Raw genomic sequence first — 72089 nt, 5'->3', positions numbered from 1 at the left:
TTCGGTTTCTTTCAACCGGTAAGTGCCTAGCTTATCTGGGTGCTGGCCTCCTCTTCGGTCTCTTTCAACCGGTAATTGCCTAGTATATCTGGGTGTTGGCCTCCCTTTTGGTTTCATGTATATATTTTTTAATTTTATTCATTTTTACATCTCTGTTTTTATTCATGGGGCTTTAAAGAAATTTTTGGTTTTTACAAATTTTATTGTAAATTACATTTGGTTTATGGTACTTTTATATATATATATATATATATATATATATATATATATATATATATATATATATATATATATATATATATATATGTGTGTGTGTGTGTGTGTGTGTGTCATATACTACCTAGCATATTTGGGTGCTGGCCTCTCCTTCGGTCTATTTCAACCGGTAGCCGGGGACTATTTGACCCCCTACCACTATCACATAATAACATAACATACTAGCACATAAAGCTTAACAGATAATGGCATACCAAACAATTATCACAAAGACAATCATCTCGACTATAATCGATACTAGTGGGCCAGCATTGGTGCCTTCGACCCACTCCTACTAGTGGGCCACCTCAAATGTCGTGTAGTAGCTGAACTGTCCTCGTCTCTGAAATCTGCCCCACTAAAAATCCTACACCATAAAGATTTCCTTTAGTTACCCCTTTTCGTGCTCATAACAACTTAGGGGTCAACTTTGGTCAAACTCAAAATCAAGGGAAACACCCTAGTCAAAGTCAACATCCTGGTCAAAGTCAACATCCTGGTTGACTCAACTCGACGAGTTGGTCTGTCAACTCATCGAGTTCCATGATCCATAAAACCCTAGAAATTTCAATCTAACTCTTCGAGTTCTTTCATGAACTTGTCGAGTTCCTCCTCATAACTGAGTTGGGACATTTCATTCACAACTCGCTGAGTTCCTACTTGAACTCATCGAGTTCTTCCATCTTCAAAACCGAAAAACCATGGCCAACTCGCTGAGTCATCTCCTAGACTCGACAAGTTTACTCAGTAATAGAAAAGGTGGGGGGACCACGACCCAACTCACCGAGTTAGATAAACAACTCGTCGATTCCCCCTTGATCTAAATCCATTCAGTCACTTACAATCGAGTTCAATGCTTACAAACCATAGATCTGGTCCCCTAGGACTAAGTTACCACATAAAGTTGCTAACTTTACGTTTATGCATGGTGTCATGAAGCTAGAAACACCAAAACTATGCTATATAATAGATCTAAGGCACGGGGAAGGCCAAAGGCTTGATAAAGCTAGGAACTTTAAGCCTCATAAGCTCATGAGTGCCTAGATCTGAGGTCACAACTTCATGATACTCTGAAATCCCAAAAATGACTTCAATATGGCCCAAAATTGACAATATACAACCCTAAATGAAGATCTAAGTAATAGAAAGCCAATGTATCAACTTTATACCTCAAATGAGTTAGAAATGTAGCTTAAACTCCGGATCTACTATCTTCCTCATGAATCCCCACGCTTCTCCTTCCTTCTTAAGCTTCAAAATAAAAAAAGAACACACAACAATGTCTCAAAAACACTCAAAGGTGGATTAGGGTTTTGTGGCTAGGGTTTGGGGTGATGGAGGCGGCAAATGAGGTCGAGCTTTGGAGGTTAAGGTGTTTAGATAGCGTGCAAAACCCTAAAAATTAGGGTTTCACTCTGGTAGCCCTACTTATCAAGTTGAGGTTCTCAACTCGTCGCGTAGACATTAAGTCCTGCATCCAAATTCCATTCCTACTCGACGATGTTGGGGCCTCCAACTCGTCGAGTTCCCTTGCAAAATACATACCAGGATCCGGGTGTTACATGAAGTGAGTGGAAATGAGGCTATAATGGGGTTTAAATATGAGCCAAACCCTAACAAATAGGGTTTGCATGTCTAGAACATACGCCCTGTGCACATATGTACATCCAACGTACTAGGGCATGCCCTAGTACGTGCAGCGTATGCACATACGTGTGGCGTAGTCCCCTAACACCCAAATTACAAAAATTCCATTAAGGCTCTCATTGCACTCTTTCTTTTACTTAGGGTCCAAATTGCAATATAATTAAATTATATGGTCAAAATTAGAAGTAGCTCATCATTGGGATGTTACAATTCTCCCCCACTTGACTTAGACTTCGTCCTTGAAGTCTGCTGCAACAAATAGCTCGGGTTAATGCTCTCTCATTTCAGCCTCCGACTCCCACGTCCATTCGGAACCTCTCCGATGCTACCATTGAACCTTTACCAAAGGTATCTCCTTCTTGCGCAAGACCTTCATCTTTCTTTCAAAAATAGCTACCAGCCTATCGATATAATTTAGGCACTCATCAACATGAATATCATCCAAAGGAACCACTATCTCACTATCCAACACACACTTCCGCAACTGAGAGACATGGAAAGTGTTATGGAGCTGACTGAGCTCACTCTGCAAATCCAACTGATAGGACACCCTGCCGACCCTAGATATCATGCAGAAAGGTCTAATATACCGGGGACCCAATTTCCTCCTCTTCCTAAAGCGTATCACCCCCTTCCAGGGCGAGACCTTTAGGAACACCATATCACCGACCTAAGACTCCAACTTTGATCGGCGTCGTTCGACATAACTCTTTTGCTAACTTTAAGCGGTCTATAGTCTATGCCTGATCTGTTGAATAAGCTTTGTGGTTTCAAGGACTACTTTGGTCCTTCCTATGACCCTATGACCAACCTCTCCCCAACAAAGCGGGGTACGACATCTTCGACCATACAAGAGCTCGAATGATAAGGTACCAATACTGGAGTTATAGTTGTTGTTATAAGAGAACTCTGCAAGAGGTGGGGAGGAATCCCAACTCCCCCCTCCAAAAAAAAAATCAATAACACAGGCCCGTAACATATCCTCAAGAGTCTCAATAGTCTGCTAACTCTAGCTGTCAGTCTGCAGATGATATGCAGTGCTGAAATGTAATCTCGTGCCCAGTTTCTCGCGGAACTTCTGCCATAAACGCTAAGAGAACAGAACATCTTGGTCTGAAAAAATGGAGACTGGAACCCCGTGATGCGCAACGATCTCCCGGACATACACATCGTCCAACTTTTCGGCCGAAGTGCTCTCCCGGATGGCCAAAAAGTAGGCACTCTTGGTCAATCGATCCATGATGACCCATATAGCATCAAAACCCTTGGCCGTCTTTGGCAACTTGGTGATAAAATCCATGATGATCTATTCCCACTTCCACATGGGAAACTCTAGAGGCTACAGCTTGCCATGCGGCCTCTGATGCTGGACCTTGACCATCCTACATGTCAAGCACCTCTCGACATACTCTTCTATCTCCTTCTTCATACATGGCCACTAGTAGCTCATTCTCAAATCCCAATACATCTTGGTGGCTCCCAGGTGTATAGAAAAGCGAGAGTTATGAGTCTCCTCCAGCACTATCTGTCTGATCCCGCTTTAAACTGGAAACCACACATGACCACACCAGGTCAACAACCCCCGACTGTCAGTGACAAACCTGTCGATCTTACCCCTGATCCTCTCCTATTTCCAATTTTCTTTCCGAACTCCCTCTGCCTGAGCCTCTCTGGTCAAACCCAACAACAGAGAATCAATGAATATCCTCATACACATCTCCCAAACTAAAGACTCGACCGAATTGTGGCTCAACGTATCCGCTACTACATTAGCTTTACTCAGAAGGTAAAGGATCTCGTAGTCATAATCCTTGACTATGTCTAGACACCTGCGCTGCTTCATGTTTAGGTTCGTCTGATCCATAAGATATCTCAAGCTATTATAATTTGTGTAGACAGTACAACAAACCCCATAAAGATAATATCGCCAAATATTGAGGGCAAACACCACTGCCCCCAACTGCAGATCATGCATGGGATAACGCATCTCATGTGGCTTTAGCTGCCGCGAAGCATAAGCAATCACTTGTCCTCTTTGCATAAGGATTGACCCCAAACCGGTGATGGATGCAACACAGAATACCACAAAATCCTCGACTCACTCTGGAAGGGTCAATACTGGGGCCTAACATAACCTCTGGTGAAGACTCTCAAATGTCGAATGCTGCTCATGGCCCCATCAGAAATCTACTCCCTTCCTCGTCAGACGATTGAGGGGTACCGTAAACTTGGAGAAGTCATGAATAAATCTCCGATAGTATCCGGCCAAAACCTAGAAGCCGCTGATCTCCGAGGGAGATTTCGGAACCTCCCACTACATCATATCCTTGATCTTGGCTGGATCGAACACATCTCATATCTTTTTGACTCTCTAAAAACCTCTCGAACACAACTGATTAATACTTCTCTTCGAAGCAAGTCATTTGTGACTCTATCACTAAGATTGATCTCACTCATTAACTTGGTTTGAATGCATTCCATGTTATGAATCAACTTATATGTTTACTTGATATATCACCTGCTGTCATTTATGTTTCTTTACTTTTCCACAACTAACTATCTAACTATCTAACATATTAACTTATTATTGTTGAGCTTTTAGATCCTTTGAGATTAACTAATTCCGCAGCTATACTTGTTCTAACGTTTGTTCAAGTGTGTCTCAAGTTTTTCTCTCAACAATTGGTATTAGAGCCATAGTGGTTGCATTTTGAAAAACGGAACTATGATTTTTCAAAGGGCCTTCTATACCACTGAAGCTCATTTTTTAACAAAAAAAACAAAATGCCACAGGCACTTTCTCTAAACGTTTCCAACAGTGTTGGTGGTTCAAATCAAACTCCAATACTGGTTGCAAATGAATACCATCACTGGTCTCAAAGAATGGAAAAATACTTAAGGAGACTTGGTAGAGATGTATGGCGATCTGTTGAAGAAGGACCACATGTCCCTGTTCTTACACCTGTTCAAACTGATGGCGCCACAGCCAGACTAGGAGGAGGACAACCAGTCTTGAACCGTCCCACCAAGGATGATCTTGATAAAATGGAAAATGATGTTGTTTCTATTTATGAAATCTCTTGTGGAGTTGCTCCTGACAATTTCGACATTATCATAAACTGTAAATCAGCAAAAGAGATTTGGGATGTTCTCAAGAACTTATATGAAGGTTCATAACAAGCTCAAGATAAGAAGCTCACAACTACACTCAATGAATTCAATAACTTCAAAGCTCATGCAGGTGAAAGTTTAGAGGACTCCTTCAAAAGGTTCAATCTGATAGTTACTAAGTTATCGAATGCTGGCACCATCCGTAGTAACCATGAAACAAACCTTCAATTTCTCAATGGGTTAGGAAGACATTGGACTACTGCTAAGATGATAGTTCAAAGAGATAGAAAGATTCATTCCTCGTCTCTCTACAAGCTATATGGGGAATTGCAAGCACAAGAATCCACCGTACTCAAAGATTGTGCTGACCTCGGAGGACCACTTGCTCTTGTAGCACAAGCTCCTCACAACCAGTCTTACTCTGCCTCGTATGACACTACACCGTAGTCATACGAAGCTGACTTAGAGTATGATGATGAAGAAGAATTTCAGAAGGCTATTGCTCTAGTTAGTAAATAGTTCAATCGACTACCACCTCACTCTTTTCGCAAAAATCAACAATTCAACAAACCTCCTTTCAGTCGTAACTTCAACCCACAAAACAATCACCCTCATTATCCTAAAAGTTCACACCCACAACTGCAATCTCAAAACACTCAATCAAAGGAGACACCGCAGTCTATTCAAAACCCTAACTCCGATACCCCTTCAGAAGACAAAAGTGATGTTGTAATATCCCACAAATGCAACAAAGAGAATCATTTTGCAAAGGATTGCAAAGCCAACGTAATGAAAGACAGAGCATTCTACCTTAGAAAGGCTCAAGAACTGGAGGAAAAGGAAAAGGATAGCGCATATGTGGCTCATGTTAAAAGAGACCATCAAGTTTGGTCATCCGGAGATGAAGAAGAAAACATCAGCAAATCAAAGGGAAAGGCAAGATCTACATGCTGGCAACTACTGATGATGATGGCTCTACGAAGCTGGAAAGGAACTACTTCTACATGGCAAAGGATGGAACTCTAAGCATCGTCGAACAAGTAAAACTCATGATCCAAACTCTAAACTATAGCATGCATGATTGTCAACCTTTCATAGACAGTCTTAATGACACATGTGCTGCCGTCCTTTCAGACTACAACAAAGCCTTAGATAAGAAGAACATAGTGTCCCAAGAGATGTTTCATGTGAGAGGATGACTGGACAAGAAAAGACTCAAAATGGCTATGTTAGAAAGAGATTTAGAGTTAGAAAAAGATGCAAGAATGTTGAGTGAAACCCAACTAGAGATAACTTTGAACCAAAGAGATTTAGCTCAAAGTGAAATTGTACGTTTAAATCTTTTAATAGAAAAATTGATCAATGAAAGTGAAGCTATTGAAAATTTAGTTAATAATGGAACTGTGGACAATACATACAATTGGGGTTTGTCCAACGGATATCCTACCGCAGAGGATTCCTCACCTCGGTTTAACAAAGATCGACTTTATGTCCCTCCGGACCGAGAATTTCATTTTCTAGTCAATGACAAGACTTTTCCCAAAGATATCATAACACACTTCGGTAGACTTCATAATCTAAGTAATAATTGTGTCATTAAGGAAATTTTGTCTGAGGCTTCAGATCACACATGTGATCAACCTCTTATCTGTGGCACAATAAGTCCAAATTCTCAGACCTCATCTATTGTTGATGAAGAAATTGTCATAGAAACTCCCGAAGTCTCACAGGACTTTCCACCTTTGTCCTCGGACCGCAGTATCTCACACCGCAGTCATGATCCTCAGAAAAATTCCATTCCAGTCACAACCCAGACTTACGCTATGGTAGCTAAGTCTTCCTTACCACAATCCACAATCAAAGGTTTTGTGACTCTTCAACCAATTCATCATGAACTACCCATAGAAAATTTTGAAGTAGGTCAATGTTCTAAAAATCCTGAATTTTCAAGTTCTGATGAGTCAAGCCCTCGGTGTCAAAAAATTTTAAAGGCTTCCAGGAAACCGTAGTTAAACACTAAAGACTGCGTATCTCCAAAAACTTTAGCAAAAAAGGCTTTCAAAGACGATATTCGTTCTCAAGGCACAAATAGAAAAACATTTTGTAAAAACAAAAGACATATCAGATTTCCTAAATCTAAGAGTCCAGAAAAGTTTGTTTTTGCTCACTATTTTTTGAAATACTCTCCAATTAAGAACCCATGCAAAAAGGAATGTGCAGTTTCAACATCCATTCCTAACTCATCTGACAAAACCCAAAAGAAAGAAAGGTCTTTTCAAAACAATGTTTTTCAAATCTATTCCTCAGATGATCCAAAATGGAAGGGTATCTTACCCACTCCAATACTTTTAAAATCACATCAAAATCTCAGCAAATGGAAAGGTATTTTACCAAATCCCAAAAAAAGATCTAAGGTGTCTACATGTGCCACATCTTCTTCAAGACAAACTTTTTCTAAATCCAACAGTTCACGTGTCAAATCTTACCAACCTCGGACCAGTCACAATTCAACTACACCCTTTCGACCACTGACCAAACATAGTGCCAAAACAAAAGACAAAATTTCAGCATGTCAATGTCAATGTAATTGTCAGAAAAAGTTTTCTCATGTAAAAACTAATACTTTTCAGAAACCTCGTAACTTTTCAAAAAGGCACTACGCTCCAAAAACTCACAAACACCTAGGACTAGGATTAAAAGTTAACACGAAACCAGTCCCTGCAACGTCTTTTCATGCATCAATCAGAAGCTCATCTATTGTCCCAGGCTCCAAACTGGTTTGGATGCCTAAACTAACCGTGTAATTTCCAGGCCTTGTGCAAGGAGGAACAGGAAGAAGAATGGTTAATCGATAGTGCCTGCTCCTTGCACATGACGGGAAGGTTAGAATACCTTCGAGACTTCAGGCCAATTTGCAACGGTGGAAATATCACTTTTGAGGAACAATGCTAATGGGATCATCTGAGGTTACGGTGTTCTCACTATGGGAAACATCTCTATTGAAAAGGTTGCTTATGTAGAAGGCCTTAAACACAATCTCATCAGTGTTGGTCAACTATGTAAAGCAGGCCATCGTGTTGAATTTGATGACCAATTTTGCTATGTAATGACAAGCGATAGAAGCACTTGTCTGATCAAGTCTAGATCCGAAGGTACTATGTACCATCTGGATGTATCTTTGATCACAGGCAAACCGCAGTTATGCTTTCTATCCAAAGCCGTATCCGAATTCATCTGGCTATGGCACCGCAAGCTCGCTCATCTTAACTTCAGATACATTAACAAGTTGGTCATCGGAGAACTAGTCAGAGGTCTTCCAATCCTCAAGTTCAGTAATGATACTCTTTATTCTGCATGTGAATGTGGAAAGCAATTCAAGGCAAGTCATCCCATGGTGATTGATTCTTCAATCTCTGAACCATTGGAACCTTTACACATTTATCTATGTGGTCCATCTACAGTAGCCAGTCTTCATCACAAAAAATACATACTGGTTATTGTGGATGACTTCACACGTTTCACATGGGTCTTCTTTCTTCGACTCAAGTCAGAAACACCGCAGGTGTTGATCAACTTCATCAAGGAAACCGAACTTCAGATCAAGTTACCAGTTAGACGTATCCGAAGTGACAATGGAACCGAGTTTACTAATCATCTTCTAAATAGTTTCTTGGTTTCCAAATGGATTACACACAACTTCTCAGCTCCTTACACACCACAACAAAATGGGGTAGTAGAACGAAGGAACCGCACTCTAGTAGAAGCTGCCAGATCTATGCTCAATTTTGCAAATCTTCCTCTCAACTTCTAGGCCGAAGCAGTGGTTACAGCCTGTTTTGTTCAAAATCGAAGCATTGTGTGCAAACGTCTCAACAAAACACCATATGAAGGTCTTAACAACCGCAAGAGAAATGTTCGATTCTTTCATATCTTTGGGTGTAGATGCTTCGTAATAAATAACAGAGATTACTTCAATAAATTCGCACCGAAGTTTGATGAAGGCATCTTCCTTGGCTACTCCACTAACAAAGTTGCTTATCGATTTCTCATTAGATGCACAAGGTTGATAATTGAAAGATTCGATGTAAATTTTGATGACTATCACATCCACAACTCCGCTCCGTCAACTGAAACCACCGCAATTTTAGAAAGTGATATCCCTACCTCTCCGGGTCCATTAAATCTAGTTGAAATAAACTATGATGATCTCTTTGATCCTGTTGATACAGCCAAGTTATCTGAAGTTCTCGTGTCTCTAGAAGCTCAGCAACAACATGCAGATGTATCTGGTCCAACAACGTCCGAAGAAGTATCGTTAAATACTTCCACTTCGCCGATTGAGGGGGAAAACTCCACTCCAGACCAGACAACAACCATCGAGGTTCCAGTACCAGAAGATGAAGCTCCAATTCGCAGAGAATTTCAACCATCAAACGTTTCTTCAGATTCGTATGATGAAAACATAGAACACATTAACACAATAACAGACTTAAGGGTTATCACCCTCCCATCCGCAATCCAGGGGGAACCTTCGCAGGTTCAAGGCAAACTCCCTTCTACACTCCAGGTGGAACCTTCGCCATCTGCCCAAGATAAATCTAATCCCGCCTTCCCATTTCAAGACACTTTGGCAGGATGTTCTCAAATCCAGGGGGAACTGCCTTCTCCAACTGCAGAGTCTTCTGATATTGAAGACATTCGCTCCACCGCAGCTACTGATCATCTGATACCTCGTCTACATGTATGGACGAGAGACAACCCACCAGGTCAAATTATTGGCAACCCATCCGTAAGAATCCAAACTCGATCATCTAAGGACTTATCCGATCACTGCCACTACGCAACGTTCTTGTCCTCAGTCAAACCTCGATCGATCAAATAAGCATTACTTGAACCAGACTGGATTTCCGCAATGCAAGAAGAACTGGAAGAATTCAAAAGGAACAAGGTATGACAGCTCGTTCCAAAGCCGCAAGGCCACACCATTGTTAGCACAAGATGGATGTACAAGAATAAGTTAGATGAATCTGGTGCGGTTGTCAGAAACAAGGCAAGGAAAGTTGCCAAGGGATATAGTCAACTTGAAGGCATTGACTATGATGAAACGTATGCTCCGGTAGCACGAATGGAAGCCATCTGGATCTTCTTAGCATACGCAGCACACAAAAACATCAAGGTTCATCAAATGGATGTGAAAAGTGCTTTTCTCAATGGGGAATTAAAAGAAGAGGTTTATCTTCAGCAACCTCCGGGTTTCGAAAGCGTTGAATTCCCAGACTACTGCTACAAGCTTGAAAAAGCAGTCTATGGTCTAAAACAAGCCCCTAGATCATGGTATGAGACTCTATCTGAATTTGTTGTCTCTACCGGTTACAAATGAGGAGGGATTGATCCCACTTTATTTCTGAAGGGTCTAATTAATGGTTTGGTCTAGGCTTTCAATGTAATAGGTTCTTTTGAATAAATATGTAGGTTTTGGTAGCTTTTGTGTAGTTTACAGCCAGCTATGAGTTTACGGCCGTAAACCTGTTTACGGCCGTAAACCCAAGGCTGGCCCAGGTCCAGTATATATAGAGGTGTGCTAGGTCATTTAGTTGTTGTTGATGCCACAAAGTTCACGGCTGCTATTCCACAAGTTGTTCCAGACATTTTTCCTAATAGAAAGCGTGTGCAAGCTTGTTTTCATTCTTGTTTCTACTTGTTCTTTGTTATTATCGATTGTGTTTATTGTTTGATCACTGGTAAGATCCATTTTAGGACCTTATAATTGGTATCAGAGCAAAACCAGTGTCAAAGCATCCTACAATTGAATTTTTGACTGTATTCTTCATTGTTTACGACTAAAGTTGGTGTTTGCTGCGAAAGGGTTTCAAGCTTAATTCAAAAACTACGTTTTTCTCGAATTTCTGGGAGATTATGGCCATAGATTACGGCCGTAAAAAGAGATTACGACCGCAATCTCAACTCAGTTCTTGAACTGTAAACTTGGTTCTTAGGCCGTGAATAAGGATTCTTCAACAACCGGAAACTTGGACTCTTAGACCGTAAATTGAGACCGCAAACACTTTATGACCATAAACTCCCGACCGTGAACAGAGTTTACGGTCGCTAACTTTCTTTAACCGTGAACAGAGTTTACGGCCGCAAACTCTCTTTTGACCGTGAACTTTTGTCTGATCGGAAACTTAATTTATTTTTTAAATAATTTAATTTCTATTTAATGTTAATGGATTCACAAAGTCAAACACACCACCACGAGCTGGATTCTGTAATAGGCATAACCACTCGAATTCCAAGATTGCTGTCCGCTGAAGGCTTCCCTGAATGGAATTACAGGATTGAGAAGTACATTAAGATGAAGGACTTCAAAATCTAGAGAAGCATCATAAAAGATCCTGTTAGAATAACCACCACTGTTGCAGGGCAAGTGGTTGACAAGAATATTGAGAATTACACAGATGAAGACTTTGAGAAGGTTGAAGAGCAAGAAAGGGCTTTGGCCACTCTAACCATGGCCCTATCTCCGGACATAGCTCAAGGTTTTAGAGAGTATACTTCAGCAAAGGCTTTGTGGGAAGCCCTAATTGAAGTATATGAAGGGAATGAAGATATGAAGGAGAGTTGCCAGGACATGCTGCGTCAAAGGTTCAACATGTTCAATTACATTCCTGGTGAGACCCTAGAGGCGCAGCTTCAACGATTCACAACTCTTACCATTGAGATGACTGTAGCCGGGATTTTTTACACCAAGTCTGAAATAAACAAGAAGCTACTAAATGCTCTCCCAAAGTCATGGGACATGAATGTAGCTGTTATCAAGAAAACGAAGGATCTAAGCCAACTCTCTCTTGCTGAAGTAATGGCAGTCATCAAGACCTGTGATATTGACGACAAACAGGGGGAGATAAATCATGTGAATTCATACTCAGCTGAAAACCTTGGGATCTCTTCTAACAATGCGCTTTCATCTCTCACCTATTCTTCTACAGGTCAACCCTTTGCTGCGCAGCATGCTCAAATTCAGTCTCTTTCCACTCCATCAGCTTCTTCTCTTCCTGCTGCATCATCCATGCCTTTCTCTCAGAACCAATCATTCGTAGCTACTCAAGCTGCTTATCCCTCCAATGTGGCTTCCTCATCAAATGGAAAGGAGGGTGATGAAAATCTTGCTCTTGCTACAGGGCTTGCTAACTGCTACAATGCACTTGTAGCTGGAGATCTTCCGCCCCAATTGTCATTTGCTAATCTCGATCAAATTCACCCTGAAGACGTAGAAGAAATGGATATCACATGGCAAGTCGCCATGGCAGTTTTCAGGGCGAAACAGTTTGCAAAGAAGACGAGAAGGAACAAATTAGGGATGAGTGCTGACAAGAAGGTAGGGTTCAGCAAGGGAAAGTTGCGTTGTTTCAACTGCCACGAGCCATGGCATTTTTCTCGTGAGTGTCCACAGCCAGATAAAAGATTGAATAATGACTGAACAATGGTTGCAGTCGGAAACAATCGAAGCGGTGCTCAGGTCAACAATGAGAAGGCCATGGTTGCGCAATCGTTTGAATGGGAGGTTCAGATGCAGGCCCTTAACATATCAAGACCTGAAAATGCTCATTTGGCACAGGTTGGTGATGATGCTCCCGCGGAGATTGTTGCAGCTGAAGATCAAATGATGGAGCTGCAGTTTGCGTTGATGGTATCCTCTTCTCATGAACCAAATAAAAACGAGGTAAGTCTACCCTCATGCTCTCAAGCTTGTATTGATTATGTTAAAATTCTCCATGAGGAAATTGAGACACTATGTAGAGAAGTAGAGAACCTTACAATTCTTCGTGAACATAATGACTTGCTTAAAAGGGAAGTAGAGGACCTTAGGTATGAGGGTTACCAACTTAGAAAAGGACAAAAACCACTTAAGGCCCAATTAGAATCTAAAATAAAGGACTTTAGGAGACTTCAGGAGACTATAGTAATAAATGTGAAAATTATGACTACATAAAGAAACAGAATGTTGAGTTAGTGGCTGAAATTGAAACATTAAAGGGAAAATTTGAAACTACTGATTTTGATTCTCGAAAATATGATGTATCAAGTGAGGTAGTTGCCAATATGATAGACCACTGCAAGTAATTTAAAAGTAATCAGACAAAGGGTCTAGGGTATAATCAAGTGCCTCCTCCTTTCAACCATTCATATCAGTTTCAACCTTTGTCCAACGAAGAGATTGCCAATGAACCAATCATGGTTCATGGCAAGCCATCTGGTTTGGTTTCGGGAGGATTTATTAATGTTGAAAGTACTAACATTTCTAATTCTCTTGCAGATCAATCCTTAAATCAGTCAAAGCACGAAGTTGAAGGATCTGTTTCTGAAAATAAAACTAAGTCTGAACCTGAAGTTTTAGTTTTAAATAAAGACTTTAATTTTTATGATGTTGCAAGTGACAATGTTTTTTGTGATGTTTCTACACCTTCTGATACTGTTTTAAATGGTTTTAAAGTGTTTGATGATGTGGTTGGCAATTCTAATGTTTGTGATGATAATAATGAAAAACCACCAGTTTCACAAGTTTCTCCATCTGATGCACCCTCACTTGTCTCACAACCTAATTCTTGTTCTTATTCTTGTGAGAAAAGCAAGGGTGCTGGTATGGAAAACAAATCTGAAAAATGCAGTACAAGTTTTAACAATAACAAAGATATTTGTTTCAATTGTGGTATTGATGGTCATATAACTAGGAATTGTCCTAATCGAATGTTTGTACATTTTGAGTCACCAAGAGGAGAGAACGAATTTAGAGGAAGGTCTTTAACTAGAAAGTCCTCTAGAAATCGTTCTCGGAATGATGATTGGAAGGATGATCGGAGTAGAAAACGGGTTGTTTTTCAAAAGCATAAAAAGGCCATTCATAACAAAGTCACAAGCAGTTTGCCAAAACTGAACATGGCCAAGCCAAGGTCGGTTTCGTCAATGGGTCTTCAACCAATTCTGGTAGAAAATCCAAGTGCTCCAAGAAAACTGATAAAAATCCGATTTCAAAACCACCCGGGACTGTTAGAAAACCTAATTATCAATGGTTGCCCAAATTAGCCTCCAATCCATCATTTGTGTCCTCTGAAAAATTATTAAATAATGATAGATCTGAAAAGGCATCGGGACAACCCAGGAAAATAATGACCTGGGTTCCCAAATCTAAATAAACCCTCACATTTTGTAGGGACAGTTGCGGGGGAATGTCGTCAGACCTTGGTTCGTCGATAGCGGCTGCTCCCGACATATGACATGAGATATTGCCCAACTGCATAACATTCAATCTTTTAATGGGGGATATATTTCCTTTGCGGGTGGAGAAGGTGGCAAAATCACTCAAAGAGGAACCGTTACAAATGGGGTGTTAAGTTTCGAGAATGTTAACTTTGCTCCCGAATTGAAGCATAGTTTGTTGAGTGTGTCTCAGATATGCGACAAAGGCTATTCTACACATTCACTGAAAAGGAATGCATGATTCTCAAGCCAGGATTTGTCATCCCAGAAGAGTGAATTCTTGTAAAATCTAAAAGGGATGGGAATGCTTACATCATCGATATGAATAGCAATCTTCTAGAACAAGTTACGTGCCTATTTTTAAAGATCTCAGAACAAAATGCAATGCTATGGCACCGAAGACTCGGTCATGCTAACGCCAAGAACTTGAATCGTTTTGCAAAGAATGAGACGGTCTGTGGTTTGCCTGTCAAAGACTTTATAACGTTTGAAAAGTGTGTGTCATGTGCCCAAGGTAGGCATCACAGAAAACCACACCTGCCAAAACAGGTCAACTCAATTAGTCAGATGCTTCAATTGCTACATATGGATCTGTTTGGACCAGTAAACGTTCTCAGCATTAACAGAAATTCATATTGTCTGATTGTGATTGATGATTTCTCTCGTTTTACATGGGTTTTCTTTCTATCCAACAAAGCTGGAGTTGCTGATCTAATTAAGAAATTCATTGTGTTGATTGAGAACCAAACTAACAACCGGGTGAAGGCGCTTCGTACCGACAATGGAACAGAGTTCAAGAATTCTATTCTCGATCATTTTTGCATAGAAAAGGGTATTATACGTCAATACAGCTCCGCTCACACACCTCAACAAAATGGTGTTGCTGAGAGGAGAAACAGAACTTTAAAAGACGCTGCAAGGACGATGTTGTGTGACTCCAAACTACCAGTTTTCTTTTGGGCCGAGGCGATAAACACTGCTTGCTACGTTTAGAATCGCGTATTGATCAACAAAGCTCAGATGAAGACCCCGTATGAGATTCTATATGGTCACAAGCCTTCAGTCAGTCATTTCCGTGTATTTGGCTGCCCTTGCACCCTTCTTCACCTAGAGACCAACCCGAAGTTTAATGCCAAAGCCGATGATTGTTACTTCATAGGGTATGCTGCTCGCACCGCTTATAGGGTCTACAATAAGAAGACAAAGCAAGTTGTAGAATCTTATGACGTGCGCTGGTTGGAAAAAAATGAGACGGATGCTCGCGTAGGTCCAGATTGGTTGTTTGATTACACATCTCTTTTCAAATCCATAAATGTGTTTTCGGGTAGCTCATTTGGATCTGTCTCTGGTTTGAATAATATTTCTGAATACAAAGACAAAGAAGTTGTCTACAGACCTCCAATGGTATCCTCTTCACAACCTGAGGGGGAATCCTCTGCTTCGCCTGAGGTGGAGTCATATGTATATCCTGATAGTCCAAAATCTCCAGTTCAGAATGATACTCCTGATGCTGAATCTACACCACTCACTCCTATAGAAAGAGAGTTCATGTCTAAAGATGCTTCCGCTATTACTTCAACCTTTATGGAGCTACTCTTTCCTGAAAACATTTCAAATGAGTTTGTAGCAGAGCCATCTGGCGCGACTCAATCGGCAAATGAAGGAGGTGTCAATATTCACAATCTTCCTGTCTCGCTTAATGATATCAGCCATGAGATACCCTTAAGGATTCAACGTGATTATCTGATCGAAAACATCATTCGTCAGCTGGGCGACGGCGTTAAAACCAGATGTCAAAGTGGAGATGTCAATACCTGTCTTTACTCTTGCTTTATCTCTCAAATAGAGCCCAAGAATGTTGAAATGGATTTGAATGAGCTTAGTTGGGTAGATGCAATGCATGAATAATTACATCAATTTCAAAAACTCGGGGTTTGGAAGTTGGTTGAGTTGCCAAAGGGCAAAATGTCTCTTGACACACGTGGGTCTATCGAAACAAGTTGGATGATTCAGGGGTTATAGTGCGAAATAAAGCTAGATTGGTGGTTCGTGGGTTTCGACAAGTCGAGGGTCTTCACTACACTGAAGTTTATGCTCCATTTACTCTCTTGGAGGCTATTCGTATCTTCCTTGCATATTCCTTTTACATGAACTTCACCGTTTACCAAATGGACGTCAAGACTGCCTTCTTGTATGGCAAGGTGAAGGAAGAAATCTATGTTGATCTGCTCCCTGGGTTCGTTGTCTCGAAGTTTCCTAATCATGTCTACAAGTTGGACAAGGAATTGTATGGGTTACATCAAGCTCCTCGAGCATGGTATGCGACTCTAACAAAGCACTTGCTCGAGCATGGATACTCTCGTGGCACTATCGATCAAACTTTGTTTATTAAGCATGTCGGTAATGATCAGATTCTGGTTCAAATCTATGTTGACGACATTATGTTTGGGTCGACCAGTTCGCAGCTTTGCAAGGAATTCGAAGGTGCTATGAAAAAGAGGTTCGAAATGAGTTCATTGGGGGAAATGACCGTGTTTTTGGGGCTTCAGGTCAAACAAAATTCAACCGGAATCCTGCTACATCAAGCCAAGTATGTGGAGGATATTCTTGAGAAGTTCGGGTTTCACGACGCTAAATCTGCATTGACGCCAATGGCTGAAAGACCTCTTCTGACTCCAGATACTGATGGCGATTCCGTAGATCAGACTCTCTACAGATCGATGATCGGCTCGTTGATGTATCTTACTGCAAGTCGTCCAGACATCATGTTTGCAGTTTGTCAATGCGCACGTTATCAGGCTAATCCTAAACTTTCACATCTTATTGCTGTCAAAAGAATTTTTTGGTATATCAAAGGCAGCCCAAAATTAGGTCTTTGGTATCCGAAGAATTCTGAATTTGATTTATATGCTTTTGCTGACAGTAATTATCGAGGTTGTGAGCCTGATAGGAAATCTACATCAGGAGGGTGTCAATATCTTGGTGACAGACTAGTGTCATGGCAGTCCAAGAAGCAACACACCGTCTCAAGCTTAATAGCGGAGGCGGAATACGTTGTTGCATCTGCCTATTGTTCTCAAGTTATCTGGATCCAACATCAGCTGTTGGACTACGGTTTGAATTACTTAGAAACCCCCATTTATTGTGATAATGAGGCCGCAATTCAAATTGCCAAAAATCCAGTCCAACATTCTAAAACCAAGCACATCAATATTAAAATTTATTTCATCAGAGATTGTTATGAACGTTCACTAATCCGGATGGAACAGGTTCCCACTGCTAATAATGTGGCGGATCTATTCACTAAGCCTTTTAACAAAGCTCGTTTTGATGTGCTTGTGGGATTTCTGAAAATGATTAGTTTTGAGGATTAAGTTTTTTCTGTTTTATTATTTTGTTTTCTTAATTCCTCTTAATTTTTAAATTTATTTTTGTTTCTTTAGGTAGGTTAGTTTAAATTTGCTCATTTTATTTCCTTTTATTTTTATTCTCACCCATGCACAAATTTAGGGGGAGAAATAATCAAGAGATCCTTTTATTCTCACCCATTTTATTTCCTTTTATTTCCTTTTATTTTTAAATGGACTTGACTAGGGAGAGTTGAACTTAAGGAATTCAAGGACTTGACAAACATTGAGCAAGTTAGATCCGTTTAGCCTGACATTACGACGCTCAGATAGGTTGAGCAGGGAGATATACATGACAATCTACTGGTCACATTAAAAGTACTCGTATCTAGAACTATGGATTAACTTTTCCTTGATATGCGGATTCTATCCTTAATTCCGGTTTTGATGGGGTGACCGGGGAATTATGATAAACTAGGTCTGTAGAAGGTTATTTTCTTCCTTTCTGTCTTTTAGTCATATGTTGCCTTCTTTGCGTGATCAAGAGATCCGACCTGGACTGTAACATATACAATTCTATCTCTCTGCATCTTCTCTATGCAATTCTTTCTATCTGTTAGCCATATATTGTCTCCTCTGCGTGACTCATAATCCGACCTGGTACACAGTATATGCAACATTCTCTTCTCAATCCCTATAAAAACTTCAGTTAGTCATATGTTTCATCTTCTGCGTGATTGAAAGAGATCTGACCTGGATGTATAGCATATGCACTCTAAATCTATTTTCTCTCTTAATAATTGTATGCTCACCCGGTGTAAGGAGTATTCTGGAAGTCCTTGATGGCTGGAACATATCAGGAAGCAGGAAACACGTTCTAGTACAATTAAAATTTGAACACATACAGATTGTCTGTAGATCTCGCTGCTCAATTTAGGTGGACAACAATATCCCTGGTTGTAGTCAGTTAAATGGCCACAAGGAAATTTATTTAAGAATAAGGGCTAAAAATGTCATGTTATTGGTAAATTGTCAAAATTTTGCCATAAATGTTTCGTGCTTAAGTGGACCACAATATTGGCGATCGATCAGACGAAGACGTGAAAATAAGGGTACCGACAATTGGAATAGGGTTGTCCAACAACTTTGATCCCAGTGTCACAAATTTATTCTCAGTAATTAAATTCTTATGTTTTACTGTGTATTTTATTTTTATTTCATTTTATATTATTTTTATTTTTATTTTTATTTTTAATTTTATTTTTAATTTTTATTTTTTTTTGTTAATTGTTAAAATTTGACTGTTAATTTTTAATTATTAAATTTTACAAATTAATTTTATTTTACTTTATTTTATTTTATTTTTAATTTTAGTTTTAATTTTAATCCTCAAAAGTTTTGTTTTTGAAATTTTTTGAAAAACTTGGATTGTGTCTTACACTGTGTGGCCAGCAGGTAAAAGAATCTTGGGTATTTAAGGAGTTTACAGCCGGAATCATCCTCACTTCTCTATTTCCGGCCGCAAACTCTCCTCCTCTCTCTCTCTTCGAAAAAAAATTCTCGTTTTTCGTGAAATTGCTCTTATAGCTTCGAAGGTATCATCTTTTCGACCATGGATATGTGTTTATTTCAGAGATTAAACGATCTTTGAGCCTAAAATCGACGAAAAAGGGTTTGTCGGAGTTTACGGCACAAGCTTACGGCCGTAAACTCAGTTTGCGGCCACAGGCTTACGGTCACGAGTTTACGGCCATAAACTCCCGTTGACCGTAAACTCCCCATTGACCTGAACTTTAATTTTAAAATTAATAATTCAGTCTTGGGCTCGAAATTAAATTATTTAAAATATTATTTGCTCACATTTTTCTCTTGTCTTACTTGGTGTGTTTTAGTGCAGATAAAATGGCAGCATTAAAATTTGCAGATATGCACAACCTGGCGATGGTTCTTGCTGATCCTCCGGTGGCTTATGGGGACTTCAAATCAATGATTCATGGATTACGAGAATGTTGTCTGGCCTCTTCCATCACTATGAACACTGTTGCCTATCAGAAAATCATTCAGGAATTCTAGCAAATTGCCAAAATGACAAGAGACAATGATGGAGCTGTGACTGTGAATGCGATCGTTCAAGGAGACAAGATTGTTATCGATGAGCCTTTTGTGAGAAAGACCCTGCTGATCAACGACCTTCCGAGCTTTCCCACGGAGATTGGTATTGAAGATGCTCAAAAGATACTAAGGAAGATGGGGTACGAAGGTGATTCTCCACCAACAATGAAGAAGCTTCTGCCGCCCTATTGGAGATTTCTAGCCCACGTGTTCGTGAGCTGCATCTCCGGCAGAAGGTCCGATGCAGATGAGATATCCCTGAGAAACATTAGCGCTATTGTTTCTCTTGTTGCGGGGATCAGCTTCAACTTTTCTAGGTTTATCTTGGACGAGTTTGTGGTCAACATTAATGCCACTACTCGGGATACCTTCCTAATGTACCCTCGGTTCATTCATCTCTTCATCAATAAACAATTTCCTAACTTGGTAAAGGAGGGAGAAACGCTTGATATGATGTCCTTGGGCCCTCACACCATTGGGCTCATAAAACAAAATCGCAAGGGGAAGGTGATCTTTCAAGGGTTGTATCCATTGGTTAAGTTCGGACGATTTGCTGAGCAGAATGAAGCAACCGAGTAACACGAATCTTCAGATAAGATGTCATCGGAGCCCACTTCGTAGGAAAAGGTGATCTCAGAAGGAGATGTGATCACCGTGTCAGATCAAGACGGAGAGGAGACTGTTGCTCCTACTGTGTCAGTAGCCGAGGAGCATGACCTACAAACAGTCCATGTTGAAGGAGATTACAATGAAGGATCTTCCAAGAATACTGTTGAGCCTAATCAATATGAAGACCTTGATCTCACAGGTTTCGATAGAGATGAGATTCCAACTAATTTTGGAACTAATGATGATTTTCTATCAAATGTCAACCTCAAATCATTGCTGGATAATCTCAGTGATGTTGCTCACACGGCAACGGAGAGTAGGGATACAAAAGACGTTCTCGAATCAATACCCATAACTACATAACAAGTGGTTGTTTCTACAATTCTAATGGTGACAGTGTCAGGGATTCCTCCCTTTGACGTTACCTCACCTACATCTGACCACTTCAGGGTGATTATTCAACAGACCAGACTTTGCAGCCTCCGTCCAAAAGAAGATGACGAGATCCTAGGTTCGGGCATTTGGATTCTAGCTTGTCTTAGGGCTTGCCGTTTACTCCAACTACCGCTCCTGCTATTGGAACTACAGAACCTTTACGAGAAGGCCCTAGCACATTTTTTGAAGCAGGTGGCTCCACTTTTCCACCAGGATTCTCTCCTCCAAGAACAGATCTCGATGCGGCCTCTGTGTGTTTGGCCTTGTATCTTTCTCAAGAACAAGTTGTTGCACCTTCTTCTAAGGGAAAAGGAATTGCTTTTAGAGAAGGTCAGTCAAGAGAAGATGACTCCGTGATTGATAAACTTCAGAAGAGAGTGAATGTGTTGGATCAGAAAAATATTGAGCTCGGCGTTCGAGTTGAAGATCTCTTGAGTGAGAATACAAACTTGAATATTCAAGTTTCTGATCTCCAAGAAGATAAGGCAATAAAGTCCAGGCAAATCTCTGAACTCCAAGATCATTTCAATCTTCTAACCTCCAGCTATTTTAATCTCAAGAAGAAGCTTGAAGAAGACTTTGGTGATAAGTATAAGACATCCACATATGAGTATAGAATCAATCTTCACTCTCAGGCTCATCCTATTGTCGTGCCAACTGCTCAGACTTCTCGAGTGGTGAATCATTTTGAAGAAGAGCCTGCTCATGTGTCACACCCCGCTAAAGCAGAAACGCAAGATATGACAGCAATAAAGGTTTCATTGCAAAAGATAAAGATACATCACCTTAGAAATATTAAAAAGTTTACAACCCATAGTTTAAACAAAACAAAGTACAAGTTTTCCAAAATGACATTGTTCAAAATATAACTTCATAAAATAACTTCCACACGATGCAGCATGCTCTATGATGATGGATCTTTATATCCACTTACTAATTATTTCCTGAAAAAGCATGTAAAACGAGTGTCAACTATGAAAATATTTAGTGATTTCACAAGTTTATAAAATCAAGATTTGGTATAAGACTTTCCATAAATACAAGTACATTGCTTTAATGAGAAACCAAGTTGATTGCTATAATGAGAAACAAAGTTGATTGCTATAATTGATAAACGAGTTTATTGCCATAATACATAACAAGTTTGTATGTGTATGAGCAAACAATGAGTTCCCAACCAAGCCTATGACTGATGCCCTATCAAGATCTATGCTTATCGTTCCATAGATTATATGGTATCATGCACTCCAGCAATCGGGCGAGTGAGGAGTTGTCAATTCCTAATAGCGCTATCCACAATGACCATTGGCTCAATGAGTTAATGGTTGGAATAAAGTATAAGGGAAGGGACTTAAGACAATAGGTTCTCATGTTTCGTGTTGCATAGACATATATAGAGAGATATATCAATAAAATAGCAATCATGTTTGATACAAATCAATTTAAATACAACGAACAAATAAATAGTTTTTCGGACATGCTATTCCACCCCAAAACATAAAAACCAAAAATAGGGGAGTGCGTGAATACTCACAATGTTTCAAGTAGGTACAAGTGGTGCCTCGGAATACACCAACGCCTTACTACTGGGTTCCTATGACATCAAACACACACTAGTGAGTTTCTATTTCGAAATCTAATGCTAATATACTAAACTCTACATATAGAGAAATGCCAATTTTTTTTGTTCTAATATTGGTTTTATATAAATTGGCTACAATTTTTCTGAAATTATGAGATTTTATAACTCATGTGGTTAAGAAAATTTTGGATATTAATTTTCCATATTTTTTGTAATATTAATTGAGGGCATTTCAACACATTTAAAGGTGTTTTAAACTCCTAAAAATGTAAAATATTATCAAACAGTTTCCAAAAATTTTCAAACCTTGTATTTTCATTCTAAATACAGTATAGGTCTTCCATAAATTTTCCCTTAAAATTTTGATGTGATTAACTATTTTTCCAAATTTTTAAGCCTTCATAACAATATAAATTCATTAAAAATATCATCCAAAGGATAAAAATTTTCAAACTTTTTATAATACTTCCACTGGACATACTTAAGCTTTAAAAAATATAAAAATGGATTTCTAAACTGTTTAACCCAAATTTATGATTTTTGTGCATTTATTATAATAAAAGATAAAATAAATAGAAACCAGTCTCCAAAATTACCCAAACTTTTTATATTACTGCTATTAAACATTATTAAGCTGGGAAAAATATAAATAGATTTATAAACTGTTTAACCTGATTTTATGATTTTTGTGCATTTATTATAATAAAACAATGAACAAATAGCAAACAGTTTCCAAATTTACGCAAACTTTTTATATTACTGTTATTAAACATTATTAAGCTGGGAAAAATATAAAAATGGATTTATAAACTATTTAACCCGATTTTATGATTTTTGTGCATTTATTCTAATAAGAAATGGGTTTAAGTGTATTTAATCATGGGAAAATAGGAAAAAAATAGCATACAGTATCAAAAAATCATAAAAAGTTTTATGTAGCATTCTAATATATTATAAGGTGTTCCGCTAAATGTTCGTGAATTTTGGATGAGTAGAACTATTTTATTTGTTTTTAGTTCATTATAAATACAAAAATTGGTGAAAAATAGGAAAGCATTTTGAAAAATTCTCAAAATATTATTCTGGGTCTTGAACCTCTAGTCAGAGCTGCAAAAATTAACACATATCATTTTAACTGGTTTTATGATTTATTGGGGCTAACCAAAAAGAAAATCAAAAGTCATACTAAACGGAAACAAAAATCGATGAAACTTGATGAGGTGCCATCATTTATTTTAGGGGTCATCCACGAATTTATCTAGGATTTATAGACCTCAGAGAGTATTTTATATGATTTAAGCGCTTGTTTTCTTGTAACAATTTTAATAAATCAAGGAAATGATAAAAACTCTTTCTAGATATTCATATCATCTTACTGGGAATCTGAGGAAATTTTATTTCGAACTGAAACGGATTTTTAGATTTTTTTTATAAATAAAATCATTTACATGCATTATTAACAATGTACTTTGATCATCAAGCTCTTTAGCTTGGTGTTCATCCCATGCATCACGGTTTGAAGACCATGCATGGACATATGTTGGTCATAGTGATGTTTTCAAAGGAAATACTTGAATGCATAAGGTATATGAATCTTTAAAACTTGTAAAAATCCGTATTTTAGGGTTTGACATAGGTTTTGGTCCTTGGATTTCACCATTAAACAACATGCATGTTGTTCTTGGGTGAAACCCTACCACCATCATCATCAAACTCGACATTCATGGATATGTTCATGAATGTTCACATAGAATGGTGTAGAAGTGTCACACCCCCAAACCAAGGATGGCGGAAACGTCCGGGTGGAGGACTTCATGTATAGTATCATAACAACAATGACAACAGTGATGAAAGTAAACACAATCAACATATATATAATTGAAAGAGTTACATCATTGTAGGAATTACATGTTTCAAAATCAATTACAATATGTTGACAATATATGAAATGTTTGACGCCTTAACGTCCCATCCTCAAAATGCACTTGATTTCCTATTTAGTGATTTCCTAAGAATACAAGTTGTTTGAAAAAGTGTCAACACAAAGGTTGGTGAGTTCATAAGCTTTTGATAGTAAGAGTCTGAAAATCGATCTTTGTAATAAGTTGTATGTTACCAAGAAAAATCCAATATTTTCCTTATAAAAGTTATGTGGTCCTAAATACCAGGACCGGGAATGAACAAGTATTTGTCATACTTAAAGATATAAAAGTGTTTTTAAGTTGGTGTAAAACCCTTTTTAGTTTGAGAAGAATCCCGTAATGAATGATGTGTAGTCTTAAATACCAAGACCGAAAGTATACAATAAAATATGTAATTATTGGTGTAAAAGTGATTTTAAATCGACATAAAACCCTTTTTGATATGAAGGTGTACAAGTATTTTTCCATACTTAAGGTAATTTCTATGAGCTAAATCGACATAACTTGCTAATTTAAAAGTAGAACCCGTAAATCTTATGATTTGTTAATACCACATGTGAGCTATCATAACCATACTTGACATAGACAGCCTGGTAATACAACGTTCTTCAGGTGTCGCCGTTAAATGACACTTGTCACCACAGACCTGCCGGTCTAGCTGTTGCAAGCAACTCTGGTGTGGGTTTGTCAAACCCAATATAGATCTATACACAACTATCACGTTCTCCCTACAAGAGACTCTGGTTACAATTTACAGGACTTTTTGACTTTGTTACCATGAAGGTAACCCGAAGGGAATGTCTCACAAATTTATTCATTAACAGATTTACGTGAACTGATCTAAAAACCTTTGGTAAATAAGTTTGAAATGTAAATGATACATAAACTATACCTATTATAGTTTATCCAAACGTTTAAATGTAATAGCTATAACTTTGTTTATTATGGTTAAATGATACATAAACTATACCTATTATAGTTTATCCGTAAATTCTGAGAGTTTGGGAAATGAGTCTAGTTTGTTTATAATTTTTATTATGAATTTTAATGACCTTCAACTTGTGTAAAAAAGTACATAATCACAGACTGGTCCGGATTGATGTTTGAAATGATAGGCAGTTTTGTAAAAATCACCATAAATTGTAGAAAAATCGTATGGAGATGTGCAAGTAGTCATTTTAAAGCTACGAACTTGAAATATTTGAACCTAATACAGTTTTGAAAACTAAAATGTTTAAGTTTTCCAAAACAGTCCGTGAATGGAGTCCAACTTTTCTGATGAAAGCTGTTAGAAAAGTTTAGTTATATTCTTGGTGTTTTAACTTGTATTCCCCCCCTAAAAACTTAAGAAAACATGAAAATGTAGGGGTATGAACTCACCTTGAGTGATTTCAGTACATGATTGTTGAAGAATGGAAGTGTTCAACTCAAGAACTTGAAGATGCCTTGAAGATTTTCGAGAATCTAACATTAAAGTGATGGAGTTTGTGTAAGAAATCGATGATTGTAGTAGAATGAAGTGTAATAATCTCATGGAGGATGTTAATACTTACCAAAGGTAGAAGAAAAGCTTGGAGAATGGCCTTGAATCTCGAATTTTAGAGAGATAAAATGAGAGAAAATGAAGTTTGATCTTGATGGAAGAATGAGAGAAAATGAGAGAAGTTAGGAAAGAGGATGGATGTTCCAGCCCTAAGGACGTAGGGAGGGCTGGTAAATGAGTGGAAAGGACATTGAAGTGACCTAGGTAATGTGGGGAGGTGTGGCTGGTCATAGAGTGGGTGTGGGGGTGGTTGCTTATGTTATAAGGTAAAGCTAAGTCAACACTCAACCTTTGTACATCACCCACTCATTTCTTGGATAATACTTATATTAAAAACGTGGGAATTAATGATTTATGGGTTTTAATTGTTAAAATAAAGTTTTGGGTGAATATCCCGCGTTAAAACAATTAAAACGGGCCTAAAACGCAAAACAAGTCGAAAACCGGGTGAAATAGAGCTCCTTGCGAGGCCTCTCGGTCCTAGGCCGAGGTTCGGTCCCTTCTGCTGCTGGGCCGAAGGCGAAATGGAGCGAAAGGGTAGGAGGCGAAATGGACCGAAGGCACCTTCGGTTCCTTGTGCGAGGTTCGGTTCATCATGCGAGGCTCGGTCCGAAAGGGAAGGTTCGGGTTTGGTCTGCTGAGCTTCGGTCCGGAGGGGGGTTCGCTTCTGACAAGTTCGCTTCCTAAGAGGGTTCGGCTCCTTAAGAGGGGTTTCGGGTCCTTAAGTTTATTTTATCCGTTTTTACCCCGTTTTAAAGCAGTTTTTGACCTGGTTAAGGGTTGGGATGCCCCGAGTGTTTTTAGAGAGATTTGGGAGAGATTTGACATTCTTGGAGAGATTTGGGAGAGATTTGACATTCTTGGAGATATTTCACATACGGAGAGAGATTTGGGAGAGATTGAGTGAATACGATTGAGAGAGGTTTCGTTTCTGACATTTTTGGGTGTCCGGCTTCGCAATGCAAGTTCCGTAAACCTCATTAAGCCATGTTTTAGGATCTTACACACTCCAGATGAGTATGCAACATTGTTTTATCTGTTTGGTTCATTGTTTAGCACTAAGGCTAAGGAAAATTAAACACACGAATTTTCCAAGTGATATTTTCTCATTAAAATAGTGAGTTATACAGTAATTACATAACACAAAACCTAAGATACAAGGTTTAATTGAGTTGACCGGTTTGACTTGATGACTTTGTTCGACTTTGACTTGACCCGAAATTGACTATTGTCACAAGAAGAATGAGAAGTACAAGAAAAATCTTTAAAAACAATAAAGAAAAGTGAAGGAAAATGAAGGATTTTTGTGATTACCTTGAAGAACAACCTTAGAAGATGAAGATTTGAAGGTTGAGATGTGTTCTTGGCTAGAGAATTTCATGGGTTTGGAGAGAGGAAGAGAGAGTTTGAGTGTGAGAGAGAGTGAAGGGGAAGTTGAGGTGTAAGAGAAGAATAAAATGATTGAGATTTTTAGGGAAAAGAGAGCATGGGAGATGGGGTGGCGGATTTTATGAGTATAAGAGAGCCCCTCTCTCTCCTAGTTCAAACTAAATAAATTTCCCTTCAATTTTTGTAAAACCCAAATTTTTATAAAAATGCTTCTTTAAGTAATTCTTGATTTATTTAAGAATCTTTATTTTTAAGTAATAAATTCTGATTAATGTTTGATAATTAAAATTTTATGTCTTTGATTATATCTCATAATTTGATTATTTAAATTTGATATTAGGAGGTTCAAAACAAATCTTATAGAGTTTTTAGGTTTTAATGTTCATAAATTTTGATTTTTGGCTCTTTAGCGCTTTTGGAACTTTGTTAGATATTCACCATCATATTGAAATGAAATTAGAATATTTTAATTTATTTTTAGGGTTTTATACCATTTTTCAATTGTAACAAAGTTTAAAGTTTATTCTAATTCGGGTATTGGCATTTCCTACAGCAGCTAGACAACTTACTAGAATTGTAAGAGTCAAGTATATTAGTCCTAGATTTTTGTTGGATCCTAGTTTCTACGAGATTATGACCTAATTTATACTACTAGGCCATGGCATGTTGTGCATATATGGTTTTTATAAAAAGATGCATGTGTCCGAGAATGACATGAATTTGACAGTTGTCACAGTATCCCCCACTCAAAAAGAATTTTGTCCCGAAATTCATTCTATTTCATCGTATGGAAAAACTTGTGGATACTTTTCCTTCATGAAGTCCTCAAGCTCCCAGGTGTACTTCGGCCCGCGTTTTGAGTTCCATCGAAATTTCACAATCGGAATCTATGACAACCATCAATTTCCAGTCAAGTCAAAGTCAACTAAAGTCAACAAGTCAAACCGGTCAACTCAATTAACCCTTGTGTACTAGGGCTTACGTTAGGTAAGTACTATACAACTCGCTATTCTAATGAGAAATCATCAATTGAAAAGTTCGTATATCTAGATTTCCTTAACCTAAAACTATGGTAAGTAATGAACCAAACCGATAAAACAATGTTGCATACTCATCAGGAGTGTGTAAGGTTCTTAAACATGGCTTAACGGGGTTTACAAACCTTGCGTTGCGAAGCCAAACTCTCAAAAAGGGAACAAAAGAAGTCTCTCAATCTCTTTCACTCTATCTCCCAAATCTATCTCTGTATGAGAAATCTCACCAAGAATGTGAAATCTCTCTCAAATCTCTCTTTGTATAAGAAATCTCTCCAAGAATATGAAATCTCTCCCAAATCTCTCTCTGTATGAGAAATCTCTCCAAGAATGTGAAATCTCTCTTTATATGAGCAATCTCTTCAAGAATGTGAAATCTCTCCCAAATCTCTCTCTATATGAGAAATCTCTCCAAGAATGTGAAATCCCTCTCAAATCTCTCTTTGTATGAGAAATCTCTCCAAGTATGTGAAATCTCTCCCAAATCTGTCTCTGTATGAGAAATCCCTCCAAGAATGTGAAATCTCTCTCAAATCTCTATTTGTATGAGAAATCTCTCCAAGAATGTGAAATCTCTCCCAAATCTCTCTCTGTATGAGAAATCTCTCCAAGAATGTGAAATCTCTCCCAAATCTCTCTCCGTATGAGAAATCTCTCCAAGAATGTAAAATCTCTCCTAAATCTTTCCAAGTATGTCAAATCTCTCCAAAATCTCTCTAAGTATGTCAAATCTCTCCCAAATCTCTCTCAAAACCTCTTTTGATTTATTTTAATCATTTGGGGCATCCCGACACTTGACTTGGTGAAAAGCCATTCGAAATGGGGCAATACCTTGGAAAATAGCCTTTTAGGGCCGACGTCTCTCAATAGGGACCAAACCCTCCTTAAGTCGAGGTCCCAAGAGGCAAGGCCAAAGTCTCCTTAAGTAGCCGCAGCCGCAGCCACCAAATCCGAAGGCCTCTTAAGGAACCGCAGCCATAAGACCGGAACTGCTGAGGACCGAGGCTACTGAAGACCGTAACGCTGATCCGCACCCGCAGCTGCAGCACTGCACCCGACCTTCGCTTCGGACTCTCCTGACAAGCCGCCTGCAGTACCTCCTTGGACCGTAGCCCCCTCCCCCTCGGACCCAAAACATCACTCCGGTTCTAAGGCTGCTAAGACCGAACCCTGGCCCTAACTTCAGATTTTCCCCTTTTTCATCCGGTTTTCGACCACGACACCGTTTTAAGCATGTTTTTAATTATTTTAACGAGGGATTTTCACACAAACTTATATTTTGACATATAACGCCCCATATATTCATAAATTCATAATATTTTTGAGGAAATCCTTATTTAAGAATAAAATCTATTAAGTAAGATCTTGTGGAGGAGTGTTGACTTTGCCTTAATTAATGTATGACACAAGCAAACCCCCCCCCCCCCCCCCCCATGCCCATTCCATGACCAGCCATTATCCTTCCACCACACCTGGTCATTCAAGAGTACTTTCCCCACCATTTGACCACCCACACTCTTGGTCAAAGGCTGAAAACTCTTATCTCTCCTCACCTTTCTCTCATTTCCACCCAAAGAACAAACACCTTTCTCTCTCACTTCTTCCTCCCTCAAGTTCGAGATTCAAGGGATGATCATCAAGTTTTCTCTCATTTGTGGTAAGTGATATTATCCTCCTTATGATTATTACACTTCCTTTTACTCAAATCATAGATTCCTTACACAAACTCCATCATATTTGTGTTAGATTCTTGAATCTTCAAGCAATCCTCCAAGTGTTCTTGAGTTGAACACTTATTTCCTTCAACATTCATCCACTAAAATCACATAAGGTGAGTTCATACCCCTATCTTTTCATTCTTTTCTTAGGTTTTCAGGGGGGGAATACAAGTTAAAACACTAAGAACATAACTAAACTCACTTAACAGCCTTCATCAGAAAAGTTTAACTCCATTCACGGACTGTTTTGGTTAACTTAAACATTTTAGTTTTCAAAATTGTATTAGGTTCAAATAGTTCAGGTTCATACCTTTAAAATGACTACTTGCACATCTCCATACGATTTTTCTACGATTTATGGTGATTTTTACAAAACAGCCTATCATTTCAGAAACGAATTCGGACCAGTCTGTGAATATGAATATTTTAACACATGTTAAAGACTTCCAAAAATCATAATAAAAATTATGATTAAACTAGACACATTTTGTGAACTCTCAGAATTTACAGATTCAATTTTCGACTTCGTATGATTTTCATAAAACAATGATGAAAGGCTAAAAACTAGTTAACAGCTTATAACTTTCATAACACTTTGTATTATGTTGAGCAAAGTGTATAACAATAAGATCCAAATATTGAATGTATTTTCTTGTCAGTTTATCATTATAAACTAAAATTTAGAGATTCATGATAAAGTTTACTCATTCATTTCGAACACATATAATAAACTTCAATAAGCAGAGTTTATGGATTTTTACTACATGAAAAAGGTTTTACCCTCAAAACAAATGAGTTTTTCATATCCTACGTGATAAACTATAATAAGTAATGGTTTAAGGAATTCGTATCACTAATTTATTCAGAAAAGGTGATTTTACTTCCTCCAGGGAAGAGGTTTTAATATCAAACTATGTGTAAACTAGTTAACTTAGGTTGTGAGGCAATTCTCTCCCCGTACGTTCGAGTGCGGGATCCAAATTCCTGTAAGTTATAACCAGAGTCTCTTGTAGGGAGAGCGTGATAATTGTACATAGATCTATATTGGGTTTGACACCACATACCTTGCTGCTAGCTACAGTGGGACCGGCAGGTCTACGGGTGACAAGAGTCATAGTATCTTAACGTCTGAAAAAATGTAGTGTAGGATATTTCTCATCATAGTATGGTTATAGCGACTCACATAGGTAGTTAAAAATCTTTCAAGATTACATGGAAACTTTTACCTTAAAAATGGGTTTACTTCTAAATCAAACGAGTTTATGTCGATTTAAACTTACATGAATTACTTTAAATACGGTAAAATACTTGTACACTTTCGGTCTTAGGATTAAAGACAACTCATAACACATAAACTTTACGGGATTTTTCTCAAATAAAAAAGGGTTTTATGCCGATTTAAAATCACTTTTATATCTTTAAGTATGAAAAATACTTGTTCATTTTCGGTCCTGGGATTTAGGACTACATAACTTTTATAAGGAAAATATTGGATTTTCTTTGGAACAGATTCTATTAACACTACATCTCGTCTAGACAAGTTAGACTTCAACAGTTCATTTAACTCAATTTATATATAACTTATATATGCTGAGTGATCATAAAAGGAATCTAAGGGTCCTTCTAGAGTTCATCATCGCATGACATAGGAGCATTCATTCCACACTTAACTAAGAAAATATTGGATTTTCTGGAAATCATACTCTATCGCTTTTACAAGGAAAACGGTTTCTTCCTCAAACAAAACTCTTATAAACTCACCAACTTAATTGTTGACACTTTTTCAAAACTACTTGTATTCTTAGGAAATCAGTGAAAAAGGAAAACCAACAGCACTTTGAGGATGGGACGGTTAATCGTCAAATAGTCTATTTTGTCATCTTAATGTAATTGACTTTGAAACATGTAAACATATACTTTGGTGTAACTTTTTTTCAATTATATTTATGATGGTTGTATTACTTTGAGCACTATTATACTTGTTGTTGTGATACTATACATGAAGTCCTCCACCCCTGGACGTTTCCGCCATCCTTGGTTTGGGGGTGTGACAGATTGGTATCAGAGCATTGTTTATAGTGAACTAAGTATATCGAACGAAATAAGATATACAAAGTATAAATGCATTAGGACTAAGGTCTCTGATTTAACATTTTTCAAATAACTATACTTTTAGAAATAAATAGTTTCTTATTAAAAGTAAACATGCATGCATACATACTACGGTTAGCATCATTCTAGAACAAAACAAAAGTAACGATTGTTGAATGGCACAAGTAGACTTAGGGATGTATAGCCAGGTCTGGGAAGGACATAGCCTGATCAACTATGTCTAACCTAGAGGTGATTAGCGTATGCCCGGGAATGGTTATGGCCTTGCAACAAGTCTAAAAACTTACCAATTCTATCAACGAACAAACATTGAAAAGCATAAGTCAACCATTAAAATACTGTAGGAGTATTTTGTAATACTATAACCAACTTATGTGAAAACTAAAGACCCCTATTAGTAGGTCTTTTGCGACGGAGTGCATACGCCAAGGTTATACATAATTGAAGATATTATAGACTCAGAATCTATGACTACTGCACTACTTCCTGTTCCTTGTTTGGTTGTGGATTTAGAGTAGAGTCATTTATTCAAAATTCTATTCTAACTCAGGTTATGTGTAACTAGTATGCACTATGTGATTATAGACATGACCGATAAGGATCACCCCCTATAAGTAATTAATTATAGAGTTAGACGCCTATTAATTATCTCTTCCACTCCTATTCTCACATGTATAACATAGCCAGATCCTACTTATCTGGCGACCCCTACTTTCCCAACCAGGGAAATGGTGGGCGGTTATGAGAAGAGTCAGAAGCGGAACCGGAGGTAATCAACCCTCCATGCATAGCCAGGGTTCCCGCGAACCATTTCGACTACATCGAACTTGTGCCCCGTTGGGCAACTGTGATCGAGGGTTGGAGTCGACAGTAATGACAACAATCACCATGTGGAGACCAACGAGGGTGCTATGACCTCAACCACGGGGGACCGACTGGCATAGCCCTCCCGGCGAAGACCCGGCAGATCACGAACATCGGGGATTAAAACAGGGAGACTGTAAATTGAGTTCAAAAACTGCGCTACTACGGACCCTACCGTCTTACGTACCTGAGACTCGGAAAGAGACTACTATTTCAGAGACCAACTTTCTTTTAAGACCTTATCGCCGCTCGAGCAGAGGCAAAATAGTAGCTGGATAGGCACACAACATTCAAAGAGAGAATGGTTGCAGCCAAGTGTCGATTGGCAGAGCTGCAAGGTGCTTCGACTATGCCTCACGCATCGCAAGGAACGGATCGTCGCGGGTAGAGTGTGTCACAACCAGGAAATTCGATGCCTTGTAAACATTTACCAGTGAAAACAAATGTGAACCAACAATGTGAAAGCATGTAGGGTGCTTATTCAATAACAACAAAATTTCAATCAAACACTTCATACAAGCACTGCAAATAGTCAACAAAGAATTGGAAACCTTAGAAATCCTTGTTTAAGTCCATTTTGGACTAGGATTTCCTTATTGGGCCCAATGGACCAATAAGCTTCCAATTGGACTATCTTGGGCTTAGAACTCTTGAATGGGCTCTAATTAGACCCACTTTCATTTATTTTAACATTTTAGGCCATATTGGGCCTAGAATGAAATAAAATACCTTAATGGACCTCATTGGGCCATAACTAACCTAATTAGCCCTAATGGGCCATAAAAATCATTTCTTGATTTATTTTGGGCTAAAAGTTATCTAAATTATCTATAATTTGGACTTAGGCATTTAAGGGCCCAATTCTTTCCTTTTCAATCTCCAAATCTCAGCCCAAGCCCACAAGGAAAGAAAGTTGACTTTTTCCTATGCCACCTCACATTTGTTCATGGGGTAACCAAGCATTTTTCTCATGTTCCCATGCAAGGTCACTTCAAAACTCTTTCTTCTCTCTCTATTCTATCTTCGGCCGAGAGCAAGGAAAGACACACACATACAAAACACATAAAACTCTCTCTAAGTTCTTCAAGAACATCTTCTCATTTCTCTCCAAATTTTCGAGATCTAAGAGGCTTTCAAAGAGATTCTTCCACAAAAATCATCATCCAAGGTAAGTTGATGTATGATCCATGCTTTAGCTCACTTCCTTTCATCAAAAATCATCTCTTAATCCATTCAAGTTCATGATCTTGCATCTTAGAACCCACTAAGTTTGAGATCCATCCAAGGAACTTGCTAGGGCCGAAAATAGCACCAAACTTCTCCAAATCTTCTTCAAAACCGAGACCATAACTCAAGGTGAGTTTCATACCCCTTTATTTTCGGTTTTCATGAGTTTTATGGGGGAGAATACAAGAAAATGTGTAGATCTATGTGTATATGTATGATATGTGTGATTTGATGCATGTATGTGTGTGATTTCATGTGTATTGTGATGAATATGTTACCAAAAAGGGTGTAAACCCGAGATCTAATACATGAGAAAGGAAATAAACATAACTTAAGCTATCTTACACTAAACAAGTCAAGAAAAATAGTTTATAAGGTTATGATGAACATACTCTAACATAAAACCCATTTTTGGGCTTAAATTGTCAAAAATACAAACTTGGGGTAAAATCAACAAGTCATGGTATCTTGAAGGTTAAAAGGGTCAAAACACTTTCTATAAATATTTTTCTGAACATTAGAAATTTCAAGGGACTAAAAATGTAAATTTTTAGCCTAATGAGCTAATTATGGGCTTCTCGGCCCAATAAGCCTCAAAATGCGAAAATGATAAGTTTGAGGGGCTGGAAATGTAACTTTCTGTAAAACAGGGGGTAATTAGCATAACAAAATGTTTATAAGGGTCAAAAATGGTTTTCACTATAAAAAAGGATCAAAAATGTAAACTTTTTTGGTTTTTGGGTCAAAACTGTAAAAGTTATGAAAATGAGTTCCTAACCGAGAAACACTATTCTGGAGGGGCTGAAACTGTCAACAAAATAAATTTTGAGTTAAAATCGTGTTTTCATTAAATAAGTACTACAAAAGTGTCAAGAAAAGGGTTTTTATGGACTAAAAATGAAATTCTTTTAGATAAAAGGACCAAAAGTGTTATTTTTATAAAAGAAGGGTAATGAAAAGGGTCAAACTCCATTTTCAAACAAATTAATTCATTAATACAAAATACAAGACCCATGACTACCGACGAAACGGAAAAACAAATATACTCTCAACAACAAATATCGTTACAAAACGAATTGATTCGGTCTCGAATCAATAACAAAACAAAATCGTTAAACCAAAGCATTTCATTAAACACGCGATAACTATGATGAGCTAACTTACAAACTTTGGGCTTGGAAGTTTCAAATCTTGCTTGTTGGGCCTTGCTAGCCCATTAACATGATCTTTGGGCCTAAAGGGAATATGCTTACGTGTTATCGGGCCTTCTATGACCCAATTCCATGTAAAAGGACTTTCAATAGCTCTAATGTGCTATTGGGCCCTATTGGCCCATTAGTACTGCTAGTGAGGTCAAGAAGTCAAATGCGAGTGGGGCCAATTGTCTTTCGCATTCCCGATAGCCTTGAATAACTCATGGAAATAAAGGGACTTCGTACTCTCGTATCTCCTCGGTTGTTGGGCTTATGAGAAATCAAAGTAAACAGATTCAGGACGATAAACAAGAGTAATCATGGTGGGTGGATTAAGTGAGTAGTAACGGCCGACGCCTTTAAGGATCGTTCGTAAACTGTAGTTATAAACTAGTCATTTTCTTTAATGCGTGATTATAACAACTCACAACCCTAATTAATCCAACGCCACTCGGGTAATCAAAATCATTCGACGTTTTGGTATAACAATAGACAAGTCACTGTATTTTATGTGTTGGGGAAAATATCGGGTTTTCCTGGGAAGTTTAACATTTTCACTTGCGTGATTTACACAAAAGTTCAAGAATTATACATGTTTTGAAAATCAACAAGCATATATTTACGGATCTTCACACTTTTTATAAACAATGATCTTTTCAGAAAATATTGGATTTTCTGGGTTTTACAAACTACACCAAATCATTTTACCACAACATTACTTATGAACTCACCAACATTTCATATGTTGAAGTTTTTCAAAATAACTTGTATTCTCAGGTAATAGGTAAGCCGAAGAATAAGTACCAAGTAATGTCATGGTGTTTTGCTTAGATTATCTATCGGACAGTTTATGTATGAAATTGTAATGTCTAAAACAATGTACTGGATGTAAACAATATCAGTTGTAATATTTCAATGCATGGTGATGATTCATGTTATCATTCATGTATATTCATTGTGATGGTATTCAATTTAAGTCACAAGAGCCCTCGGACGTTTCCGCCGTCTGGTTCTGGTGTGTGACAGGTCGGTATCAGAGCTCTATTTATAGTGAACTAGCATATCTAACCACACATTGATATGCAACTATAAACCAAAAAGAGGGACTAACACAACTCTAAACAAAACAAGTAAAACATAACGATAAGAACATCTTTGCTTGTGTGAATTAGGAAAAAGAACAAAATATCGAACCAAACAAGATAATGCTAGCATCTCGGTTAAACCAGGACTGTTGATAGTCGTATCAAGGAGTGGATGTAGCCTGATCAACTACATTTCCTCCAAGGTACAACTATCACATTTCCTGAGGAAATCATGATGGCTAGGGAACCCAAAAACATACCCTTTTATCACCAAGAAGAGAACATCAGCTCAATCTATAGAATAATTGTAGAGTCATAGGAGTAATGATAGTTTATTCGTATACCTCCTCTCAGTCTTTATGGAAGAGGAGCAGCAGGGCATACAGTTTCATCAGGTCTTAGTGGCTCACAGAATGACTAAAGATGAGCCTGAAGAAGAGCAAGGGGGAGCACACGACGTTGGGCCTGACGAGTACACGGACATTGACTACGAGTTCGATGAGGCCGAGGATGACATGGAGGAAGGACATGACTCAGGTGAGGACTCCGCCACATCACCTGATAGCGAGGCGCATCAAGACCATCCCACCCCACCAGTGAATCCCGCAAGGGAGAATCGCTCCCCCGAAGCTGAGATTTCCGCCTTGCGGCAACAGCTGTTCGCCATGGAAGCACGTGCAGTGCGAGCTAAGCATGAGAGGGATGAGGTCATTGGAGAAATGACTGAGATGGCTCAGTTGTTGGCTCAGCATTTCGGCATATGATCTCACTACTGTCATAGGACGCTCCATAAAGTGTTAAGAATAGACTTATCTTACTAGTACTATGATCTATGCTAGGTATCCCGACTCTATGTTTAAGTAATTACACTACTCATAGAGTCGTTATGTTGTCGAACTTGTACCGCTTATGTATGCTCTTTCGAGCAAAATTTTCATGTATCAAAGTGCGGATAATAGTAATGAAAAATATTATATGTTTGTTGTGATGTTTTAATCTGCTATGTGTTACATAACTATGATTGTATGCTAAATTGTGAAATTACTTAAGTTTGTGCCACACACCTAGTTTATAGGATCACAACCTCATAAAAACCACAGACACTCAAAATCTTTCCATTCCATGACAGAAAGATGCCTCAACGACCCACCCACAGAAACCCTAGGCCAACCCCACCTAAAGTCGACTCAACTGCATTCCAAGCAGTTGTATCTGCTGCGGTCACCGCAGCGATGGCACAAATTCACCAAGGGAACAATGGAGGAGTCAACAGACAAGGGGTGTGACATCCCCAAAATCTCGGCCAGAAAAGACCGATTTTCATTTATGCTTTTAAATATTTTCAGAGTAAATCCTTTTGATTTGAAAGAATTGCGGAATTTGTTCCCAAAAACAAAACATGATAAAACATTGTTTACCGAAGCATTTCATAAAAGAAATGTATTTTCATTATAATCAAAACTCGGGGTGTCATGTTCCGATACAGACCAATAAGCATAAACGAATACATTACAAGTCATATAACAAATATAAACATATGCAGACTTGTAAACAAAACAACTTGATGGTTCATCCATCTCATGCCCTTCCGCCACTACCTGTAATACAATTTAAAACTGAGTGGGTCAGGCTTGGGAGCCTGGTGAGCATATAGGGTTTTCAACCCACAATAAATATCATATTTAATTTTCACCAACCAACAATAACCCAATTACCCATTCCCGTTATTCTCACTTTAATGTCCCTAAAACAACTAACATAAGGGACCTAGTCTAAGAATATTTCATCGGGGCGACAACACATGCTTCGGGGGTACCTCAGCAATATAAGTCAAATAAGGCAACCATGAGGGGGATGGAGTACAGCGAATGAACACCCAAGTTCATTAACACCTACAGGTGGCGAACCTGCTAATGTTTCCACAAGACTGTCTAGAATAGCCAGTGGTCGTCATCTAAACTCCGCTAGATGACTCAATCAAACAACAACGAGGCCTCTCATCTGTTTATTACACACCAACTGTCTACCCATGTTCTACCCAACATATTAGTAGATAAAAATATACATTTGTATACATAGTTTAAAGAAAACCTGTATAGCATGCTTTAATCAACACATATATCACAAAACAGATGAGGCACACACACACATAACACATATCTCATAAAGAAATAAGCAGATCTATAAGATAGAAGAGAGTGAATACTCATTCACACATAACACAACCAAATATATACACATAACACGTATTTTTATATAAAATACTTCGTATTATTGTATTAGAAGAAATAACTACACACTCACTTGATCAGAAGATGATCGGACAGCACTACGGCTTATAGGAGTAGTATTCCTCAGCAGATCTGGAAGATCTTCACAAAAATCGACTTTTCGCGGGCAGAGCTTCGACTCGGAAACCGCACTTCTCGGGATCTTCGGGATCTCGGGACTTGCCTCGGGGCTAGATTATGATACCGGGGCTTCGGGGGTAAAAAAAGTGCAGAGCTTCGGCGCAAAGACGAGAAGAAATGAGCAAATAAACCCTGAACCCTCGCATCCTATTTATAGTGAAAATATCTGATGTACTCGCCGAGTAGGGGACACCTACTCGCCGAGTTGGCCCATACTCGCCGAGTAGGGGACACCTACTCGCCGAGTTGGCCCATGTGGCGGCTTTCTGGTGGTGCCACGTGTCAAACTCTGGGTGGTGCCACGTCACCCCTATCGCGTGTTAGTCTTCGAACTTAGAAAAATCATAACTTTCGCATACGAGCTCCGTTTTTGACGTTCTTTATATCCACGCGTAGGTAAAATCAAGATCTACAACTTTCGTTTAGACTCCGTCGGCTAAATCTTGACCGATCTCAAATTTAACAGTAGGAGGTGTTTAGACTGTTAAACGACCGCGAAGAATTCGTAACTCCTTCATACGAACTCCGTTTTCGTCCATATTTTTACCGTTGAGTTCCTATTAATGAGACCTTCAACTCTCATTTAGGTCGCGTAAGCCAAAAACCGCTCGAACTAAAATTCGAGTTTCGGGCCGTGCACTGCTAAGCCGAATCTTAGAAAAATCATAACTTCCTCATACGAAGTCAGATTTGGGCGTTCTTTTTATTGACGCTCTTATATTAACATATTCTACAACTTTTGTTTAGATTGATAAGGCTAAATCTCGCTCTATCGTAAATTCACTATTTACGCTTCCCGGTGTCGTGCCGGTTTTGCCGTAAAACTTCGACAGGTCATAACTTCTTCGTTATAACTCGGATTTCGGCTTTCTTTATATCTTCGGAATCCTTGTTTCGACCACTACAACTTTATCCAATGATATCAAGTTTATTTTAAACTTAAATTTTGACGCTTATTTTTATTCTTAATTAATCAAACCACATAATTAAGCAATTAAGCACAAAACACACAATACTCAAATAATACAATCTTATTATTTCAAAACGGGTTACAGAGGTTAACCTAGACTATTACATTGCTACAAATGGCAAGCCCGAAACACAGGCGTTACAATTCTCTCCACCTTAGAATGATTCCGTCCCCGGAATCACACATCAACAAACAAATGCGGATAGCGACTCAACATGTCACTCTCCGTCTCCCAGGTGAGATTCGGCCCATTCGTGTGTTTCCATCAGACAAGCACTAACCCAACCATTTTGCGTCGCAACTTCTTAGTCTTTCGGTCAACAATTGCCTCTGGTTCTTCAATCAACCTTTTGTTCTCATCAATTCTCAATTCAGAAATTGGAATTATATCGGGAACTTCTCCCGTGAACTTCCTCAAATAACACACATGAAAGGTGTTGTGAATTCCATTCAGTTCTTCGGGTAATTCGAGCTTGTAAGCTTGATTCCCAATCCTCTGAAGGACTCTAAACGGTCCAATAAACCTTGGACTCAACTTTCCCCTTTTACCAAATCTTATAAGTCCCTTCCACGGAGAGACTTTAAGCAAAACCGAATCTCCAACCTCAAAAGTCATCGGTCTTCGCTTCTTGTCAGCATAGCTCTTTTGACGATCTTGAGCTGCTAACATTCTTTCCCTAATTATTTTCAACTTTTCAGCAGTTTGATGAACCAACTCCGGTCCCATAAACTGCTTTTTCCCAGCCTCAAGCCAACAAGACGGCGTACGACACTTTTGTCCATACAAAGCTTGGTACGGTGCCATCTTAATGCTCGAGTGAAAACTATTATTATAGGAAAATTCTACCAACGGTAAATGTTCATCCCAATTACCTAGGAATTCCAAGGTACATGCTCTCAGCATATCTTCAAGTGTTTGTATTGTTCTTTCACTCTGACCATCAGTCTGCGGATGGTAAGCTGTGCTTAAACATAACTTGGTACCCATTTCCTCTTGTAGACTTTTCCAAAACCTTGAGGTGAAACGGCTATCACGATCCGATACAATCGTTAACGGAACACCGTGAAGCCTCACAATTTCCTTCACGTAAGAATTCGCAAGCTTTTCCATAGACCATTTCTCCCTGGCCGCTATGAAATGCGCACTCTTAGTGAATCGATCAACGACCACCCAAATCATGTCGTGACCATTCTTTGTTCTGGGCAGTTTAGTGACAAAATCCATAGCAATGCCTTCCCACTTACCCATAGGCATAGGCAATGGTTCTAAACTCCCGTAAGGTTTCTGATGTTGTGTCTTGACTCTCGCACAAGTCACACACTCGGCCACATACTTTGCAACATCAAGCTTCATCGTCGGCCACCAGTAGTAGGGTTTCAGGTCCCTATACATTTTAGTGCTACCCGGATGAATTGAGTACATGGTTTTGTGAGCTTCTTCCATCAGAAGATCCCTAATTCCTCCTGACTTAGGTACCCAAATACGATCTTGGAATACCTTCAGTCCATGACCGTTAGTACCAAACACCAACGTTTTACCCAAACGTTCCTCCTTTTGGTCATTTTTCTCAGAAGCTTCCTCTTGAGCTTTCCTTATACTTTCCACAATAGTCGAGACAACTTCAATTTTCAACGCTCTTGGCCTCTTCCTTTCAAGATTGACCTTCCGACTGAGAGCATCAGCAACAACATTAGCTTTACCGGGGTGGTAAAGTATCTCGCAGTCGTAGTCTTTAAGTAATTCTAGCCAGCGTCGTTGCCTCATATTCAATTCTTTCTGATTAAAGAGGTATTGGAGACTCTTATGATCAGTGAAAAGTTTGCACTTCGTGCCATAGAGGTAATGCCTCCATATTTTCAGAGCGAAAACTACCGCTGCCAACTCCAAATCATGAGTCGGGTAATTCTTTTCATGCTCTTTCAACTGTCGAGACGCATATGCTATCACCTTTTCTCTTTGGGTCAAAACACAACCCAATCCAACACCAGACGCATCGCTATAAACAGCGAAGTCTTCAACTCCATCGGGTAGAGAAAGTATCGGTGCCTCGCATAGCTTCTTCTTTAACTTCTCGAATGCTTCTTTATGCTTCTCACTCCAAGCATAAGTAGCTCCTTTGTGGGTCAAAGCTGTTAATGGAGTAGCAATCGAAGAAAAACCTTGGATAAACCTTCGGTAGTATCCGGCTAATCCTAAAAAGCTTCGAATCTCCGTGGGACTTTTCGGTTGTTCCCACTTCGTCACAGCTTCAATCTTCGCTGGATCAACCATTATCCCTTCTTGGTTGACCACGTGACCCAAGAATTGGACCTCACGAATCCAAAAATCACATTTGGAGAACTTCGCATAAAGCTTCTCCTTCTTCAAAACTTCTAACACTTCTCGCAAGTGTCTGCCATGCTCCTCCTGGCTTTTCGAGTAGATCAGAATGTCGTCTATGAACACTATCACGGATTTATCAAGAAAAGGATTACAAACCCTATTCATCAAATCCATGAACGCTGCTGGAGCATTGGTTAGTCCAAACGACATAACCAAGAACTCGTAGTGTCCATATCTAGTTCTGAATGCAGTCTTCTCGATATCTTGCTCTCTTACTTTCAGCTGATGATATCCTGACCTAAGATCGATCTTCGAGAAATAGCTCGAACCTTGCAATTGATCAAACAGGTCATCAATCCTCGGCAACGGATATCTATTCTTTATTGTTGCCTTGTTCAGCTCTCTGTAATCGATGCACATTCTCATACTTCCATCTTTCTTCTTTACAAATAACACCGGAGCTCCCCAGGGCGATGAACTAGGTCTAATGAAACCTTTGTCCAATAACTCCTGAAGTTGCATCATTAGCTCCTTCATCTCCGTCGGTGCTAATCGATAAGGTGCTTTTGCTATTGGCGTGGTTCCTGGTAACAAGTCTATTCTGAACTCCACTTGTCTATCAGGTGGTAATCCAGGAAGATCTTCGGGAAATACTTCCGGATAATCACACACCACTGGAATACTCTGCATCACCTTCTTTTCTTTCTTAGCATCAATCACAAATGCTAAATATGATGTACATCCCTTGGTCAAACACTTTCTGGCTTTCATTAGAGAAATGATTCCAGAATTCACTCTGCGTTTGTCCCCATACACCATAAACGAATCTTTTCCAGGCGGGTTTACTTTAACTATCTTTTTCTTGCACAAAATTTCGGCATCATTGGCGCTAAGCCAATCCATTCCCAACACGATGTCGAAACCATTTAGTTCGATAGGCAATAATTCCTCGAGAAACTTATTCCCATTAAGGTCGATCAAGACGTTTTTCATACGATGGCTAACAGGTACAAACTTGCCACTAGCTACTTTGACTAATAAAGCATTATTTAGTCTATCAACAGGCAAAGCTAGCTTTCTACCAAACTCATGCGAAATAAAGGAGTAGTTGGCTCCAGAATCAAACAATATATGAGCAGGTAATTCGTTTACGAGAAAGGTACCTGAAGCGACATCAGCTTCATCTTTCGCAGCCTCAAGTGTCATCTGGAAGGCTCTCGCCTTCGGCTTTGGTGGAATGTTGGGCCTAGCTGCCTCCTTCTTCTTCGGACAGTCTTTCAAAATATGCCCCTCTTCATTACACCCAAAACACATCCTTTTGTTGTTCGGACATTCATTGGCAAAATGTCCAACCTTTCCACACTTGTAGCAGGTTACATCCTCGCTACATTTCCCAAAGTGCTTTTTCCTACACTTATCACACCACTTCGCTTCGCCTCCTTTTCCTCCAAACTTTTTCGAATCAGATTTCGAAAATTTGCTTCTTTTACCGGAACCAGATGTTCCCTCAAACTTTCTTTTCTCACCAACCTCAACCTTGTCGGTGGTTCTTCCCTTTATCATGTTCTCCACAGACTTGGCAGCCCAGATAGCTGCCTCTAGAGTAAGTGCCTGACGTACCGGCACCTCGTACTCCCATGGAAGTCCCTTCGCATACCGATCCACCTTTGTCAGCTCGTCTGGAACGATACGCAAGGCAAACTCCATCTTATCGGTGAAGTTATTGGTGTATTCATCTACTGACATGCTACCCTTCGTCAATGTCAGAAACTTGTTCTCCAACTCCAACAGATTTTGAGAAGAGCAGAACTTGCGCTTAAACTGCACCAAGAACTCTGCCCATGACAATTGCAGTGGCTCGCTAGGGCTTAAGGTCTTCCCTAGAGTGTTCCACCAACGAACGGCTCCACCTCGGAATTGTCGCACGGCATAGATAGTCTGCAACTTGCCTCTACAGCCACATGTCATAAAGGCTAACTCCATTTCGGAGATCCAATCCATAACCCCAATCGGATCCTCCTTTCCATTGAAGGTCGATGGTTTACAAGTCAAAAAGTCCTTGTACTTGCATCCCATTCCATCATTCCTTCCATCATGGTTATCTTGCCTAACTATCGGTGGGTTGGCTGGACCAACAGACCCACTGAAGTTTCCACCTTCCGAGTGCCCTTCATTCAGTTCAGGCTCTTCCACACGAATCGACAGTTCTTCACGATTTTGTTGAAGCAACCGTCTAGTTTCATCCATCTGACGATCCAACATCGTCTGAATCATCAATTGCACACCAGCCATGGTTATTGGCTCAGGTGCTGCTGCTACGACAGGTATTGGCTCAATCACTGGTGGTTGATTCCTGTTTTCGTCAGCATTTCCAACTCCACTTCTTGTTCTCACCATTTTGATCTACACCGAATAAGGTGAAATTAGATCCTCAATCATGATAGATATTCAAATCATCCTTATCACTCCGAAACATTTACATGCTAGTTCTAATATCGTAGACGTACGCTTAGAATCCTACACACATAAGGTTTCTAGATCCGGTCGGCAACAGACCATAGATCCGAACAAATAATATCATATATGGCAACATATAACATTTAGCACATAAATCATTTTAGGCAACTTTCCTAAAATAAACTAGTGCTCGTGTCTAAATCACAACAGACACACATCTCAAAACTTCACTTAGCATTCTAAGTTTAAGTCTAGAAATCCTACAAATTCCTAGTTCGCTTAAACTAATGCTCTGATACCAACTGTGACATCCCCAAAATCTCGGCCAGAAAAGACCGATTTTCATTTATGCTTTTAAATATTTTCAGAGTAAATCCTTTTGATTTGAAAGAATTGCGGAATTTGTTCCCAAAAACAAAACATGATAAAACATTGTTTACCGAAGCATTTCATAAAAGAAATGTATTTTCATTATAATCAAAACTCGGGGTGTCATGTTCCGATACAGACCAATAAGCATAAACGAATACATTACAAGTCATATAACAAATATAAACATATGCAGACTTGTAAACAAAACAACTTGATGGTTCATCCATCTCATGCCCTTCCGCCACTACCTGTAATACAATTTAAAACTGAGTGGGTCAGGCTTGGGAGCCTGGTGAGCATATAGGGTTTTCAACCCACAATAAATATCATATTTAATTTTCACCAACCAACAATAACCCAATTACCCATTCCCGTTATTCTCACTTTAATGTCCCTAAAACAACTAACATAAGGGACCTAGTCTAAGAATATTTCATCGGGGCGACAACACATGCTTCGGGGGTACCTCAGCAATATAAGTCAAATAAGGCAACCATGAGGGGGATGGAGTACAGCGAATGAACACCCAAGTTCATTAACACCTACAGGTGGCGAACCTGCTAATGTTTCCACAAGACTGTCTAGAATAGCCAGTGGTCGTCATCTAAACTCCGCTAGATGACTCAATCAAACAACAACGAGGCCTCTCATCTGTTTATTACACACCAACTGTCTACCCATGTTCTACCCAACATATTAGTAGATAAAAATATACATTTGTATACATAGTTTAAAGAAAACCTGTATAGCATGCTTTAATCAACACATATATCACAAAACAGATGAGGCACACACACACATAACACATATCTCATAAAGAAATAAGCAGATCTATAAGATAGAAGAGAGTGAATACTCATTCACACATAACACAACCAAATATATACACATAGCACGTATTTTTATATAAAATACTTCGTATTATTGTATTAGAAGAAATAACTACACACTCACTTGATCAGAAGATGATCGGACAGCACTACGGCTTATAGGAGTAGTATTCCTCAGCAGATCTGGAAGATCTTCACAAAAATCGACTTTTCGCGGGCAGAGCTTCGACTCGGAAACCGCACTTCTCGGGATCTTCGGGATCTCGGGACTTGCCTCGTGGCTAGATTATGATACCGGGGCTTCGGGGGTAAAAAAAGTGCAGAGCTTCGGCGCAAAGACGAGAAGAAATGAGCAAATAAACCCTGAACCCTCGCATCCTATTTATAGTGAAAATATCTGATGTACTCGCCGTGTAGGGGACACCTACTCGCCGAGTTGGCCCATACTCGCCGAGTAGGGGACACCTACTCGCCGAGTTGGCCCATGTGGCGGCTTTCTGGTGGTGCCACGTGTCAAACTCTGGGTGGTGCCACGTCACCCCTATCGCGTGTTAGTCTTCGAACTTAGAAAAATCATAACTTTCGCATACGAGCTCCGTTTTTGACGTTCTTTATATCCACGCGTAGGTAAAATCAAGATCTACAACTTTCGTTTAGACTCCGTCGGCTAAATCTTGACCGATCTCAAATTTAACAGTAGGAGGTGTTTAGACTGTTAAACGACCGCGAAGAATTCGTAACTCCTTCATACGAACTCCGTTTTCGTCCATATTTTTACCGTTGAGTTCCTATTAATGAGACCTTCAACTCTCATTTAGGTCGCGTAAGCCAAAAACCGCTCGAACTAAAATTCGAGTTTCGGGCCGTGCACTGCTAAGCCGAATCTTAGAAAAATCATAACTTCCTCATACGAAGTCAGATTTGGGCGTTCTTTTTATTGACGCTCTTATATTAACATATTCTACAACTTTTGTTTAGATTGATAAGGCTAAATCTCGCTCTATCGTAAATTCACTATTTACGCTTCCCGGTGTCGTGCCGGTTTTGCCGTAAAACTTCGACAGGTCATAACTTCTTCGTTATAACTCGGATTTCGGCTTTCTTTATATCTTCGGAATCCTTGTTTCGACCACTACAACTTTATCCAATGATATCAAGTTTATTTTAAACTTAAATTTTGACGCTTATTTTTATTCTTAATTAATCAAACCACATAATTAAGCAATTAAGCACAAAACACACAATACTCAAATAATACAATCTTATTATTTCAAAACGGGTTACAGAGGTTAACCTAGACTATTACATTGCTACAAATGGCAAGCCCGAAACACAGGCGTTACAAGGGGCTGGAAGTTCAAACAACGGGATGAATCAAGGACCTACCAAAACATGTTCCTACAAAGACTTCACCAACGCCAAACCACGGACCTTTAACGACACTGGAGGAATGATCACCCTGAAACGATGGACCGAGAAGGTGGAATCGGTGTTCGAGATATGTGATTGCCCTGAGGAGATGAAGGAGAAGTTTGCCGCATGCACTTTCGTTGACCAAGCGCTCACTTGGTGGAACGGACACGTGGAAGCCATGACACTCCCCGTAGCCAATTCCATGCCATGGGCAGAGATGAAAGAAATGTAGATGGCCGAGTACTGCCCTCGAGGTGAAATTCAGAAAATGGAACAAGAGCTGTGGAATCTCACTGTCCGGAACGCTGATATAGATGCATACATATCAAGGTTTAGCGAACTGTCTCTGCTATGCCCTAGCATGATCACCTCAGAAGGAAAGAAGATCGAACGATTCATCTGGGGACTAACCTCCCCGATCCAAGGGAACGTGATAGCTGCAAATCCCGAAACTTTCGACAGTGCCAAGAGATTGGCCAAGAAGCTGTATGACCACAACAACAAGAAGGGTGAGAAGCCAGTGGAGGTTGAAGGTAAGAAGGAAAATGACAACAAAAAGGGGAAGAACAACAAGAGAAAGGGACGTCAAGGCTCCGAATCATCCAAGAAGCAGCAAACAGTGGCAGTTAATGCTGCAACCACTCAAGTTCCATCCACACCACATGCTCCAGCCTCAGCTGCTCCAAGTGCTCCTAGGCCTTATTCCGGTAATCTTCCTAAGTGCAACAAGTGCGGTCTCCATCACAATGGAGAATGCAGAGAGATGTAGTGCACCAGTTGCAATCGGAAGGGACACACGGCGAAGTACTGTAGGACCTACCCTCCTCAGAACCAACAATAGGGAAACAACAACAACAATAACCGCAACAACAACAACAACACCAACAATGGCGGCAACAATGCAGGACCCAGCCACACCTGCTATGGATGTGGAAGGACTGGGCATTTCCGTCGAAACTGCCCCAACAACAACAATCCCGGAAATGGAGGAACAGGAAGGGTGCTGACCATGGGTCAGGGAGAAGCGGTTCAGGATCCCGCTGTCGTTACCAGTACGTTCCTCCTAAACCACACTTATGCATGCATTCTATTTGATACCGGAGCAGAACGAAGTTTTGTGAGCAATAAGTTCAAACATTTGTTAAAACAACAACCCCAGAAGCTCAATGAAACCTTTACGGTGGAAATGGCCAATGGGAAAATAGAATCTACTGGGGAAATCTGTATCGGATGCACCTTAACCATAAATCAACACGTCTTTCAAATAAATTTAATGCCTGTTTCCATTAGGAGTTTTGATGTGATTATTGGCATGGACTGGTTAAGCCCACACCATGCTGAAATTATGTGTCACGAGAAGGTCGTTCGCCTTCACCTTCCAAATCATGAAACCCTAGTCATTTACGGAGGCAAACCCAGCACGAACCTTCGTCTCATCTCGTGCATCCAGGCACAAAAGCATCTGCGAAAGTAAGATTTGACGTTCCTGGTGCACATAGCGAATAAAACGAAGGAAGAGGTTAACGTTCAAGACATTCCTGTAGCATGTGAATTCCCAGACATATTTCCTGAAGATCTTCCTGGAGTACCCTCAGAAAGACAAGTTGAATTCCAAATTGATCTTGTTCCAGGAGCTACTCCCATCGCTAAATCGCCTTACCGATTGGCTCCTGCTGAGATGCAAGAATTGTCCAGCCAACTCAGTGAACTCCTGGACAAGGGATTCATCTGATCCAGCTTCTCGCCATGGGGAGCTCCAGTCCTCTTTGTCAAGAAGAAGGACGGATCTTTTAGGATGTGCATCGATTACATAGAACTGAATAAGCTCATTGTCAAAAATGGCTATCCACTCCCACGAATCGACGATCTATTTGACCAGCTCCAAGGAGCTAGTTACTTCTCTAAGATAGATCTACGATCCGGGTACCATCAACTCAAGGTCCGGGAAGACGATATTCCCAAAACCAATTTCCGAACTCGTTACGGACATTATGAATTTGTCGTAATGCCCTTCGGTCTAACGAATGCCCCTGCCGCATTCATGGACCTAATGAATCGAATCTGCCGACCATTCCTCGACAACTTTGTTATTGTTTTCATTGATGACATTCTAGTTTATTCTCGAAGCGAAGAAGAGCATGGCCAACATCTCTGAGAACTCCTGAAAACCCTGCGAACTGAGAAGCTATACGCAAAACTCTCCAAGTGTGAGTTCTGGCTCCGTAGCATGAACTTTTTGGGTCATGTTGTTAGTCAGGAAGGAATACATGTGGATCCTTCTAAGGTCAAAGCCATCGAAGGATGGGCAATCCCGATAATACCCACAGAAATTCGCCAATCCTTAGGTCTAGCAGGTTACTACATGAGGTTCATTCAAAACTTATCTATGATCGCCAAGCCACTTACCTCGGTTACACAAAAGGGCGTACCATTCAAATGGATGGACAAACAAGAAGCTGCATTCCGAACTTTGAAGCGAGCACTCTGCAGTGCCCCGGTATTATCACTACCAGAGGGAACGGAAGATTTCGTAGTCTACTGTGACGCATCAAATCAGGGTTTAGGTTGTATTCTCATGCAGCGTGGAAAAGTGATAGCTTACGCGTCCTGGCAACTAAAGACACACGAAGTGAATTATACAACCCACAATCTGGAATTGGGAGCAATGGTCTTCGCCCTGAAGATTTGGAGGCACTACCTTTATGGTACGAAGTGCACCATCTTCACGGACCACAAGAGTCTCCAGCACATCTTGAATCAAAAAGAGTTGAATATGAGGCAACGAAGATGGGTTGAACTATTAAACGATTATGAGTGTGAAATCAAGTACCACCCAGGCAAGGATAATGTGGTAGCTGATGCCTTGAGCTGGAAAGATTACTCTAATCGTCGTGTGAAAACCCTCTAAATAATCATCCAATCTCACCTAACCACTCAGATCAGGGCAGCCCAGTCAGATGCCATGAAGGCGGAAAACAAAACAAGCGAAGCGTTACGCGGAATGGAGAAGAATCTCAAGGTGAAGGAAGGCGGAGTATATTATTTCATGAACCGTATTTGGGTCCCTAAACTTGGAGGATTTAGGGAAGTAGTCATGAATGAAGCTCACAAGACGTGATACTCCATCCATCCGGGTTCGGAAAAAATGTACTTGGATATTAAACAACATTATTGGTGGCCTAACATGAAGGCAAAGATTGCCACCTATGTTAGCAAATGCCTTACTTGCGCCAAAGTAAAGGTGGAATACCAGAAGCCCTCGGGGTTATTACAGCAACCAGTAATTCCCGAGTGGAAATGGGAAAGGATTACTATGGATTTTGTGACCAAGCTGCCCAAGACGTCAGATGGATTGGACACTATATGGGTAATAGTTGACAGACTAACGAAATCCGCTCATTTCCTGCCAATAAAAGAATCCTACAAGATGGAGAGATTGACAAGAATATACATTCGAGAAATCGTGAGACTTCACGGAGTGCTAGTGTCTATCATCTCAGATAGAGATAGTAGATTCACTTCACGTTTTGGCAATCACTTCAGAAAGCACTAGGAACCCATCTAGATATGAGCACTGCTTATCACCCACAAACGGATGGTCAAAGCGAACGAACCATTCAGACACTTGAAGACATGCTTTGCGCATGCGTGATAGACTTTGGGAAGTTCTGGGATACCCACTTACCCTTAGTTGAATTCTCATACAACAACACTTACCATTTGAGCATCAAAGTTGCTCCTTTTCGAGGCACTATATAGACGTAAGTGTAGATCACCGTTGTGTTGGGCTGAGGTGGGCGACACCCAGCTAGCGAGGGAACTAGCATCAGACAAGACGTTAACGGGATCGGAGATCATACGTGAAACCACGGAAAAGATAGTTTAAATCAGAGCTCGACTACAAGCATCACGCGACCGACAAAAGAGCTACGCTGATAAACGGCGAAAGCCCTTGGAGTTTCAGGTCGAGGATCGAGTGCTGTTAAAAGTTTCTCCCTGGAAAGGGGTTATTCGTTTTGGAAAAAGGGGAAAATTGAATCCACGATACATTGGACCTTTCGAGATTCTTGCCCGAATTGTTCCAGTAGCGTCCAGACTGCAGCTACCCGCTGAGCTCAACAGCGTACACCCCGTGTTCCATGTTTCCAACCTGAAGAAGTGTCTATCCGATGAAACTCTCGTCATTCCCTTTGATGAAATTGAAATCAACGAGAATCTCCTGTTCGTAGAAGAACCAGTCGAAATCCTAGACAGGGAGGTGAAGCGTACTAAGCAAAGTCGCATTCCGATTATGAAGGTACGGTGGAACGCGAAGCGTGGGCCAGAATTCACGTGGGAACGCGAAGATCAAATGAAGCAGAAGTACCCTCATCTATTCTCGCATTCTCAAATCTAGCTTTCAAAAGAATTTCGGGATGAAATTCCCTTTAACAGGGGGATGATGTCACAAACAGGAAATTCGATGCCTTGTAAACATTTAACAATGACAACAAATGTGAACCAACAATGTGAAAGCATGTAGGGTGGTTATTCAATAACAACATAATTTTAATCAAACACTTCATACAAGCACTGCAAATAGTCAACAAAGAACTGGAAACCTTAGAAATCCTTGTTTAAGTCCCTTTTGGACTAGGATTTCCTTATTGGGTCCAATGGACCAATAAGCTTCTAATTGGACTATATTGGGCTTAAAACTCTTGAATGGGCTCTAATTGGACCCACTTTCATTTATTTTAACATTTTGGGCCATATTGGGCCTAGAATGAAATAAAATACCTTAATGGACCTCATTGGGCCATAACTAACCTAATTAGCCCTAATGGGCCATAAAAATCATTTCTTGATTTATTTTGGGCCAAAAGTTATCTAAATTGTCTATAATTTGGACTTAGGCATTTAAGGGCCCAATTCTTTCCTTTTCCCTCTCCAAATCTCGGCCAATCCCACAAGGAAAGAAAATTGACTTTTTCCTATGCCACCTCACAATTGTTCATGGGGTAACCAAGCATTTTTCTTATGTTCCCATGCAAGGTCACTTCAAAACTCTCTCTTCTCTCTCTATTCTATCTTCGGCCGAGAGCAAGGAAAGACACACACATACAAAACATTTAAAACTCTCTGTAAGTTCTTCAAGAACATCTTCTCATTTCTCTCCAAATTTTCGAGATCTAAGAGGCTTTCAAAGAGATTCTTCCACAAAATCATCATCCAAGGTAAGTTGATGTATGATCCATGCTTTAGCTCACTTCCTTTCATCAAAAATCATCTCTTAATCCATTCAAGTTCATGATCTTGCATCTTAGAACCCACTAAGTTCGAGATCCATCCAAGGAACTTGCTAGGGCCGAAAATAGCACCAAACATCTCCAAATCTTCTTCAAAACCGAGACCATAACTTAAGGTGAGCTTCATACCCCTTTCTTTTCGGTTTTTATGAGTTTTATGGGGGATAATACAAGAAAATGTGTAGATCTATGTGTATATGTATGTTATGTGTGATTTGATGCATGTATGTGTGTGATTTCATGTGTATTGTGATGAATATGTTACCAAAAAGGGTGTAAACCCGAGATCTAAAACATGAGAAAGGAAATAAACATAACTTAAGCTATCTTACACTAAACAAGTAAAGAAAAATAGTTTATAAGGTTGTGATGAACATACTCTAACATAAAACCCATTTTTGGGCTTAAATTGTCAAAAATACAAACTTGGGGTAAAAATCAACAAGTCTCGGTTTCTTGAAGGTTAAAAGGGTCAAAACAGTTTCTATAAATATTTTTCTGAACATTAGAAATTTCAAGAGACTAAAAATGTAAATTTTTAGCCTAATGGGCTAATTATGGGCTTCTTGGCGCAATAAGCCTCAAAATGCGAAAATGATAAGTTTGAGGGGCTGGAAATGTAACTTTCTGTTAAACAGGGGGTAATTAGCATAACAAAATGTTTATAAGGGTCAAAAATGGTTTTCACTATCAAAAAGTACCAAAAATGTAAACTTTTTAGGTTTTTGGGTCAAAACTATAAAAGTTGTGAAAATGAGTTCCTAACCGAGAAACACTATTTTGGAGGGGCTGAAACTGTCAACAAAATAAATTTTGGGTTAAAATCGTGTTTTCATCAAATAAGTAATACAAAAGTGTCAAGAAAAGGGATTTTATGGGCTAAAAATGAAATTCTTTTATATAAAAGGACCAAAAGTGTTATTTTTATAAAAGAAGGGTAATGAAAAGGGTCAAACTCCATTTTCAAACAAATTAATTCATTAATACAAAATACAAGACCCACGACTACCGACGAAACGGAAAAACAAATATACTCTCAACAACAAATATCGTTACAAAATGAACTGATTCGGTCTCGAATCAATAACAAAACAAAATCGGTAAACCAAAGCATTTCAATAAATATGCGATAACTATGATGAGCTAACTTACAAACTTTGGGCTTGGAAGTTTCAAATCATGCTTGTTGGGCCTTGCTAGCCCATTAACAGGATCTTTGGACCTAAAGGGAATATGCTTACGTGTTATTGGGCCTTCTATGACCCAATTCCATGTAAAAGGACTTTCAATAGCTCTAATGTGCTATTGGGCCCTAGTGGCCCATTAGTGCTGCTAGTGAGGTCGAGAAGTCAAATGCGAGTGGGTCCAAGTGTCTTTCGCATTCCCGATAGCCTTGAATAACTCATGGAAATAATGGGACTTCGTACTCTCATATCTCCTCGGTTGTTGGGCTTATGAGAAATCAAAGTAAACAGATTCAGGACGATAAACAAGAGTAATCATGGTGGGTGGATTAAGTGAGTAGTAACGGCCGACGCCTTTAAGGATCGTTCGTAAACTGTAGTTATAAACTAGTCATTTTCTTTAATGCGTGATTATAACAACTCACAACCCTAATTAATCCAACGCCACTCGAGTAATCAAAATCATTCGACGTATTGGTATAACAATAGACAAGTCACTGTATTTTATGTGTTGGGGAAAACATCGGGTTTTCCTTGGAAGTTCAACATTTTCACTTGCATGATTTATACAAAAGTTCAACAATTATACATGTTTTGAAAATCAACAAGCATATATTCAAGGATCTTCACACTTTATATAAACAATGATCTTTTCCGAAAATATCGGATTTTCTGGGCTTTACAAACTACACCAAATCATTTTACCACAACATTACTTATGAACTCACCAACATTTCATATGTTGATGTTTTTCAAAAGAACTTGTATTCTCAGGTAACAAGTAAGCCGAAGAATAAGTACCAAGTAATGTCATGGTGTTTTGCTTAGATTATCTATCAGACAGTTTATGTATGAAATTGTAATGTCTAAAACAATGTTCTGGATGTAAACAATATCAGTTGTAATATTTCAATGCATGGTGATGATTCATGTTATGATTCGTGTGTATTCATTGTAATGGTATTAAATTTAAGTCACAAGAGCCCTCGGACGTTTCCGCCGTCTGGTTCGGGGGTGTGACAGAGTGCATACTGTTCATAAGACCTTGTAGATTAGGTTCATGAGTATGCGTTGGTGCTACCCTATTCTATGTGTAAGCTCAACACTGCGATTTAAATGGTTATACTAATCGAGAGATATATTTGCTATCAAAACTTTTCGTGACATGGATGTGAGGTAGACCTGCATCGAGGTCAAAATTTTCTGTGAAACCATAATTACTAGAATCACATTAACAAGATGGGCTTAGGACATACCTTATAGACTTGAAGGTCTATTTAGTCTTAATAATATAACTAAGCATACATCAATTAGTCGTAAAAAGGACCTAGCTTGGATCAAATTACAAGGTTTGACTTGGATACAAAACTACTAAAATACACGAGTTTATCATATATAGACTCTCGTTATGAACTATTTTCAGAACACCATAAACAGCCGAAACACATTACAAATTGAACTAAGATAAACTTAGTTAGAAAACTCGCGACATATAACCATTCTAAAGACTCATTACCGTCTCACCTTTAAACATTTTGGTTGAGAGGTGCCTTCTTCGTAGACCTATAGGGCGTGATCTTACCAGCACTAATGCACCAGATTCAATCAGAACTCCCCAGTTAAGTGTGTTTGGACAAACATGATCCTAAGATGAGTAAAGCTTAATGCCTATACGAAACCTACTTCTACCTACTACCATAACTCCGTCTCAGGAACGTTAGCAGAAACACTAAGAATAGTACAACAATGTGCAAAAATTTATATATGTGAATATGAATCGTAAGAATGCACTTGAGATAATTATCCCCACTCACGAAGTCGTTTTTCATCGTGAAACAGAGTTATGTCTTCACCAAGAGGCAACCAACCAACTAGCAAGGTGCCAACCCTGCAGATAGACTCTGCTACTTTTCAAGCTGCAGTCACAACAGTCGTGACAGCCATCATGGCGCAACTCAATGCTAACCATGCCAACAGGCGCATAGATGGTGTCAGAAATACTAACCGCAATAACAATCAAGAACACCAACGGGCGTCTACCAACGAAAATGCCTCAGGCCACAAACCTACGAACAAGAAGCGAAAGTTTTGGAACAAAAAGGAGCACAACCAATCTAAAATATTCGCTAAAAGACAACAACCCGTGGCCACCCCTACAATTACGACAGCAGTCACGACACATGCTTCGACATCAGCCACAACATCTATTGCTCAAGCACCAGACATGCAATATATGGAAACAATTCCAAAGTGTAACAAGTGTAACTACCATCACACAGGAGCTTGCCGGATTCCACGTTGTATCAACTGCAACAAGAAAAGGCATACCGTCTGCTTCCACAAGACCCCGACCCAACGCATCGCTTCAACCACAAATAATGGTGTAAGTCCAGTATGCTTCCTATGTGGTGAAACGGGACACTTCAAGAGAGACTGTCCAACCGAGAAGAATGACGGAGGAGCAAGAGGAGTGTGATAGCTAAACCAGTGAAAGTCTATTAGGACTTTTCTAATGTATCCAACGACAAAAAACATTTAAGTACCATGAGTTTGTAATGAATTTGGTATGATTGCTAAAATTATCGTCTTTCTAAAAGTAATTAAAATACTCTCTCGTTCGAATCAAATACAAAACATTCATATATGACCTTAGGATCATTACCTGTAAGATGTGATAACTTTGTGCATACATCGGGGTTAATTATAATCAAAATACTAAAGACTTAAAGCAAATAATTCCATCCTGACTCCTGTTCCATGTTTAATAGTGGGATTAGGGTGGAGCCACCCACTCGACGATTTCACCAATATATATTTACGTGCGACTTACATATACCGCTCAATCATAGAGTGACCTGTCAGGGATCATGAGATCAAGTATCATTGCTAGCTATCAAAACCCACTCATTACCAGTGCTAGTTGCTGTAGTATGAACCATCTGGGGTAATAATAACATCGAACAAAACGGAACACACTGAAAAGAAACACAAGATACTCTATCCCTCTAATGAGCACTTCTTACGAATACAGCTTAACACATATCGTACCTAAAAAGATACTGTTGTCATCATTAGATTTCGATAGGTATAGTCCTCACCTTCCCAATTTAACGGCTACGAAAAGACCCTTCACCTAACCTGCTAAATATCGGAACCTTCGTCTCTCATAAACATAAATCCGGCACGGACCTCCGGGTCATCTCTCGCTGTGAAACCCAAAAACACTCACCAGAGGAGTATTATACCTTCCGAAACCTTATCACAAGTATTTCCAGAAGACCCTTCAGGAATGTCACGCATACAGCAGATAAGGTTCAAGCACAGAAGCTTGGGACGGATACGGTTAGTCTATCACTACTACGAGTATACGTGAGGATAATGTATAATTAAGATTATACGGACATTGGATGTGTGCTTCTGCCCTATTTCCTGTTCCTCGTCTGGTTGTGGACTTGGGGCAGAGTCACCTATCCAACTGTCTTGCCAACCTTACGTACATACGACCTATATGCGCTAGTTAATGATAGATGGACCAGGTACGAGTCCTGCCAGGAACTTCGGGACCAGGCTACCCAGGAGGGAGAGTGAACGTCCTACCATCTGTATAAGTCTAATCGTGTAAACCGAACCCATATTTTCCCTACCGATCTAATCAATTGAGAAACGCTAAAGCAGACCCTATGCAGCGCTCCGAGGAGAAGCTATCACTTATGACTTAGTACAAAATCGAGAAAGGCTGAAAGCATCTCAAGCACACGACAAAACCCGAATAAGTCTTATCGTCTATATAAAAACGCAGAGTTTTTACTAGTGAATCTTCGATGGCTAGTGTAAACATTACGGTCATGCATCATTAAGATTCTATGGATTTAGAATGTGTGATCTCGCCTCATTCCCAGTTCCTTGTTTGGTTGTGGGCTTAAGGCAGGGCCACCCATCTGAATGCCCTTGTAAGCTTAATGATATATGACTAGTTACTGTTGGATAAGGTGTCTAAGTCCATAACTTATTTGGTATATACTTGACCCGACCGGCATGGTCCATTTGGGTTGCATCTCATCCAAACTATTATGGATAATTTTATGAGAGTTATACACATATGTTTATTAATATATTATGAGTTATAATATATTAATATGAAGTTACGTTATTTAATTAGTTTTAGTCTTAAATTAATTATGGATTAATTTAGAGATTAAAAGGAATACTAATTAAATTATGGGCTATTTGTTTTATATAGTGTGGGCTAATACTCATTTGTTAATGGGCTAGGCTTATGTGGAAGTCCATGGATGATCCATGGAGCTTTTAACCCATGGATCCTTGGAAAAGGAAAAGACATGGGTTATTAGGGTTTCACCCTAACCATGCATACTATATAAACATGCTTATGGAGCATGAAAGAGAGCCTAAGATAGCCTAAAAGGAAAAGCTAGTGTTCTAGTGTGTGTGTGCATGTGTGTGGCCGATTTATGCAAGGTGTATATACTCTCTCAAAGTTTTCCAAGAGTTTGTGGTGTTTGTGATTCCATTTGAGGCATTCACACTATTGGTGCTTGGCCCTCAAACTCCTAAGAACCCAACACAACAAAGGTATGTAATCTCTTCTAACTCTTTTATGTTGAAATGTTCCCCATGCCATGTTAGATAGGTTATAAACCTTGGAAAATTATTATTTTGCATGTATTTAGACAAACATAGATCCAAGGTTTATTAGGGTTGCATGCACACTTAGGAAGTGTTAGATTGCTCAAAACCCAACAGTGGTATCAGAGCCTAGGCTTGCTTGTTTGATACTTGATGCAAAATAGTAAATAAAGTCGAAATCGTTGCTGTCTGCATGCTAGACTCGCCGAGTCCATTGGGGGGACTCGCCGAGTCCAAGGCAAACTTCAACCTACTCGACGAGTCCGTTCGTGCACTCGGCGAGTAGGATCGAAAGAATGCAGAATCTCGACTTTTGCTGCTGGAAATGGACTGGAAACATTACCCTAAATTGTTTTGGTGTTATAAAACTTATTTTAGTTGGTGTAATGATTGTTCTAATCCATTTACAATAGCATATATCAAAAATCCATGATTTTGTGTGTTCATATAATTCTTGAATTTTTGATGATCATGTTCATGTTCTTATGAATTTAGAAAATGATAGGAATTATTTGCTGAATTGTTTAGAATTAATTCTTAATCATTTATGTGTTTTAATGGAGTCCATAATTTGTCCTCAAGTTATGGATTACCAAAGGTCACTTTCTTTTAACACACACTTAAAACACATAAGTTACATGAAAATGAAGAGTCTTCATTTTTATGAACCTTTAATTCATAAGTTATGAAATGAAGAGTTTTGCAAAGTTACAAAACTTGTCCTCAAGTTTTGGAATTTGTAAAGTTTCACACACTTTAATAAACTTTAATTCCAAACCTTAGAGTTTTAATAGTTAAAATTCAACCCTTATACTATTTATAACATTAATGGTTAATTATTATATATATGTATAAGAATAAGTCGTTTTACCGTTAGTAGGCCTCATTCACGAAGCCGGTCTATAAGGTGGGTATAAGGTTGTTGCCTATAAAATGGCGACTTAATGGGTGTATACTCTCACCCACCGCTTGCTTGATCGGTGGAGGGTCATTAGCCGAACGGGTAGAACAACGACTTTAAATCCTCATTAAAAGTATAATGAATATTATAAAATAACTAAACTCTTTTAATTCCCAATCTTAGTTATTTTAGGAAAATGTGAACATGGTGCTAATCCATGGGATTCACACTTTGTACCTTACCAAGTCGTTAGTGGAGCGTGTGTGGTTAACCGGCACACTAATTAGACTAGTAAGGATCACGAAGGGTAACTTAATGTTGTCATAGATCAATGGAGCGTGTCTGGTTAACCGGCACATTGATTAGGTGATAATATTAGGAGTACCAAGTGAGTTAGCATGGTTATTCACACCTTGTTTTGTGATCCTCGGCATCCCAGTCACAAAACTTGAAGGGCACAATCGAGATTGAAACATGCCATTGAAAAGTTCAATGAATCTCAAAAGAATCTAGGAATTTCAAATCCAATTAAACCTAATTAATCATTTCGTTTTCATGGTGGAAATTGGTGAATCGTCATTCGCCTACCTTTCAAATATATTATTACTTAGATTACGGCATCCCTCTTCTAAGTGTAATATATTGTGATCGGATCCTAGCCTTAATATTACATTTGGGTGTCTTATTAAGGATCCTAAATATCTAATCTAAACTTACTTTCTTCTTTCAGATGTCTTCCAACACTAATGCTTCAGGCTCTAACCCAACTGGTTCTTTCTCTCTCATGAATCTTTGTGGGAGGGTCATCTTTGATGGTTCCAACTTCATGGATTGGATTAGGAACATCAGGATGGTTACTCGTTACGAGGACAAGGAATATGTTCTCGATAAGGAGTTAAAAGAACTTGATGAGTCTACTGCTACTCCTGAGGAGATCGCTGAATTCAGGACTCATGAGAGAGATGCTACTAAGGTGGCATGTATCATGATGGCCACGATGACAGCCGAGCTCCAAAAGTCATATGAAGATTTCTACCCTTTTGAGATGCACCAAGACTTGATGGAAAGGTACCATCAGAGTGCTCGTCAGGAGCGGTATGAAATAATCTCCTCCATAATAACTACCCGCATGAAGGACGGTGAATCCGTCACGGGCCACATGCAAAAGATGCAAAGGTATGTGGACCGTTTGCTGAAGCTGAATGTTAACATCCCCGAGGAGTTAGCAATTGACATCATTTTGCACTCCTTGCCTTCTTGTTATGATCATTTTCGAATGACATATCATATGAACAAGGAGGAAGTTACCCTCAGCAAGCTTCAAGGACTCTTGAAGACCGTTGAAACCGGTCTTAAGGGTAAAGCGGTTGTTACCTCTACTACTCCTACTCCAACTTCTACCCCTGTTTTAGCTATTGGGCAAGGCAAAGGGAAAAAGAGGAAGCACCCTTCGAAGGGTACCAAGGGAAAGTCTCTTGAAGGCTCCTCATCCAAGACTAAGAACGGTTCTGTCACTCCTTCTGCCATTCCAAAGGATGCTGAATGCTTTTATTGCCATGAAAAGGCACACTGGAAGCGAAACTGCCCTAAGTACTTGCAGGATCTAAAGGATGGGAAAGTGAAACCCACCTATGCAGGTATTTACACTATATTGTCTAATTACTCAACATATTCTAACTCTTGGGTGCTTGATACAGGATGTGGTATTCACATATGTTCTGATTTGCAGGGCCTAAGAAGAAGTGAGGATGTGGAGCACGGGAAGATAAACTTAATCATGGGGAATAGGAAGGCTTCACCTGTTTCCAAGATTGGAGTTTATACTTTGTTGCTTAATAATGGGTTAAAATTAGATTTGAATAAATGTGTATACTCGTCTGAAATGGCGAGGAATATTATTTCGTTTCATGCTTTGTACAAACAAGGTTTTACCTTTTCGTTTGATAATGAATGTGGTGGTATTAATGCTTTCTTTAATAATGTGTTTTATTTTAAAGCATTACCTTGTGATGGCGTGTATGAAACTGTGTCGATTGTAGACAACTTAGGAAATAATGTGTTGTATATTGATTCTTCTACTAGCCTAGATAAAGCATCATTGTGGCATTGTCGTCTTGGACATGTAAACAAGAAACGCATAGACCAACTCCAAAAGAGTGGAGTCTTGGAATCATTTGACCTCAAATCAGATGATAGTTGTGAATCTTGTCTACTTGGAAAAATGACAAAATCACCCTTCACTGGAACTTGTGAGAGGGGTGAAGGTTTGTTGGACCTAATACATACTGATGTATGTGGGCCATTCAAAACCGCCACAAGGGACGCTAATCGGTATTATGTGACTTTTATTGATGATTATAGTAGATATGGGTATGTCTACTTGATCAAACACAAGTCCGAAACCTTTGAAAGGTTTAAGGAATTCAAACAGGAAGTAGAAAATCAATTAGGCAGGAACATTAAGATGCTTCGATCCGATCGAGGTGGTGAGTATCTTAGTACCGAGTTCCTTGACTATCTTAAGGAGTGTGGGATTGTCTCACAATTGACTCCTCCCAGGACACCACAGCTGAATGGTGTAGCTGAGAGGCGTAATCGTACTTTGTTGGACATGGTTCGCTCTATGATGAGTCGAGTTTCGTTACCAATCTCTTTTTGGGGGTATGCCTTAGAGACTGCCGCCCATATCCTTAATCTAGTCCCTACAAAGAAGGTTACCAAAACACCTCATGAAATGTGGACTGGGAAGGTTCCCAATTTGGACCACATCAAAATTTGGGGTTGCGAAGCCTTCGTGAGGCGTGAAACTCATGATAAGCTTGAACCCCGAAGTGAAAGGTGTATTTTCATCGGCTACCCACAGAAATCCTTCGGTTACCTTTTCTACAGACCCAGTGAGAATGTGGTCTTTGTAGCACGAAGAGGGATCTTTCGCGAGAAAGAATTTATAAGCCAAGGAGACAGTGGGAGGCAGATTGATCTTGAAGAAATTCAAGAATCAATTGGTGAAGGAACCTCAGACACTAGCAATCAACCTGAGGAAGAAACTCCTGTTGATCCAGCTGACGAGTCTGTACCTCCGAGACGTTCCACACGGGTTAGGAACACACCTTCGTTTTATTATGGTTTTCATATTACTACGGAAGGTGATACGTTTATTAGTGATAGTACACTAGTAAATTTGGATGAACCTAGCAGTGTTAAGGAAGCCATGGCAGGCCCGGAGTCTGCTAAATGGAAGGAGGCTATGGACAGCGAGATACAATCCATGTATGACAATCAAGTTTGGAACTTGGTTGACAATGTACCAGGTCGTAAAATAGTCGGGTGCAAATGGATCTTCAAGAAAAAGACCGACATGGAAGGAAAAGTGCATACTTATAAGGCTCGACTGGTTGCGAAGGGTTTTACTCAAACTCAAGGTATTGATTATGATGAAACCTTCTCGCCGGTGGCCAAGATTAAGTCTATTAGGGTTATGTTAGCCATTGCAGCATTTCATGATTATGAAATATGGCAAATGGATGTCAAAACCGCTTTCCTTAATGGAAAGTTGGCTGAGGATGTGTACATGAATCAGCCAGAGGGTTTTGTCAATGCAGAGTACCCTAATAGAGTATGCAAGCTTAAGAAATCCATTTATGGATTAAAACAAGCATCTCGTAGCTGGAATCTTTGTTTTGATGAGAAGGTAAAAGAGTTTGGCTTCTTGAGAAGCGAAGATGAGTCTTGCGTGTATGTCAGAGCTAGTGGGAGTATAGTTAGCTTCTTGGTACTGTATGTGGATGACATACTACTCATAGGAAATGACATCCCAACCTTGCAGGAGGTTAAGTCCTGGCTTGGGAAGTGCTTTGCTAAGAAGGACCTAGGGGAGGCTACCTATATCCTAGGGATAAGGATATTAAGAGAAAGGAGTAGAAGACTAATTGGACTTAGTCAGAGTATCTACTTGGATAAGGTGTTGAAAAGATTCAACATGGAGAATTCCAAGAAAGGAGATTTACCGATCCAAAGCAATACCAAACTGAGTAAAACTCAGAGTCCGAGTACAGAGGCTGAGATAGCTGAGATGAGCCAATTACCATATGCTTCCGCAGTTGGCTCGATCATGTATGCTATGACTTGTACCCGTCCTGATGTGGCATTTGCTTTGAGCATGGTCAGCAGGTATCAGGGGAACCCTGGCAAGGCTCATTGGACCGCGGTAAAGAACATTCTCAAGTACCTGCGGAGGACTAAGGATTGGGTCCTTACCCTTGGTGGCAGTGATGACTTGAGAATATTAGGGTATAGTGATGCTGGTTTTAAGATTGATAGGGATAATTTCCGCTCTCAGTCGGGCTGGATCTTTACCTTAAATGGAGGGGCAATTTCTTGGAAGAGTTCCAAGCAGGAGACGGTGGCTGATTCGACTTGTGAATCAGAGTATATAGCAGCGAGTGAAGCAGCGAAGGAGGCGATATGGCTAAAGAACTTCATCGGAGACCTTGGAGTTGTACCAGCTATTAAGGAACCTATAGAGATTTTCTGTGACAACAATGCTGCGGTTACCTTAGCCAAGGAACCAAGAGATCATGGCAGATCTCGACACATTGACAGAAAATATCACTTCATAAGACACAAGATTGAAGAAGGACTCCTTGTGACAAGGAGGATATCGTCGGATGAGAATCCTGCAGATCCCCTTACGAAGGGACTGACGAGGGTTAAGCATTTTCAGCATGCGAGACGCATCGGGCTGAGGGACGATATTAGTTTTACAGATTAGATAGTTTTCCTGAAACTTGTAAAATGTAATCGACGTTTGATAATGAATAAAATTTGTGATTTATTTATGAGTAAAGTGTTACTATCATTGTCAATTATTTACTATTGTTTCAGTTTTGCATGTTTTGACTTCCAGAATAATTAATTTGTTCAAACCTCCACAATCGATCATACGTCGGAAGTAGGTATGAATCAAGATTGTCATGAATTGGGTTTGTAGATGCCTTAAAGGTGTTTAGGCATGGCAATGGTTGCTGCAACATTCATGAGTACTCATAAGTTATGAGTATTGGTATAAACCCACGCTCACTTGTATCACTTCATGGAATTTATCTCGAGTGATCGTGAGACGATAACATCATATAAATCTTTAAACCTAGAGATATGAGTTGTTACCTATGAGTTGGTTGTGCATTGATTGCACGTAAACGCATCAGTAACTTGATGTTATAAAACGTGCCTTTGTGTACAATTCAATAAGTAGTAGAACAAGCATATCAGTCGAAGTTTATCTGTTCCTTCTAGAAATAGAAGCGATATCCGGGCCCCTCGATGATTTTGTGTTGACCCATATACCAGGCCTGGTCAGAACTAAACCGATGTGTTCAGTGAAGTTCTTCGTCAAACAAATCGGATAATCGAGAAACAACTGCTAGACAATAAGCAAGACATAGTTCCATGTGTTTGTCCGGCTGATATCATGAGAACAGAGGATTATGTGATCACTTATCTAAAATGGCGCTTCATAGTTCGACAGAGTCTTCATTGTTCGAGGGAGTTTTCGAGAGCTACGATTGTTGGTTGGTTCCTGAAGTAATAGGCAAATATAGTTATTAGACTTATCCAAGTGGGAGTCTGTTGGATAAGGTGTCTAAGTCCATAACTTATTTGGTATATACTTGACCCGACCGGCATGGTCCATTTGGGTTGCATCTCATCCAAACTATTATGGATAATTTTATGAGAGTTATACACATATGTTTATTAATATATTATGAGTTATAATATATTAATATGAAGTTACGTTATTTAATTAGTTTTAGTCTTAAATTAATTATGGATTAATTTAGAGATTAAAAGGAATACTAATTAAATTATGGGCTATTTGTTTTATATAGTGTGGGCTAATACTCATTTGTTAATGGGCTAGGCTTATGTGGAAGTCCATGGATGATCCATGGAGCTTTTAACCCATGGATCCTTGGAAAAGGAAAAGACATGGGTTATTAGGGTTTCACCCTAACCATGCATACTATATAAACATGCTTATGGAGCATGAAAGAGAGCCTAAGATAGCCTAAAAGGAAAAGCTAGTGTTCTAGTGTGTGTGTGCATGTGTGTGGCCGATTTATGCAAGGTGTATATACTCTCTCAAAGTTTTCCAAGAGTTTGTGGTGTTTGTGATTCCATTTGAGGCATTCACACTATTGGTGCTTGGCCCTCAAACTCCTAAGAACCCAACACAACAAAGGTATGTAATCTCTTCTAACTCTTTTATGTTGAAATGTTCCCCATGCCATGTTAGATAGGTTATAAACCTTGGAAAATTATTATTTTGCATGTATTTAGACAAACATAGATCCAAGGTTTATTAGGGTTGCATGCACACTTAGGAAGTGTTAGATTGCTCAAAACCCAACAGTTACATCAAGCGATTATAAAAGAACCGGTAGAACTTATTATGTGAATTTCATCACAATTTGTTAAAGCATTCGTAATACTAGTACTTACAAATTACATTATAAAATATTAATAGTGGTAATACCAAGTATAAAGCGGAGAGCATAAAAGCACACGTAGAATACACTATCATTCCAATACAATAACTCCTTTAAATCGACCCAGCTCGAGTTACAATAAGAAACTCCAAGGTCGTCAATTAACATCAGGTGGGTTGTTCCCCACCATATCAATTTCTTATACTACGAAAAGTTCCCCCATTTTCCCTCCAAATTCTTGAAGTCCCAGTCAAAACACTAATTTCGGGACGAAATTCCCTCTAACAGGGGGATGATGTGACAACCGTCAATTTCCAGTCAAGTCAAAGTCAACTAAAGTCAACAAGTCAAACCGGTCAACACAGATAACCCTTGTGTACTAGGGCTTACGTTAGGTAAGTACTATACAACTCGCTATTCTAATCAGAAATCATCAATTGAAAAGTTTGTATATCTAGATTTCCTTAACCTAAAACTGTGGTAAGTAATGAACCAAACTGATAAAACAATGTTGCATACTCATCGGGAGTGTGTAAGGTCCTTAAACATGGCTTAACGGGGTTTACGAACCTTGCGTTGCGAAGCCAAACTCTCAAAAAGGGCACAAAAGAAGTCTCTCAATCTCTTTCACTCTATCTCTCCCAAATCTATCTTTGTATGAGAAATCTCTCCAAGAATGTGAAATCTCTCTCAAATCTCTCTTTGTATAAGAAATCTCTCCAAGAATGTGAAATCTCTCCCAAATCTCTCTTTGTATGAGAAATCTCTCCAAGAATGTGAAATCTCTCTCAAATCTCTCTTTGTGTGAGAAATATCTCCAAGAATGTGAAATCTCTCCCAAATCTCTCTCTGTATGAGAAATATCTCCAAGAATGTGAAATCTCTCTCAAATCTCTCTTTGTATGAGAAATCTCTCCAAGAATGTGAAATCTCTCCCAAATCTCTCTTTGTATGAGAAATCCCTCCAATAATGTGAAATCTCTCTCAAATATCTCTTTGTATGAGAAATCTCTCCAAAAATGTGAAATATCTCCCAAATCTCTCTCTATATGAGAAATCTCTCCAAGAATGTGAAATATCTCCCAAATCTCTCTCCATATGAGAAATCTCTCCAAGAATGTGAAATCCCAAATCTCTCCAAGTATGTCAAATCTCTCCCAAATCTCTCTCAAAACCTCTTTTGATTTATTTTAATCATTTGGAGAATCCCGACACTTGACTTGGTGAAAAACCATTCGAAACTAGGCGTTACCTTGGAAAATAGCCTTTTAGGGCCGAAGTCTCTCAATAGGGACCAAACCTTCCTTGAGCCGAGGTCCCAAGAGGCAAGGCCGAAGTCTCCTTGAGTAGCCGCAGCCATCTAGCCGCAGCCACCAAATCCGAAGGCCTCTTAAGGAACTGCAGCCATAAGACCGGAACTGCTGAGGACCGATGCTGCTAAAGACCGCAACGCTGATCCGCACCCGCAGCTGGAGCACCACACCCGACCTTCGCTTCGGAACCTCCTGACGAGCCGCCTGTGGTACCTCCTCGGACCACAGTCCCCTTCCTCTCGGACCCAAAACATCACTCCGGTTCTAAGGCTGCTGAGACCGAACCCTCGCCCTAACTTCGGATTTTCCCCTTTTTCACCCGATTTCGACCACGACTCCGTTTTAAGCACGTTTTTAATTATTTTAACAAGGGATTTTCACCCAAACTTATATTTTGACATATAAGGCCCCATATATTCATAAATTCAGAATATTTTTAGGGAAATCCTTATTTAAGAATAAAATCTATTTAGTAAGATCTTGTGGTGGAGTGTTGACTTTGCCTTAGTGTATGACACAAGCAAACCCCCCCCCCCCCCCCCCCCCCAATGCCCATTCCATGACCATCCATTATCCTTCCACCACACCTGGTCATTCAAGATTACTTTCCCAACCATTTGACCAGCCACACTCTTGGTCAAAGGCTGAAAACTCTTATCTCTCCTCACCTTTCTCTCATTTCCACCCAAAGAACAAACACATTTCTCTCTCACTTCTTCCTCCCTCAAATTCGAGATTCAAGGGTTGATCATCAAGTTTTCTCTCATTTTTGGTAACTGATATTATCCTCTTTATGATTATTACACTTTCTTTTACTCAAATCATAGATTCCTTACACAAACTCCATCATATTTGTGTTAGATTCTTGAATCTTCAAGCAATCCTCCAAGTGTTCTTGAGCTGAACACTTATTTCCTTCAACATTCATCCACTAAAATCACATAAGCTGATTTCATACCCCTATCTTTTCATGCTTTTCTTAAGTTTTAAGGGGGGAATACAAGTTAAAACACTAAGAACATAACTAAACTCACTTAACAGCCTTCATCAGAAAAGTTTAACCCCATTCACGGAATGTTTTTGTTAACTTAAACATTTTAGGTTTCAAAACTGTATTAGGTGCAAATAATTCAGGTTCATACCTTTAAAATTACTACTTGCACATCTCCATACAATTTTTCTACGATTTATGGTGATTTTTACAAAACAACCTATCATTTCAAAAACAAATTTGGACCAGTCTGTGAATATGAATATTTTAACACAAGTTAAAGACTTCCAAAAATCATAATAAAAATTATGATTAAACTAGACACATTTTATGAACTCTCATAATTTTAGGATTCAATTTTCGACTTCGTATGTTTTTTCTAAAACAGTGCTGAAAGGCTAAAAAGTAGTTAACAGCTTATAACTTTCATAACACTTTGTATTATGTTAAGCAAAGTGTATAACAATAAGATCCAAATATTGAATGTATTTTCTTGTTAGTTTATCATTATAAACTGAAATTTAGACATTCATGATAAGGGTTACTCATTCATTTCGAACACATATAATAAACTTCAATGAGCAGAGTTTATGGATTTTTACTACATGAAAAAGGTTTTACCCTCAAAACAAATGGGTTTTTCATATCCTACATGATAAACTATAATAAGTAATAGTTTAAGGAATTCGAATCACAAATTTATTCAGAAAATGTGATTTTACTTCCTCCACGGAAGAGGTTTTAATATCAAACTATGTGTAAACTAGTTAACATAGGTTGTGAGGCAATTCCTGTAAGTTATAACCAAAGTCTCTTGTAGGGAGAGCGTAATAATTGTATATAGAACTATATTGGGTTTGACACCCCACACCTTGTTGCTAGCTACAGTGGGATCGGTAGGTCTACGGGTGACAAGAGTCATAGTATCTTAACGTCTGAAAAACATTGTGCAGGTTATTTCTCGTCATAGTATGGTTATAGAGACTCACAAAAGACGATTTTGGTGTTTATCAAGTATTATGAAGGGTTTTGCAATCGGAATTGGGGCTCAATCAGAATGATTTGAGCATATGATTCAATTTTACTTGTCAATTTAAAAGTTAAAATCTGAAATGTGGTTCGTATTGTATAGACTCGCAATTGTTCATCACCGGTTCTCGAAAAAAAATATTGATTTATCAAGAATAATGTTCAATAACATCAAAGAACAATTTTGGACCGAAAATCACAATCAATGATAACAGGAAATCATCATCAATTCTCGATGACAATCGATGTTGAACCGTTGGGTCAAAAATATGGTTTATACTTTACTTTTCTAGGAAAATATATTTTTATGTCTTGGACGGTAAACAACTTGGTGTTTACGGCCGTATACGTGTTTACGGTTGTGTTTATGGCCGTAAACAGGTTTACGGCCGTAAACCTATTTACGGCCCATGTTCACCAAGCCCATATTCCCTAGTGTGTATATATATATATATATATATATATATATATATATATATATATATATATATATATATATATATATATATATAGGTGTTAGGTTTGTGGAGTAGATTGATAAACGTGAGAAGAGAGAATCTAGAGAGAAGAAGAGAGCATTTTGTGTGTGTGAATCTATTGTAAGGAACTTAATTCTAATCATATCATTCAAGATTCATCATCTTCTTCTTCTCCTTCTCTTCTATTTGATCTGACATCATCCGTTTGATTGGGATTCCGCACCATCAAACGGATGTGATTGATACATAGGCTTTTTGGGGACTTACAATTGGTATCAGAGCAAGGTTGTATCAATCAATTTTTGCCAGATCTGGAGCTTATTTGATCTTGTTTTCTAAAAAAAATTTGCATTTTTGGATAGATCTCTGAAAAATAATAGGGGTTTCTTCTTTGCATTTTTGATAAAAACGAGTTTTTGATCGAGTTTTTGAGTAAAAAAGGGTGCAAAACGTCGTTTTTTTAAGGGTTTACGGCCATTGAAGGGTTCTCGGCCGTAAACAGTTTGCAGCTAGGGTTTCTCAGCGGCGGCGGCTAGGGTTTCGGAGTTTACGGCCTGAGGTTTGCGGCTCGGCGATTTATGGCACGACTTGGTGGATTGCGGCTCCTACACGCCTTACCAGTTGGACTATCAAGTCTTTTGTTCCATTCCTTCGAAATTTAACTCAAAAGCACTTCCAGTCGCACCTTAATTTCGCAAATTGACACTTTTAGCCCCAAAAAAAAATTCAATTTCCTTCGTTATAAATTCCAATTTTAACCATAATAATAATAATAATAAAATTGGTGTTTAATTTTTTGACTTTTTACTAAAAAAATTGACTTTGACTTTCAATTTTGACCTTTGACTTTAAACTTTGACTTTCTCATTTGACTTTTAAGTTTTCAAATTTAACTTTTGAGTATGACTTTTCAAATTTGACTTTTAAGGTTGACTTTTGAGTTTTATAGTCAAAGGGCATTTTTTAAAATTTTAGTTTGACGTTTAAGTTTTATTTTAGCTTCGAGTTGTGCTTTTAATGGCTTTTGAGGTCAACAAGGGAATTGAATACATGAAAGAGAATCGTCAGGATATGTTAAGATAAAATTTCAACATGTTCAACTACATTCCCGGAGAAACCATGGAGGCTCAGCTGCAGCGATTTACCACACTCACTACTGAGATGAATATAGTTGGGATCTTCTTGACCAAATATGAGATAAACAAAAAGCTACTGAATTCACTTCCAAAATCGTGGGATATGAACGTAGCTGTCATCAAGAAGACAAAAGATCTGAATCGTCTTAGTATTGCTGATGTAATTGAAGAGCTCGATGCTTTGAAATGTGGAAAAACGATGAGTTCAATGTACTCCATCTTGTGAAGATACGATTAAAATTCTTCGTGAACATAATGATTTGCTAAAAAGGGAAGCCGAGGACCTAAAATATGAAGGATATCAACTCAGGAACGGACAGAAACCCCTGAAGACTGAATTAGAAGCAAAAACCAAAGACTTTAGGAAACTTTAGGAAGAGTATAGCAACAAGTGTGAAAATTATGACTATATTAAGAGACAACTTGCTGCTGTAACTGAAGAACTTGACACTTTGAAAATTAAGTGTGGAAAAACAGATGTTATTTTTAAAAATTATGTTGCATCAAGTCAGACAGTCGAGTCCTTCTTTGAAACCCAATTAAAATTCAAAGATAATCAAAACAAGGGTCTAGGGTATGATAGTGTTCCTCCACCTTTCAATCATAACTACACATCCATCCCTATGACACAGGAAGAAATTGACAGGGAGGCACATCTTCAATATGGAAAACCAGCTGGATTTGTGTCAGGAGGTATTCATGTTAAAAATACTAATGTTTCTACTTCATGTGCAAGTAAAGTAGTTGAAGATGAGAACAAGGAGAACACTACTGAACAAACCAATGACTACTTGAACTCAGAATATGTTGCTTCGAATTATGTTACTCCTAACAAACCTGCTGTTGAGAAATACAGACCACCAATTCTAGTGCAACAGAGTGCTTGTTGCAAGTGTGCATGTGGGAACAATAAGAGACAAGGCAAGGATACGCCACCAGGGGCAGGAAGAAATAACTTCACAGTGAAGAAAAAGACTTGTTTTCTCTGTGGAACACCTGGACACATTGCCAGAAATTGTCCTAATCGCACATACGTTCCCTACTATGCACGAGGTTGGCAGAACGCACCAAGAGGGAGATTCTTCAGAAGAAACCCCTTAAGGTCACGTTCAGACAATGATGAATGGAATGCCAACAAGGACAAGAATCAAACTCCCAAGACCAAGAATAAAAATCCTAAGGTTTAGAAGGGAATGTCAGCCAAGAAGTCCAATCCAAGAGATGCTCCAGCGAAACCAAGACCGGCTAGGTCAAAGACATCTCAACGGCCGACATCAAGATCAAAAGCAAGTATTGAGCCACGCATCAGATCGAAAAAGAAATGGGTTAAACCCAACCACAAATGGGTTCCAAAGGCTCACTCTCCCAGATCTCCTAATGCTTCTAATATTTCTACATCTTTTGTTTGTTATAA

Source organism: Lactuca sativa, chromosome 4, assembly GCF_002870075.4.
Source record: "Lactuca sativa cultivar Salinas chromosome 4, Lsat_Salinas_v11, whole genome shotgun sequence".
Lineage (NCBI taxonomy): Eukaryota > Viridiplantae > Streptophyta > Magnoliopsida > Asterales > Asteraceae > Lactuca > Lactuca sativa.
The sequence above is the reverse complement of the archived record's forward strand: the minus strand, read 5'-3'. Positions refer to the sequence as shown.